Consider the following 60,948-nt stretch of genomic DNA (forward strand, 5'->3'; position numbering starts at 1 on the left):
TCCGGTAGTTTATTGAGGTGGACATCAGTCTCATTTGTGACTTCCAACATTCGAGCCTCTTTCTTATTTCCGGGAGGCTGCTCCATTCTATCCCATTAGAATAAAAAAGTGCAGTTTCCTTCTTTATAATCCCATCCTCGCAGCCAGGGTATATGGGTAAGGGGCCCACTCTGAGGAAGTCAGAAACCCCTTTTAGGTCCTTGAGTTCCCAGCAAGTGTCAAAAAAAAAAAAACACACAGAAGGAATTGTAGAATTCACTTCCATTGACAAGTGAATTGCCAGCTGTCTCCCTAAAAGAAGACTCCAATTTCTGTCCATCTCCCAAGCTGGGTCTCTAGCATCAGTTTCAACATCCTTTTCTTTTATGCAATGGTCAGAATAAAACTTCTCCTGCCATCTCAGTGCATATATTTGAACTTCTTGGAAGTGCACCCATGATTAAGAAGTTTGTAGCTCTATACTGATCACATTATTCCTTGTAAATTTCAACACGGGCATACACACTGTACTACTGCATTCATTGTTCTATCACAGAGTATGTGCTTGAATAAATGCCACACAAACCTCAAGCAGATTTGTTTGTTGCATGCTCTATTCCCATCAAAGCATAATAGTTGTGTAGTAACAAGGGATGGTGTGACATTTTGCATCATCATATTGCAGTGTCAAGACTGTATTTATGCTTATTATGAGTGTTGGGTCTTTCCCACACAATATTTATATTTGTGATACACGGCATGAGCAGTTGTTTAATGTGGTCGATGAAACCAAAATTTCGTACTGCTTCTCTCTAAAGTTGTCCTGGACCAGTTGAGGAATTTTCTTGGGTTGTAATGCAAGATGTTATGTCAGACTGTTAGCATTTGAACCTACTTATCTGTTTTGTCAAGACATTGTAGGCACAGCAGATCCCAAACAAAAATTCATAAGTAAATTGGACATGCTGGCCAATGGAAGGCTGCAGGTGGCCTTTGCAAAATCCTGATTCCAAAAGTGGGTTCAGTTATAGCCCTTCATTGTCCTTTGTGATTGATACGGTGATGTGCAAATGTGAACTTATACAATAAATGTGTGCTGATGAAATAAGTCTATTCTTTGATGTGTTTGGGGGTCCTTAGAAGATTTCATTTGGACAAATGATCTGGCTGCTGTAGTCATTTTGCAACCCCTTCCTTGGGATGCCTGAAGTTTTCCAGGGCTACATTATTATTATTTTTAACTTTTTAATTGTAAAATATAACATATATACAAAACAAAGAACTGAAAAAGCAATCGTTTTCAAAGCATTCTTCAACAGGTAGTTAGAGGACAGATCCCAGAGTTTGTCATGGGCTACCATACAATCCTCTCAAGTTTTTCCTTCTAGCTGCTCCAGAATATAGGAGGCTAGAAGGCTTAAATATTTTTTATCATCACAATCGGCTTTTATTTTCTGTTTTGTGAAAAATAACATATATACAAAAAAGCAATAAATTTCAAAGCACAGCACCACATTTAGTTGTAGAACATATGTCAGAGTTTGGCATGATTTACAATTCCACAATTTTAGGTTTTTACTTCTAGCTGCTCTTAAGATACTGGAGACTAAAAGAGATATCAATTTAATGATTCAGCAATCATATTTGTTAAAACCTATCTTCTCTGTATAATTCTACCATCACCTTTGCTCTTTCTATCCCTCTCTATAGGGGTGTGTGGGCTATGGCCATTCTAATTTTTTCATGTTGGAAGGGGCTGTCAACAATATGGAAGTAAGGAGATGGAACTATGTTCCATCTCCTATGGAACTGATGTTCTGGAGAGGCTGGGCTAGGTTTCAGGACTTATCTAGTCTGGGGACCCATCTGGAGGTTGTAGGTTCCTGGAAAGTTACTCTAGTGCATGGAGCCCTTGTGGAATCTTATATATTGCCCTAGATGTTCTTTAGGATTGTCTGGAACGGTACTGGTTGGGGGTTGGCAAATCATGATAGGTAGCAATGTCCAACCGAAGGGGGCAACATTATTTTTAAAAACGTGTTGCTAGATCTCAGTGGCTGAAGAAGACACAAAACACACAGCTTTCCTCTATCCTGTGGGCTTCTTGGGATCTCAGGGCATTTTCCAGTGGCTGATGGAAAAGATGAAACAGTGTATCTGGAATAGAAGCAATGGCAGTTGTCCTGTGTTCCAGGCACTGTGCACAACCCCTCATTTTCTTTGGCTCCCTACACCCTCCTGACACTAAGAGGAGTGGCACTGCAAATCCACAACCCCTTATCCAAAACCCTCAGGCCAGATGCAGTTCAGAATTCAGACATTTTTGGACTTTAGAAAAGGATACAGTGACTTTGCCCTATATTGTATAACCACCCACCCACTCCCAGGGGGTATCTGGGATGCCCCCATAGTGAAGCACATTAATATTTCTGTAGGGAAATATAGGGTATTCATACTAAGTGAAATAAAAATGGTATAGCTTCATGTCTGCCTAGGTCTTGCCTCCAAAGTTTTTGAGTTTTCAGAAATTTGGGGATTTCAGAGGAGTAGAGATTATGAATGTGTATTATTATCATAGGCATCATCTCATTTTGTGGTTAGGAAAGTGAAGCTCAGAGAGGTTAAGTGATTTGCCTAAGGCCACACAGCAAACAGGTCACGTGAGAAATACCCAGATTGCTCTGACCGGAATCTAAGCTCCTGACACAGGACTAAGTATCTCTGAGCCTGGAGAGGCCCTGGATGGCATTGGAGTCACAGAGTATGTTGTCTGGTTCATGACTGACCACAAATTCCCTAAGAAGCCAGTGGTGGGCAGCACTCTGAAGGTCTGCTCTGAGGGACAGGCTTAGAGCAGAGGATAATAAGAAGGTTTCTGCTTTATAATAACTAAAATACTACTCATGCTCACTGAATACTTATTATGTACTGGGCACTATTCTAAGCACTTTCCATGAATAATTCATTTAATCCTCAAAGCACACTCTGAGGTAGATACAAATAACCCCATTCTCCATATTAGGAGACTGAGGCACGGAGCTACACAGTTTGTAAATAGAGCCAAGATTTGAACCAGGCTCAGAATCCACAGAACCAACCAACCATAGTTGCATTGATTGAGCACCTCCGATGCTCCAGGCCCTGAGCCAACACTTAACTTCCGTGATCTCATTGGTTGCTCTCCACCTCCCTCCCCCTGAGGTAAATCTTATTATGAGTGCCGTTTTGTAGATGAGAAAACCATGAATCAAAGAGGTAAAGGGACTTGACCAAGTTCACACAACGACAGAGTGATGGAGCCCAAATTTGAAGCCTGGCTCCAGAGGCCCTGCGTCCCACCACACAGAGGGCCGGCAAAGGGGTTGGGCTTGGGGACAGGGGCTGGCTCAACCCAAGAAGGAAAGGCATCTGGATAAGTTCAGGGAAACAACCTCCTGGGGTCTCAGGCCAGCAGCCCTTGCTGAAGGAGAGGGATTCTGAAGGCAGCGCACACAGATAAGTGTAAAGAGTCTGTGATTGTCAGTGTTACCGAGGGTGACGCTCTCCCTTCCCTGTCGTGCTCGGTGCCGGGCTGGCTGCCCTCCTGGACTCAGTCTCCTTTGCCCTTTGGCTTCCTGTTAGGATCGGCCAATTGGAGGTGGGGCAGGAGGCCAGAGGGTGGGAGGAGAGAGAGAGGTTGGGGTCTTTCTTCCCTGCTCCCTGCCGCTGGGCTCCCCGCTCCCTCCTCCGTTTCTGGCAATGGCCCCCTATTCCCCTACAATTACAGTTCCTATCAAGAGCACTTCCTCCCGCCCTCCACAGCTCCAGCTCTCACAGACTCCATACCACTGCTTTTTCTGATGAAGGTAGCAGATTCCTTGGTCTTGTGCACTGAGGTTTGGAGGCACAGAGTAGATACAGTAGGAAACAAGCCGGGGTTTGAGTCCTGGTTCAGCCACTTCCCAGGGTGTGAGCAAGTTCGCTTAACCTCCCTTTGCTTCAGGTTCCTTTTTTGTAATGTGGGGATGGTGGTAACACTTTTCACCTGGTTTGGGGGAAGAATAAATACGTTCAGCACTCTGGCTGGCAGGGAGGAGGCTGCCAAGGGTCTCGTGGTCCCAGACCAGTGGTTATTGTGTTCAGGGCTGAAAAATAACACAGCTTCCTGAACTTGCTACATGCGTGCTCAGCAACCTGGAGAGATGGCTTACCCATTGATTCCATCATCCAATAAATATTTATGGAGCACCTCCAAGCACTGTTCTAGATGATGTGAATTCAATAGTGCACAAAACCAACAAATAACTCTGCCCCCTGGGGCTAAAATTCTAACAGTAAAATCAAACAAGGAGGTATCAGGAAGTCATAAGGGTGAGATTAAAGTAATCTAGAATGATGTGAAAAATCTCTGTGCGGTAAATTTCACAGATATACAAATATAAACATTTTTTTTTCTGGAAAAGTATAAAAGCTATTTGTGGTTACTTTAGAGAAAGAGATTGGAGGCTTGGAGCTGGGGCAGGAAGACTAGTTTTTCATTTTCTGCTTTCCCATAACTTGCATTTTCTTAGCATGTGCAAGTACCTCACTTTTGCTTTATTATTTTTTTCTCAAAGTGACCAAGCGTACCTGGGTACAGGGATTATGGGCCATGATTTATATCCTTCCTCATTCTTCTCAGTTTTCTTTTAAACAGATATAAAAATTGGAGCTATAATTATGTTTTGTTTATTTTTCTCCTGGGGAGATTGGGAAAGGCTCTGCCTGCCAGGGATCTGGGTAATTCAAACCACCCACAGCAGAAGTGCTCAGGGGTGGCAATTTTTAGAAGAATCTTGGGCATTTGGGGTTTTCATTCCTAGCATAATACTACCTGCCTCCCACCAAAGCCAACCCAAACCAACCAAACAAACAGCAAAACAACCAACCACATGAGACCAAAGGCAGACAGGTTTATTGTATCTAGAACCTAAATTTTATGAAACAAATAATCTAAATCAACCCGTCTGGATAGCTCATTTCAACAACCCAAACACATGAACTCAGAATGGGAGTGAGGCCTGGTAAATCTTTATAGCTTAATGTAGAAACGGATACATCTCAGACTATGTTGGGCCGATAATTAAAAAGTATGGGTAGAGACCCTTGAGGGTCTGAAGGAAAAAAGAAATGGAACTATTAAGCTTTCTCATTTGGAAAACCCCAGGTACTCTTTCAACCATTGGGAACTCCCAAGAAAATAGGCCAAACGCTTGATTTTGAGACTTGCCCTTATGAAACTTATTTCTGTAGTGCAGAAGCTAAGACTACCTATAATGAAGCTAAGAGTTGCTTCCAGGAAACCTCTTCTGTTGCTCAGATGTGACCTCTCTCTCTAAGCAAAACTCTGCAAGGAAGTCATTACCCTGCCCTTACACGTGACATGGCATTCAGGGGTGAAAATCTCCCTGACAACGTGGGGAGTGACTCCCAGAGCTGAGTCTGGTCCTGGTACTGTGGTATTGATAATGCCTTCCTGACCAAACTGGGGGAAAGAAGTATAATCAAATAAGGCATCAGTGTCCAAGAGCCATCAAAAAAAAGAGGCTATTCTGGCAGCCACTCTGAGGCAAGCTTCAGTTAGACAGTGCTAATTGCCATGGTTTGCTAATCCCCAACCAAACATCATTCCTCTTAACTCTTAAAAGGGCTCACTCAGAGACTCTTATAAGAATTTCATGCATTAAGCTTGCTTTCCAGGAACCTGTATTTCCATTGACTTCCTAGGCCAGTTAAATTCTGAAACCCAGAGGGACCAGCCTGTCTAAGATCGGAAAAAATCAGAACAGGCATTGCCTAAAGATCCTTATAGATTGGGAACAGGACCAAATTAGAAGGAGAAGGTATAACAGAGAAAATAGGATTTAACGAATGAATACGACCGCTGTATCACTATATTGATATTTCTTTTAGCCTCCAGTGTTTTGGAGCAGCTAGAAGGAAAAATCTGAAATTGCGACAAACTCTGAAATCTGTTCTGTAACTATTTGTTGAAGTGGGCTTTGAAAATCATTCCTTTTTCTTTCTGTTCTTTGTATATATGTTATATTTCACAATAAAAAAAACACGTTTTTTAAGTATGTATGTAATTTTTGTATGTATTTATTCATTTTTTAATTTAAAGAAAGCCAACCAGCCACATTTGACTAACAAAACCCAAACATCACATTTCTGGGTTTATTCCCCGTTGGAAGACATTTCCATGGTTTCTCAGACTTAGATTTTTAAATCATCATTCCTCCAACTGGAAATGTCATTGGTATTTTTATTTTCTGGCTTTTCAGTGAAGGGTGGTTTTGGGGTCAAGGTCTAAAGCAGGGATAAAAGGCGGTGAAGACAGGCGGCCGGCTCCCACCCTCCGCATCGACCCCCCTCAAACACGCCCCCTCCCAAGGGTGGACACGCGTCCCCCGTTGCCATGGAGACCGCCGTGCTGCGCAGGCGCAACCCTTGCAGGAGGCTGGCCCCGCGGGGGCTGAGCGCCGCTGCTGCTACCGTGCTAGCCAGGAGAAAATCCAGCCAAGCTCTGGGACGCCGGGCCCTGCGAATGCATAAGCAACTCGGAAGAACCTACCATCATTCAAAGACCTCGCTGAGACCTTAACCACCTCCTTCCCTCCCCACCATGCAACTCTCTTCCTTCCTTATTTTCTTTCCCTGCCACCTTCCTTCCCTCCTTTTTACTCTCAGCCAGCACCTTCCACGCGTCAGGCCCCGTTCCAGGCACTAGTGATACATGAGGGAATAAATGCGTTTACATTCTAGTGGGGACGGGGGCTGCGGCGCACCAAAATACAAACCAAAAAACGGATAAAGTCATTTCTAATAGTGATGCTAATGTGTGTGTGTGTGGGGGGGAGGAATGGGTGGATAATGGAAAACTTGGGGGAGGGGCAGGCTCTTAACTTGGAGGGCGTGGACCTCTGGAGTCTTTGAACCTGAACGGGACCAAAAAAAAAAAAAAGGTTTTTCAGGAACATCCGAGATTGAGCATCACCTTCATTTATGAACATGTGTGACAAGCCATAGAAGGGATAAAAGTAACTTGTATGTGACTCTTGTCCCTGACGGACGTCTTCGAGTGGCATTTCACGTCTTCTAAATTAGGGTGCTGGTTAGACCTGCTGCCAGATCTTAATTTAATGGGCTGATTAAAAAACAAAACAAAACAAAACATACTCTGCCATTTAACAAATTTGTGGGTTTTAAAATATATATATTTTGATACCTGTAGAGAAAAAAAATGTGTGTTTCAATGAAAAACTGTGCAATGTCTACACAGCACACTCCTAGAATATCAAATGTCTTTGAGCTTCTTAGAACCCTATAACTTGTAGGCAGTCGATAGCAATGAGAATATACTGTCGGCAGAGATGCAAATTCTGATCTGTTCAGCAGAGACTGACTCCCCTCTTGCCCTCTCCCTCCCCACGCCACCTCCCAAGTGGAAAAAAGATAGTTTTGCCGCTATCTGCACATTCATTCCAATATTCCTAATATATACATGTCGGTTTTTCACTTCTCCTTTGTGTTGGTTATAGCATCGGCCTGGTTCTTTCTTGAGTTAATTAAAACCAGTTATATGTGCTCGATTTTATATCTGTATGAAAATTAAAACAAAGGTCTCTATTTCCTTGTGACTGGTTTCCTTTGTAATCCAATGGGTTTAACTCTATTCTTCAAAATACATATATATATATATATTTTTTTTTGCATTAGGCAGGCACCAGGAAATGAACCCAGGTCTCCGGCATGGCGGGGGAGAACTCTGCCACTGAGACACCTTTACCCACCTCAAAACACTTTATACTGAAATGGATTCATGGCACGGAAATGGTTAAGAACTCCTAGGTCAGGAGGGCCTGGAGCAGGGGGTTGGGGGCGGGTCTGCCACTCCTATAATACTGGGGAGGAGCGGTCCAGAGGGGAACTTCTGAGCAGAGACCTGCATAGGGTGAGGGGTTTTGCTTAGAGAAGTTTTGAGGGTGGGGGTGGGGAGTGGGGCAGAATATTTCAGGGGTAGAGGAAAGAGAAGCCACCTTGGAGTTAGAGGAACAATAAGGAGGCTCGTGTGGCTGGAGGGGCTGAGGGGCTGAGCGAAGGGAGAGGGCCCGCGGATGAGGCCAGAGAGGGAACCCCTGGCAGCTCTTGTGGGGGCTTATGGTGTGTGGCAAGGACCTCAGACCATGGCTTTTATTCTGAGGGTCACGGAGGATTTTAACTAGCAAAGAACCAGATCTGGCTGATGTTTTCAAAGATCCCTCCTGCTGTTCGGCTGGGACTGGATTGCCGGCAGTGAGGGGTAAGCCTGGAGTCCGAGGAGGAGGTGCAGTGGTCCAGACAGAACAAGAGGGTGGCCCTTAAGGGTTAAATGGGCCAGCACTTCGAGGTGGGAGAGGAGAGGATCTGTGGGGTCCATGAGGGCTGTTTTCTTTAGAGCCTGCCTGGGCAGTTTATCCAACCCCCTAAAATCTGGTTTGAACATCAGGCCCTTCCCTTCAGACCAGCCTCTGTTGACAGCTAGTGCCGTTGTCACTGTCTTGGCTAGCTTTGCTGAATGGGCTACGTCAGAAGCACCCAAGTATCTGGGAAACTTCACGAAATCCTGATTCCTAAGCCTTGGGAATCCTGAGCCAGTAGTTCTCTGGGGAAACCTGAGACCCTTCTATTTTATTTTATTTTGTTTTTGCATGGGCAGGCACCGGAAATCAAACCCTGGTCTCCGGCATGGCAGGTGAGAACTCTGCCTGCCGAGTCACCATGGCCCACCGAGCCACCAAGGCCCGCCCGAGACCCTTCAATTTAATTGACTGAATTTGCTTTAGTTAGCCCTTTGATTGGTAAAAATCCCAGAACTCCAAAAGGGTGTAGAGGCAAAAGTACATGTCCCTCCCCTCCACAGGGGTCCTCAGGCTCTCTCCCCCAAAACAGCCACTGTGGACCATGCTTGTACACACACATAAGTCAGACCGTTAAGGGATTCAAATTCAGGTCCACGCTTTCTGTCTGGGTGAGCTTGGATGAACTTGGATTTTATGTCTTTGGGCCTCAGTCTTCCCAGCTGTAAAATGGTAATGACAAACACAGTAAGTGTCTCATCATTTAATAAGCTGACTTGTAGAAACCTCTTTGAATGGTGCTTGGTAAATATATGTGTCTCCATAGAGCCTGGCTGCCCATGGTACCTCATTCTTTTCCATAGTTGCCTACTATTTCACTAGAAGAATACACTGTAAAATTGCATTCACCCTTATGGATGAGCACTTAGTGTCATTCATCACTCAAAAAGTATTTATTGAGCACCTACTGTTTTCCAAGCACCACACTAGATTAGGGTGATTTTCTCCTTTTGCATTTTTTTTTTTTTTTTGCATTTTTATTTTGCAATAAAACCCTACTGTTGATTTTCCCACCCAAAACGTATAAGTTTGGGGGCAGGTCCTGCTGTTACTAGGAGTCGCATGAATTTAAAATGCTGATGTTACTGTCCTTAGCCTGCAAAAGGGCTGCCCCATCAGCACACTCCTGCCGGGGCTTGGTGGAACCTGTGCAGTTTAGGAGGGCAGGTTTGGGTACTTCTTTCTGCCTTCAGTGCTGACGTGGGCCTCCGCCTTTTGCTGGGAAGCAGAGGCCCCAACCAGACCCCAGGGCCCGGCCCCACCCCTGTTGGGGAGGAGATCGAGGTCACCCCGAGGGGAGTGGACAGACCCCCTGTCAGTCTTCCCGAATCGAGGAGTGTAAAATGAGAAGGGGGGAGGTGGGCCTCACCCCCGGGAAGGGCGCAGAGGAACTTCCTGCCCGTGCGCTCGCGGCACTGGACGCCCAGCCTGAGGAGGCGGGAGGCGCGTGAGGGTCAGCCTGGAGCGGTGGCAGCCTGTCTGGGGTCGCGGGACCCTCCTGTGGGGGGAGTTAGGGTGCTGGGCTGCGGTCTCCTACAGCTTCGGCCATATTGCATCCACGGCCGAGCCGTCTTTGTCCGCGAAGCCAGGAAGCCTCGCGGACGACCCGTGCGTCCCGACTTGTCTCCGAGGCACCCTCTTCCCAGCCTGGAGTGGGCTTGGGGCTGAGCTGCCGCCAGCTCACCCAAACGTCCCCACGAATCGTCGTGGGGAGCCGGACTCGGTCCCCTGTGGACTTGTTGCAGGCGGAGAAATTGGGACGTGTTGGCTCGTGGTGGCCTCGGAGCTAGCTGGTGAGCTGAGACCCTTCCAGGCAGCATCGCGGGGACCCCCGCCCCCCGGTATCCTTGGCCCACCCACCGTAGATTTCACCCTGGAGATCTTAAAAACTCTCGAGAAAAGCCATGCGGGGGGCTGGTTCCCCTGGAGCTTCCTGCCGTCCCCGGACCGCCTGATCCTTCGGAGCGTCCCCGACGTCTGCAAAGACACGGAATTGGACGTCCTGGTGGGGGCCCTGCGGCCCGTGGGGACCTTTAGGAAGATCGGCAAGGTGTTCCGCGGGGAGCAGGACGCCACCGTGGGGGTCCTGCAGATCGGCGACGACGTGGACTATTTGCTCCTGCCCCGGGAGGTGCGGCTGGCCGGTGGCGTCTGGAGGGTCATCTCCAAGTCCGCCACCAAGGAGGCGGAATTTCGGGAGCGGCTGACCCAGTTTCTGGAGGAGGAGGGCCGCACCCTGGACGACGTGGCCCGCATGATCGACAAGAGCACCCCGCACCCGCCTCAGCCCCCCCAAAAGCCCAGGGAGCCCCGAGTGAGGAGGAGAGTCCAGCAGATGGTGACGCCGCCCCCCCGGCTGGTCGTGGGCACCTACGGCAGCAGCAACGCCAGCGACAGCGAGTTCAGCGACTTCGAGACCTCCAGAGAAAAGGGCCGCGGAGGCGCCGCTGGCGCGGGAAAGGTGGTGCGCAAAATGCCGGTCAGTTACCTGGGCAGCAAATTCCTGGGGAGCGACCAGGAGAGCGAGGATGAGGAAGAAATGGTGGAAGCCTTCCTCCGGCCTGGGGAGAAGAAACCCAGTGCGGCCCCGGCCCACCGCTGGGTGCAGGTGCCAGCGCCCCTGCTTGAGGACCCCCCGGGGCCCCAGCTTTCCAAGGCAGACAGGTGGCGGGAGTATGCCAGCCAGGTGTCCTGGGGGAAGCTGAAGCAGACGGTGAAGAATTGGGCACCAAGGTCCTTCCCCGGGGTGAGCGAGGCCCCGCAGACTCCCTCCAGGCCGGAGAGTGATGGATCAGGGTCCACCAGTGCTGGCCAGGGCGACAACATGGGAAATGCAGGAGGGAGACAGGTGCCTGAGTCCTCCGCGAGACGTTGGACGCCCAAGATCAACTGGGCCTCGTTCCGGCTTCGCAAGAGGCAGGAGGCAGCATCCGCAGCTCCAGAGACAGAGGTTCCGGCCTACCCAGGGGCAGGGGCTGCAGACAATCAGAGGGCAGGGGCCCCAACTGACCAGGGGACAGGAGCTGCAGATACTCTGAGGGCAGAGGCTGCATCTAAGGGGGCAGGGGGCCCAGCCCCCCAGAAAGTGGAATCCTCAGCTACCCAAGGGACCACAGGAGCAACCCCAGGAACCGGGGTTCGAAAACAGGTCAAGACAGTGAGGTTTCAGACCCCTGGACGCTTCCTGTGGCTTCGCAAGCACCGGAGAACTTTCTGGCACACACCCCGGTTGCCAACTCTGCCCCAGAGAGTCCCCAGGGCAGGGGGGGACGCTGGGAGCCTAAGGGTGCTGCGGGGTGGGGCCAGGGCAGAAGCAGAGCAGGTAGAGCAGGAGGAGCAGCTGTGAGCGAGGTGGGGGCAAGCGGGGCACCCCCCACCCCCACCCCGACACTCTCACTTTGCTTCCCTCCGCACCTGAAAGCCAGGCAGAGCGAGGGGAAGGCAGTGCCTCTGGCATTTCTGTTTAATGAAACCCCGTCCCCTTTTTGTTCCTGTTAACATTTAATCACTCATTCATTGATTTTTTAAATCCAGACTCTATAGCAATCCAAGGGATATTAATAATAATAGTAAGAATAATAATCGATGGGGTTGCATCACACATGTTTTCAGTTTCCTCAAATGCACCTCTGGGTGCTCAATTTTAAAAAGGGAGAGTGAGGCAGTTAAGAGAAACTGATTTCCTTCCCTTCCTCCTTTTCGTCTGCACACTTGACACTCATTGCCTCCACGGACTTAAAAAGAAGGCTCCACCAGCATCCAAATGAGAATCTTTTCAAACTTATTTCTTGGCTTGGAACTCGTCCGCTGAACAACGCTGCCGGTCTCTTGGGCACACGCCCGCACGGTCTGCCCCTGCCCGTCCTCTGGGGCGGTGGTCCCTGGGTTGGCACTTTGTCTCCCATGCCCCTGGCCCTTGGGCCCTACTGGGGTGGAGGGCGCGGGGTTCACAGTTGGCGCACTTCCAACCCACTCTGGCGACGGGGCTGTGGGACACCAGTGGGCATAAAACTCACCCGGGGAAGGCGTTCAAAATGCAGATGCTGGAGCCCTTCACCCTGGAGATGAGATTTGCCAGGCCTGCCTGTGCGGCCCAGGAATGTACTTGACCTCAGCCTGGCAAACTTCTGGGGCAGTGCGGGCCCCCCCCCCCCCCCCACACACACTGAAAATCTCATTGTAATAGGAACAAGCCAAAAAGAGGGGGTTGGGGGGTAGTGTGTTGACAGTTATAACAGGGGGTGGGGCGCCATCAGTGATGCTTATCAGGGAGAAGGTGGTTACTAGTGTCCCCATGAGGGTGGGCGAAGGGGGTGGGAGGAAGCCGGGTTGGGGGAGGGCGTCTCTGTATTGCCCTGTGCTCCCCTCTCCTCTCCCCTGCTCAGCAGACAGCCAAATGAGAAGAAAGCATTGGTGAAGGAGGGAGGCTGGAAAGCCAGCTCTGTGCTTCTGAGTGGTTGCAGAGACTTTGCTTGAAACTCATCCCCCCCAACCCCCCCAATCTAAAGAATATACCCCTCCCTCCTTTTCCCCCTTCCCTGCTGTTTTCTAAAAGGAAATGGTTGCTGTGGGGGCTGCTGGCCGCTGGGTCCTGGGCGGTGGGCCCGCGCTGTTGGACCCCCAGCTCGCAGCCAGGCGAGAAAGCGGCCGCGTGAGGTTTGGAGGAGTCGGGGCGCGGGTCTCCCCCGCCTGGGGCTGGACTGGGCTGGGAGGCGGGGGCGGGCCGGGGCGGGGACAGGCCTAGCCGGGGCGGGGACAGGCCTAGCCAGGCCGGGAGGGGGCGTGTCTGAGCCCGCCCGGGAGGGCGCGCCGGGTGCCAGGCGGGTCGGGGAGGGGGGCTGTCTTTCCCCGCTGCCGCCTTGACGGGCAGCGGCCTCCGGGTCCGTGTGCGAGTTAGAGGGTGAAAGGAACCCGGAGCGGCGGCGACGCCGAGAGACCTCGGGAGACGCTCAGAGAGGTGCGGAGCCAAAGGTGCTGCGGCGTTGATCCAATAAACCCTGCTTGAGGCCAGCCAGTGTGTCTCTGGTCTTCCTCCCTGCTGAGGGTCTTGGGGGGCGGTGGGGGCCTTGGGAGGGGACAGGGGCGTGGACAGAACAATGGAAGGAAGACGGATTTCACAGGGCGCTCGGTGGGTTTCCGCACATCAGCCGCCTTCGGCAATCACACTCTCCTTCGCGGCCACACACACACACACACACACCAGCAAGCCCCAAATATGTGCACACACACTTACACAGGCATGCTCCGACTATGGGCGCACCCTGGCGGACCCCACATACATATACACAGATGCACAGATCACGTGTGCGTAATGCACACGCACACACTGGAAACCCCTCTGCATGCACACAGACAGGCCTCCATCCAGGCATCGCCATACTTTCAAATGTCAACATCTGTGCCACCCACGGGGCACACACACACGCTGCTAGGTGCTGTTGCACACTTAGATACACATGAGTACATATGCACACTCACAGGCCAGTCACATATGCTCAGAAGCCAGCCACTGCCAGACACACTTTTTCAAACACTCAGCTTGGGTCTTGTTTTCTCACTGGTTCTGAGTAGCCCTGGGGCTTTGAGCAAAGCCTTTCTCCCTCTTTCAAATTGGCACAACCTTTCCTGCCCTCCCACCCCCAGTGTGAGACCCCAGAGGTGGAAGGAGCCCTTGGATTAGCCCACGGTAACAAGGGCTGGGGGGTTGGTGTTTTTGATCCAAGAGGGTTTGAATGGTGCTTGCAGAGCCCCGTTTCTGTGGGTTTTGGACTCACCAGGGTTTTTAAGTCACCAGGGTTTTGGTGACTCCAAATTAGCTTTTCTCTGGACTGGCCGTCACTGTCACCAAGGAGAAAAAGGACCAAAAGCAGAAGTGGAGGAGACACTGCCCCTGGACAGGTGGGGACTTTCTGGGCCCCCATCCCGTGACCTATAGGTGGTGCGACAGGAGATGGAATGGGTGGGGTACGGTGTGAGAAAGGGATTTAGAATGGGGCTGCCCGGCTCACCTAGGGGGTTCCACTGTGCACCTGCGGAATGAGACCCTACACCGGTGGTCCCCAAACCTTAGCCTTTATCAGAATCACCTGGGGGAGAGGGGAGGGTTTTAGACAGCCAGGCCCCACCCCCAGAGCGTCTGACTCCGTAAATCTGGGGTGGGCCGGAGAATACTCATTTCTAGCAAGTTCCTAGGTGAGCACTTGGAGAACCGCTGTCCTACAGGAACGCGCGCTGCCCTACGGGAACGCGCGCTGCCCGCAGCCAGGTGGGGCTTCGCAGCTCCCAGGCGCCGGCCCGGGACACGCAGAGCGCCGCCTGCCCCAGCCGTCTTGGAGCGCCACCTGGTGGGACGTGCGGGCGCTGCGGCTTGTGGGGTCTTGGGGAGCTTCCCCTGCGTCCGGAGCCCGCACTTATCTTCCCTTCCTGCGGTTCTAAGACCCGGTCCTTCTTCCAGGAGTCTCGGAACAGCCTTGTCTCAGATTGAGTGGGTTGAGGGGCTGACTTAGGTGAATCTCAGAGCGAGGGATGCGGAGAGGGGACGTGGGGGGACGGTAAGGGGGAGGCTTCGGGGCGGGGGCAGTATGGCCTCAGCTCCTGGATGGGGTCTGTCCCATCCCGCGAACGGATGGGGGGGCCTGTGATGCGTGCGGGCCCTGGAGCTGGACAGACCCGGGGTCCAAGCTTCCTTCCTAGCCTCTCCGAGCCTCCGTTTCCTCATCCGGGAAATGGGGTGAAAACGTGCCTCATCAGACCGGGGAAAGGGACCTAACCTGACTCTCATTGGTGCAGACGGTGGCGGGCGGGCTAGGAGAGGAAGTAAGGTTTAGAACGACCTAAATGCCTTCCCTTTAAAAGGCTTCTGAGCTGGGGATGTCTCCAACCTCCTCTTTGGCTTGTGGTTTCCTTTCTTCATTTCGCTTTTATTTTTGTGTTTGTTTTTATTTGTTTTGTAATTTTGGGGGGCCACATGAGAAGTTGGTGAACCTGTAGGTGGTCAGTGTGACGTCCAAAATTTGGGATCCTGTTCAAGGTATGGAGTAGACGCGCGTGTCAGCCTGTGTCACCACCACACTAACACACGCATACAGAAACTGACACGCTCACAAAACGCACACTCCCACAAGCTCACACGCATCCTCAATCACACACTCCAACCCACAAATCCAGACCTGCACACACACACACACTCCCTGTCACACCCAGATCTTGACAAGTGGACTGAGACACACGCTGACACACGGATACACACACAGACTCACACAAACACACACTCACACGCCCAAGTCAGAGACACACACAGAAACCTATAGACCCAGAGATTCTTTCACACACAGACCCTCCAAGCTTCCATCCACTTAGGCTCTCAGGCACTCACGCGCACTCACATGCAGAGCCCCCTCCCCCCCGGCACACACACACCCATTCTCCCCAATCTGATGCCAAATGGTCTTTTTCTGCCCATCCTTGGCCCACCCAGGCCTGTCCCAAAGGGCAGCACTTGCTGTGGCCTTGGGGAGCAGATGGGAACTCCAGGTGGAGACGCGTGGCTGGAAGCTGGATCCAGGTTTGGGGTGAGGAGGGCAAGAGAGGGATACAGGAGGGACGAAGCCCACCTCATCCAAGACCGGCAGTGGGGTGGGGCCTTCTCTCCCCCCATTCATGTCCCCATTCCTGTCCAGGTGCCCCCTTTCTCCCCATCCCTGCTCCAGCCTCTTCTCTGATCTCAAGACCCAGACTCACCTCCCCCCATTCACCTTCCACAGCCAGTAAAACCCGCCTCCCGCCCCCCGGCCCCCTCCCCCTGCCCCCCCCCCCCCCCCCCCCGCAAACCTACCGTGGTTCCCCAGTGCTCTGAGGACATGGTCTAAAAGGCCTGGCCTCTCCCTCCTCGCAAGCCTCATTCCAGTCTAAGGCACTGTTCTAGTTTGCTAGCTGCCGGAATGCAGTACACCAGACACGGAATGGCTTTTAACAAGGGGAATTTAATGAGTTGCTAGTTTACAGTTCTAAGGCCGAGAAAATGTCCCAATTAAAACAAGTCTAAAGAAATGTCCAATCAAAGGCATCTAGGGAAAGATACCTTGGTTCAAGAAGGCCGATGAAGTTCAGGGTTTCTCTCTTAAGTGAGAAGGCACATGGCGAACAGGGTCAGGGCTTCTCTCTCGGCTGGAAGGGCACATGGTGAACACGGCGTCATCTGCTAGCTTTCTCTCCTGGCTTCCTGTTTCATGAAGCTCCCTGGGAGGCATCTTCCTTCTTCATCTCCAAAGGTCACTGGCTGGTGGACTCTCTGCTTTGTAGTGTTGCTCTCTCTGAATCTCTCATTCTCCAAAATGTTTCCTCTTTTTTAAAAAAAAAGACTTATTCCTATCTTTTCTTATAGGAGTTTTATAGTTTGAGCTCTTACATTTAGGTCTTTAGTCCATTTTGAGTTAATTTTTGTTTATGGTGTGAGGTAAAGATCTAACTTCACATTTCACAGGGGAACCCAAGGAGCTCCTACAGGCACCCCTTTGGAGTTCCGATTTACTCTTCTTGAGCAAGGACAATTATTAATAGAACTCTTAATTAGAACGGTAAATTACATGGTTTTTAGAAACATCATTCTAGACGTTTGGTTTGAGCCAGGGTGGTGGGGCAACAGTGACTTGAGGAGAGACTCGTTTTCGAGCTTTTCTTGGGAGGACTCTGAGAAATTTAAGTGACAGTGCTTCCTGAAGCCATCAAAAAGAATGTCTGTAACACTGCATACAGATGTAGGTGATGTTAAGATAGAAGTCTTCTGTGAGAGGACACCTAAAACGTGAACATTTCTTGGCTCTTTGTGCCAGTAATTACTACAGTGGCTGTATATTTCATAGAAATATCAAGGGTTTCATGGTTCAAACGGAAGATCCAACAGGTACTGGAAGAGGAGGTAACAGTATCTGGGGCAAGAAGTTTGAGGATGAATACAGTGAATATCTTAAGCACAATGTTAGAGGAGTTGTATCCATGGCTAATAATGGCCCAAACACCAATGGATCCCAGTTCTTCATCCTCTTTTATACGACTTCAGAAACTAATAAAAACCCACTCAAATGGGTGGAGACATGTCATTCCCTAATCCAGTTTAAAACCATTCTTAACTAAATCACATCAACCAGGGAGATGATCTCATTACAGTTTCAAATATACAGTATTGAATAGGGATTATTCTACCTTTAAGAAATGGGATTTATATTAAAACATGGCTTTTCTTAGGGGGCATACTTCCTTTCAAACCAGCACAGGCACCCAGCCTGGGTCATAGGCTTCACTTTGGGCTGCCCCAGCCCCCTGGGATCCTCTGTCCTGGCCCTGCCCACACTGGGTTGTCATTGTCTGGGGACGGGTCTGTCTCCCCCGCTGGTCTGTGAGCCCCGGAGGCAAAACACGGCTGTCATAGTCATCGCTGGATCCCCGGAACCACCCAGCACGGGTCGGGCGCCGGGAACCGGCTGGGAAGAATGAGTTGAACGAATGAATGAATGGATGAATGCTTTTGGAGAATTTTCCTGCGCTGTGGCGCTTTACGCCCACTAGAGGGCGCTCCGACACAGCGCCTCTAATTCCGTGCACCAGCCATTTCCGCCACCGAGAAAGCAAAAGCAATTAGAATAATAATAGCGACATCCATAGGCCTCGAATGTCGGGGTGAGGAGGTGGGACTCCTTTCTGAAAGAAGGGGGAAGCAACCAAAGCGTGAAGTCTGCGAGGGACGAGCAAGAGTCTATTTTAAGACCAGGAAAGAGCAGTCGGTTGCAGGACGAAGTTAAAAGTTCCGGGGAACCCAGGAAGCTCAACATTTTGCAAGTTCTTTTTTTTGTTTTAAAGGCACCTGAAGGACGCAGACTGCGGACTGAGGAGGAGCAGTCAAATTGGGCAGATTTTAGGAACGAACATCCCAGGTCCTTTGTGCACCTGCCTGGGAAGAAAAAAAAAAAAGTCCGGGTGATATTATTAAGAAAAAAGCCATTGGTACAATAAATGCTGGTAGAACGATTCCATGTTGAGTCATTAGTTTATGAGCCAACTCATAAAACTAGCACGTGCTGTCTGCCACCGCGTGTCAGGAGCTGTTCTAAGTATTTTCCGTGGGTTTTTGTCATCCAGCCATAGATGGAAGCATCCGTCTATGCTTCTTATTCCCGTTTTACAGGTGAAGAAGTTGCACGAAGCTTATGTAGGGTAAACCCAGCCCCATATGGGACCTTTCACCTCGCAGCTATTCGTCCACGGCGCCCCTAGGCCAAAAACAAACACCTAACAGTTCTGTTTATTATCTACTTAGGCCCAAACAACTTGGTCAGTATGTGTGTCCTAACGACTTAGTAGCCATTAAAAACAAATCCATATATACAACAATTGCAAGAAAAAAGTTTTCATTCTTAAATGACGTTATGGGTTGTGCGAGCCCGTCCGGCGCGTCACAGCTTCTCAGACCTTGGACTGCAGGTCACCCTCATTTCCTGCCCCACCGCGATCACCGCGTGGTCTTTGCTTTTTGGCAAGAACTCGGGGTGCTCAAGATGTGACGTCATCGAAAGGCAGGTAGCGCGGACGGGAGGGGAAGGCTGCGAGCCGCCTCGAGGTAGGTTCACGCGGTGTCCGATAGATGGCGCCGTGCTTTCCTCAAAAATTGACAAATATCTCTGGCTCCCAGTTTCAGGGTCCGCGGTGCTGGCGCCTTTAAACGTGTAGACGGATGATCTCTGTCAGGGTTTATGTTTGAAAAGCCCAGAAGGTCCACGAAGAGCTGAGTCAGTAGATGTTGAAAACGACTGTTGAATCCTCGCATTCACGCCATATACGAAAGTGGACTTTAGATGGGTGAAAGAAATCTGTGAAAGAAAACCTATGAAATTCAGGAGACTAGGATGTAGTGAACAAGGTGACCTAAGGCAGAGGGATAAGGAAGACGTGCATTTTAAATAAAGCCTCAAAAATGCAAACCATGAGCCAAAACATGTTAGAATTTGATTATATCAAAATTAAGGGTTTCTGGAAAAAAATTAAGGGTTTCTGTGGAACACGTCACCATAGACAAGTGAAGACACCACAGAATGGGAGAAGACCCTTGCAAATTCCTAAATGTTAGGAATTCATACTAATAAATAAAAGTATTCATGCAAATCTTGGAAAAGGCAAATGGGCAAAAATATGAACAAGCAATTTAAAAGAGGGGACACTCCAACAGCTCTGTACTTGTTCATTTTATGTGTCAACTGACTAGGTTATCGTGTTTAGTTGTTTGGTCAAGCACTGGCCTGCTTGTTACTGTGAGGAAACTTTATAGAGAAGATTTACATCTACCGTCAGTTGATTGCTTCTACAATCAACAGAAGAGCTTTTTGTCAGCTCCTGTATCATCCAAACTGTTGGAGGTCTTAAAAGCCAGAACTGAGGGTCTAAGAAGTCAGAAGAAGAATTTCTGCCTCAGTTTCAACATTGGCTGTTGCTGGAATTTCCAGCCTGCCTGCTTCCCCTGGGGAACTCAGAATAAGGATTTTGATATCATCTACTGGAGTTTCCAGCTTGTGGCCTGCACTACAGAGATTGTACTTGCCAGTCCCCCAGTTGCATGAGTCGATTCCTTATAATAAACCTAATATTTACATATAAATTGTATTTATCCTGCTGGTTCTGTTTCTCTGGAGAATCCTGATACACGTTAGATGCTCAAAGTAATTAAAACTAGAGAAAAAAAAAGTTACAACAAGTTATCACTTTACAACTGTGTAAAGAAGAAAATGGTAATGCTATTGTTTAATATCCTCATTTTCTGGATTAGAAACCTGAGGCTTGGCAGAGAGAGGGTGGGGGTTCTCCTTTGCCAAGCCCACACAGCTGGGAAATGGCTGGCAGGATGCAAATGCAGATTCTCTCCCTCAGCCTTCAATCCCTAGACTCCCAACAGCTATACCAGGCAGCCTTACAGCAGAACCTTCCCTGCCTTTCATTCATTCATTCATTCATTCATTCATTCATGTGTCCATCCATCAAACATGATGCCCATGGCTTACCAGGTGTGATAAAATTAAACCTGGTTCCAGCTCACATTTTAAGAGACCAGTGTTCATCACACAAGCAGCTATTTCATTACAGCCATTTACTACCTGTGAACTCTATGAACTGGGATGGGACTATCAGAAAGAATGAGCTGGGCCCCAGGCGACTGGACTGGCAGATGGCCACGTTATATTGTTGAGGAGGGAGAAACAAGTTCTGGGATAATGTATCTAGCATGACCCTTCACCAGTCACCTACAGTCAAGCCATCTCAGCCATGCCTGGTACCTTTTCTTGTTCCCACTTAAACTTCTGTCAACTTGTATGATGGAAATGTCTGGGGATAGTGGTAATATAGTTTTGGCAAAAACACTTTTAGGGGGCATGAAAGCAAAATAAACTTCAAAGTCCACTGTCCAAAAGGACTTAAACTTTCAATGAATGTTTTTATTCGATTTGAAGTGGGACAGGAGCACAGGACACAGTGCTGGGGGGATGGTTGGGTGGGGGAGGTGGAGAAGAAGGAGAAGGAGGAAGGAGTAAAGGGAGAAGAGGGAGAAGATGGACCGGGAAGGAAAACCTTGTTGATGTGTGGAAAGACCTACAAAGTCAAGGTCAAGGAAAGGCAGACCCCCACCCCACCCCCAGTCATGTCTTGAGTGTCCTTCCCAGCGTGCCACACATGTGCAATGAAGTATATTCCCTTTGTCCCATACGGACAGCAAAACATTCTATACTCCTCTCTGCTCCCTGTATTTTCCCTTTATTGGTACATCTTGGAGGTAACTTGTTATATGGATATTTGGAGTTGTGTCTTGGCCACAAGTAACTTTGTGTGTGTGTGTGTGTGTGTGTGTGTGGTAACAGCTTTTTGAGATACAATTCACATATCATACAATTCACCCATTTAAAGTATGAGTCAGGCCGGGCCACGGTGGCTCGGCAGGCAGAATCGACCTAGTTTCAATTCCCGGTGCCTGCCCATGCAAGAAAAAATGTTTAAGGCATATGATTCAATGACTTTTGGAGCATTTACATTGCTCCAAGAAGAAGTCCCACACTCTTTAACTGTCACTCCCTGTTTCTCCTCTCTCCACCTGTTCTAGTTTGCTAGCTGCCGGAATGCAACACACCAGAGACAGATTCGCTTTCAACAAAAGAGGATTTATTTAGTTAACATATAGTTCTTCAGAGGGAAAGGCAGCTAACTTTCAACTGAGGTTTTTTCTTACGTGGAAAGGCACAGGGTGATCTCTGCTGGCCTTTTCTTCAGGTCTCTGGGTTCTAGCAACTTTCCCCAGGGTGATTTCTTTCTGCATCTCCAAAGGCCTGGGCTGAGCCGCAAGTTCTGAGATGAGATATGCTGAGCTGCTTGGGCTGTGCTATGTTAAGCTCTCTCATTTAAGCACCAGCCAATTAAGTCAAACATAATTCATTGCAGCAGGCACGCCTCCCAGCCGACTGCAGACGTAATCGGCAACAGATGAGGTTCACATGCCATTGGCTCATGTCCACAGCAACAGAACTAGGTGCCTTCACCTGGCCAAGTTGACAACCGAATCTAACTACAACACTGCCCCTCTGCCTGTGCCACTGGCAAGCACTGATTGACTTTCTGTCTGAGGATTTGCCTATTGTGCATATTTCATATTAATGGAATCATACACTGTATGACCTTTCACTCAGCATCATGTTTTCAAGGTTCATCCACGTTGTCTCATGTCTCAGAACTTCATCGCTTTTTACGACTGAATCATATTCCATTGTCTGGATAGGCCACATTTTTGTTGATCCATTCATCAATTGATGGACCTTTGCGTTGTTTGCACTTTTTGGCTATTTTGGATAATGCTCCTGTGAGCAGGTAGAACTCTTTCCGTGAACATAGGTTTTTGTTTTTCTTGGGCATACATCTAGGAGTGGGATAGGAGTGAAGTTGCTGGGTCATATGGTAATTCTACCTTTAACATTTTGAGGAAAACAAGACTGTTTCCCAGAGTGGCTGCTGCCACAGTTAACTTTTTTTTTTTCGCGTGGGGGTAGGGGGTAGGAGCTGGGTCGTGGCTTTGCATAGGCTGGGAATCAACCTGGGTCTCCCGCATGGCAGGTGAGCATTCTACCACTGAACCACCCGTACACCTATGGGTAAGTTTTGAAGATTAGCTGTGTTTTCCCTGCACAGCTCCAGCCTGCTAAAGAATTCTTGCAAACCAAGACAAAGCTAATCTGCAAATTGTTTTCAAGGGAAAAAACAATTATTAGACTTGCTTCTGTGACTTTCTGAAGACATGTAATTAAGCCTCAGGTAATTTTGATTTTGCTGGATTCTTTCCATATTTTGGAAGCCTTTTATTTCTCCTGGTTCCGGCATTGCGGGGAGGGTGCTTAGAAAATGATTGCTTCTGCCCACGGGGCCTCTGGAGCTATAGAAAAAGCGTTAAATTAACTCAGCAAGAATGTGCCAAGCCTGTGAGTTTGGGTGTTTGATTTCCACAGCTATGAAAAGCTCAGCGAAACTCCTGGTGGTTAAAAGATGAGCTTGTCACTAGTTCCTCTTCCTGCTGCAGCTGAACTATTAATAAAGTGATTTCAGGCAGCGTTCCAGAAACTCAAAAATAACAGCAAGTTGTTTATTTTATGAACTCCACACATTCCTGTTCTTATTTTTTTATTCCATGGGTGGCCGCAGGGAAAAGAAATGTGGCGGGGCCTATACCAAAGTGTCAGCAGGGCTCCTTTTTGGGCTGGGGGCTTCTGGGGGATTTCTGCATAAGGAATAACCGAAGCTCATGGTTTCTGGTGATGATTTGTTTCGACTCAGTGGGTAGGCCGGCTGGTTCTGGGGGGTCTCCCCAGAGTCGCTGGTGTGGCTGCAGTCAGCTGGTGGCCCAGCGGGGGTGGGGGGGCCTGGCGGCTGGAGTTGAGTTGGTTCTCCCTCACCTGGGGCCTCCAGCGGTGCAGCTTGAGCTTCCTGGCAGCATGGTGGCTGACTCCAAGCGAGCCGAGGTGGGAGCCACCAGGCGGCTTAAGGCACCGCGCCACTTCCGCTTCCACAAGTCACAAAGCCTGCCAGGAGCCACGGGGGTGGGGTGGGGCAGGGAAACACACTTTGCCTCCTGGTGGGAGGAGTGGCAGGCCTGGATGGGGAAGCGGGGGCTTGTGGTTTAACCTGGGTTTACGTGTCTGCTGTTTGTGTTTTCCAGAACATCTGCACTGGGCGTGTGATTCTTTTTTCTGAGGATGCAGAGAGTATCTTTTTAACGCTAAAATAAAGTTTGGGAAGTTGTTGGCAGGAACAAATATCGGTAGAAATAAATGCTCTCAGACCTAAATTCTTGAGGTGAGGGGTTTGTGGGAAGGTGAGGGCAGGCTTTGTCGGGTTTCATGGGCTGTATTAGGGCTTTATTTTGAGACCACCGGGGGCCCTGTCATCATTTGGAGCAAGGAAGGGCACCCACCTCCAACGTGGAAAGAAAGCTTGGTGGGGCAGGGGCTGGTTGTCAGGGCAGCAGATCCTGGAGCCCAGGGAGGGGTGAAGGGGGGCTGGAGAGAAGCGGGTCTGGAAAAAAGCCAGGGCCCTGTCTGGGTGATAGGGGGCAGACAGCCCCCACCCTGAGCTGGCACCCCAAAGGAGCAAGCTTGGAACGAGAGGGCGGGGTGAAGGGTTCCTGGATCCCTCAGCATGGCAAGAGGTTTATTCCGCTTTATCACAAAAGCAATAGATGTTCTTTGTGAAAATTCCGAAGGAGAGAAACTCTAAAAGAGAAAATAAAAACTGCCTAGAAGTCTTCCGCTAGGATTCCGCAAACCACAAATAAAATAAAAACCACAACCTGGTAATTGGTTGTATAGTTATGATTTGGATATAGATGTCAATTTACATAGACGGACAGGGATGTTGGAGTTGGATGATGTCTCCCCCCCCCCTCCCAAATATATATCTGGCCCCTGGGACCTGAGCAGGTGACCTTATTTGGACAAAGGGTCCCTGCAGGGGTAATTAATCAGGGATCATGTGAGGAGCTCACTCTGGATTACCCGGTCCGGCCCTAATCTAGCAGCTGTTTTCTTATGGAAAGGGAGGCTGCAGGGACACATGGAAGATGAAGGCAGAGGATGGGGTGATGAGCCCCCGAGCCCAGGAGCGCCTGGAGCCCCCAAAGCTGGAGGAGGGCAGGAAGGCTCCCCGCAAGCCCCCCGAGCCTGTGGAGGGAGCTCTGCCCCTCTGCCTCTTACAAGTCGGGCCGTTGCCTCCAGACCGTGGGAGGATCCGCTTCTGCAGCTCTAAGCCACCAAGAGGGTGGTTCATTCACTGCATCAGCCAGAGGAAGCTAAATACTGAGCACGTAGAGCTGGGTGTTGCAGGTGGGGTTGCCGCGGGTGTAGACGGATGCAGGTGTACTCAGAGACTTCAGTGTAGACAGCTATGGCTAGGGGTTCAGGTACAGTGTTCCTGGGGAAGGAACGGAGCGGGCTTGGCCTCCCTGAGGGGCATTTCCAGTGGCCGTCACAGTGTCGGAACTGTGCTATAGAGAAACCCTCCAGGTTTTCTGGAAAGTTCCAAACTTCTGAAATGGCTCACATGCTCTCTCTCTTTTTCTTTTTAATTTATTCTGTATTATCAAACCAAAACCACATACAAACATGAACATTCTTAACATACAAACATCCCGTGTACGGTGCCCAACCAGTGGCTCACAGCATCATCACGTAGTTGTGTATTCATCACCATGATCATTTTTTAGAACATTCGCATCACTCCAGAAAAAGAAATAAAAAGAAAAAAGAAAGCACTCACGCATACCACACCCCTTACCCCTCCCTCTCATTGACCGCTAGTATTTCCATCTGCTGAATAGATTTTAACCTTTGTTCCCCCTATTTTTTTTCTATACCCCTGACCACTCCCTTTCATTGTTCACTAGTATGAAATGGCTCTTCTATACCCCCATAGAGTCTGCTCTTTTCTACTCCCTCTCATCAGTTTACCCCTGCCCCAAATGTAAAAACAAAACTCCACGTTCCTGTTTGCAGTTTCGCTCTTCTCTCTTGTGTCTTTCTCTTGGACTCCAGTGTTGCCCCAGGTCGCAGGAGCCCAGGAGAGGAGGGAGCTAGCAAGGGGCCAACACAGGAGGGGCTGGGTCCGAAGGCCTGGAGGGGTCCAGATCAGGGCCCTTTAGATTCTGCTGTACGTAGACAGAGAGAAACTCCCCCAAATGGGTCATGGGGAAGCTTTGGGGAAGAAGCCCCAAGAAAATCCTTTAAAACATCCCTATTCTACTGACAGGACGAACTAAGCCCAGAGAGGAGGGGAAAATAAGAAAGCATTAAGTCCCAAATAATTTGATTCAAGATTACTTAAACTTGTGGTTGAAAGCAAATTGTGCAAATTAGAAATACTTGCATCCCACGAAAATTAGAAACATGTGTGTATTAGCTAGGGTTCTCTAGAGAAATAGAATCAGCAAGAGATATCCGTAGATATAAAATTTATAGAAGAGAGTGCCCAAGAGAGTGTAGTATCCGAGGTCTGTAGGGCAGGCCACAAGCTGGTAACTCCAATGAAGTCTGCAATGAACTCTCAGGAGAGGCTGGCCGGACAACCATGGGGATGGAAAAGTCCAAATCCGCAGGGCAGGCTGTGAAGCTGATGAATCTGATGAAGGGTCTGGACAAACTCCACAGGAGAGGCTCACTGGCTGAAGCAGAAAGAATGACTGTCTCTTCCGAATCCTCCTTAAAAGCCCTCCTCTGATTAGATTAAGCATCACTCATTGCAGAAGACACGCCCCTTAGCTGATTATAAATGCAATCAGCTGTGGATGTGGCCAACATAATCATGATTTAAGTCCATGAAATGTCCTCATTACACAGACAGGCCAGCACTCGCCCGACCAGACGACCAGGGACCACCACTGGCCAAGTTGACACATGAACCTGACCATGACAATGTATATTTAGGAAAATGGCGCTCCCTTTTATGAGATTCTTTACTATCATCTGCTGGAACTTACCATAATGAATATGACAACAGTACGTCCACAATGCCCCCTAGAGTTGTGTTGGTGCCTGTCATAAAAGCGTGTAATGAGACATCTTGAAAGACAAGATGGTTAACAAAGAAGGTTCAAGAAATGCAAAGCTCTGAGTGAGTCATGAACCTTTACTGTTGGGGAGGAAGGTTGGTGACTCTCTACATAACATTTACCGAAAAGAGGGGGAGAAAAGGAGAATCCAGGTAGGATGAAATTCTTATTTAATGCAAATCTTTACACAGTCTGTATCTCATTCATCATGAAATTCAGTTTCTGTCTCTATTTTGTTGGCTGGAAAGGGCAAAAACTTTCCCCAAAATGTTCTGCTTTGGGCATTTAGCATCAAAGATTTTATTATCTTTCATTGAATAAGCTTTACTTCTTTCTCTATGTCCTTGGGAAAATTGCTGCCTATCTCTACCTCAGTTTCCTCATCTGTAAAATGGGGATAGTATCTGTGATGGAGTCAGTGTCCTCAACCCTGAAAACTGCTTGAAACATGAAAAGTGCTCGATTCCACTGAGAACTGGTTAAGGCAGACTCAGAGAGCCAGCGTGTCAGTGTTTAAACCCTGGCTTTGCCACTTGCTGGCTCTGTGACCCTGGGCATGTATCTTAACCTCTCTGTGCTTCAACCTGCTCATCTGCAAAATGGACATCAGAAGCATCTACCCCTAGAGGTATGAATGAAGGTGATCTGGATAGGACTGTGGTAGATCAGAATACAGGGTAAAGGATGATATCATCTATATTTTAAAACTTCAACTTCTGTGCAAGACTAAAGGGTGTTGTTTAGTTGGTGCAAAATTTTTAATTTGGGTAGTACATTACCTAATTTAACTTGTATGGACAGTGTAGTTGAACACCATGGTATCTTTATTAGGGTGTGAGATCTTGTTGGTTTGCCCAGGTTAGTGTGAGACCTTGATATAACCCAGAGTAATTTTGGCAGTGAATAAAGAAGCATTTGCGAAGTCCCCTTGGGGAACTGGGGAGAAAGGAAGAAGTATTCAACTTCCCCATTTGGGGAATTCCCGATATTATTGCAAGCAGTGGGGACAACAAAATCAAAAGGCTGAGTCTTCAATCTTGGGTTTCACCCCTATGAAACTTATTCCTGCAAAGGATATACTAAATCTTTTACTTATAATTATGCCTAAGTGTCACCCCCGGAGAACCTCTTTGATTGCTCAGATGTGGCACCTCTCTTTAAGCCAATTTGACAGGTGAACTCACTGCTCCCCCCTCACTACATGGGACATGACTCCCAGGGATGTAAATTTCCCAGGCAATGTGGGATAGAAGTTTCAGGATTCACTGGGACCCAGCATCAAGGGATTGAGAAAGCCTTCTTGACCGAAAAAGGGGAAAAGAGAAATGAGACAAAATAGTGTCAGTGGTTGAGAGATTTCACATAGAGTAGAGAGGTTATCCTGGAGGTTATTCTTACGCATTGCATAGATATCTCTTTTTAGCTTATGGTGTATTGGAGTGGCTGGAGGGAAGTACCTGAAACTGTATTCTAGTACCTTGATTCTTGAAGATGATTATATAACTATATAACTTTTACAGTGTGACTGTGTGAATGTGAAAACTTTGTGACTGATGCTCCTTTTATCCAGGGTATGGACAGATGAGTAAAAAAAATATGGATAAAAAATAAATAAAAATAGGAGGGATAAGGGGTAAAATAAACTTGGTAGATTGAAATACTAGCAGTCATTCAGAGAGAGGGGTAAGTGGTATGGGATGTATGAGTTTTTCCTTTTTCTTTTTTTTTCTGGAGTGATGCAGATGTTCTAAAAAATGATCAGGTTCTAAAAAATGCACAACTACGTGATGATATTGTGAGCCGTTGATTGTACATCATGTATGGCCTGTATGTGTCTGAAGATTTGTCAAAAAGGTATTTTTGTAAAAAAGCATCTATTCCATTGGGTTGGCATAAGACTTAAATGTCGATACAAATAAAGTGCTTTTTTTTTTTTTTTTAATAGAGCCAGGCACGTAGCACTTGCTTTATGAGTTGCCTCATAAGACCTCCCAGTTTACAGGTGAGGAAACGGAAGCCTGCCCAGCTGCAAGAGTTTACTTGAAGGTCGTTCTCCAGACCTCAAGCAATGACCATGGGAAACCCAGTGGGGTGGGGGAGGGCCCGCGTGTCTGGCCGAGCCCCATCCTTCTTGGCATCTGGTCAGATCGTTTCTCTTGCCCAGGGTGTCTGCAAAGCCAGGAAGGGTGGAAGGTGTTGGTTCCCTGGCACTGGTGGACCGCCTCATCTCCTCCGCGCCCCACTCCACCCGTCTGCACCTCTCACCCTGCATCCCTGCTTTAAAAACGTCTGCCTGTTTTTAATGTTTTCATTCTTCTTCTATTTTTCTTAAGCAAATGTTGGCTCTGTGTATTTATTTTTTATTGTAAAATACAAATAACATAAACTTTAGCATTTTAACCGTTTTTAAGTGCGCAATTCCGTAGCATTTGATATAGTCACAATGCTTTGCTGCCATCACCACTGTTTACTTTCAGAACATTTACATCACCCCTAAAAGAAACCCCATAGCCACTGAGCAGCTCCCCCACCCCCCCGCCAGCCTCACACTCTAGCGCCTGGCTTTCTGTCTCTATGGATTTGCTTATTCTGGGTTGCTCATAAAAATGGAATCAAACAATATGTGACCTTTGAGACTGGCTTCTTTTTCTCAGCATTCTGTTTTCTAGGTTGATTTGTGCTGCAGCAGATATTAGAGCTTCGTTCCTTCTTAAGGCTGAGTGATATTCCATTGTATGAACATTTTGTGTATCCATCCATCCATTGATGGACATTTGGGTTGTTCCCACCTTTCGGCTATCTGTAAATAATGCTGCTGTGAATATGCACGTATGAGTTTTTGTCTGAACATCTTCAGTTCTGTTGGGAATGTATCTAGGAGTGTGACAGCTCGGCCATATGCTAAGTCTATGTTTAACTTCTTGAGGAACTGCCAAACTGTGTCCCACAGCGACTGCACCATTTTACATTCTCCACCCTCAGTGTGTGAACATTCCATTCTTCCAGGACCACCTGTTTTTAAAGTACAGGCTGCAAATGATGAGATCCCCAGAACCTTTTTCGTCCCGAGCTGTGCACTCATCTCGCACCCCCCCCCCCCCTTTCCGCTGTCAGGCTTGAACAAATTCCACCCATTTTCAGGTGTCCAAATCCCTCTGCCTCCCTCCCCCCAACCCCCATCCCTTGGGCCTATAACGTCACTGGGTGTAGGCAGAGCCAGCATTCAAACCCTGCTCCGCCGCTTTCTCTCTCTGTGACACTTTTACCTCTCTGAGCCTCAGTTTCCTCATCCGTAACAGGAGAGGCTGTACGGCACTGTGGGCAATCAAATGAGAGCAGAGCTTCAAGTTTTTGGAATACTGCGAAGCACGTACGAGGTGTTCAAGATTATTAGTTGGATTTAGGGCAGTGGCAGGACGTGGGGGTGAGCAGTTTGGCACATGGACCAGTCAGCGGTGGCTCATTCTGTTGACAGCGGTGTCCTGAGCACCTCCTTGGGCCCTGGCAGCACCCCAGCCTCAGGGCCAAGAGGACAAGGAGAAAGAGAACCCTTAAGTCCTAGCTGCCTGCAGGCCTCAGCTCCATCCGGTGGGACGCAGCTGCCCTGGGTCCTTCGTGGCCAGCAGAGGTGGGGGACTTCCAAGATCCCCCTTCTGGTTCTCCAGCCTCTCCTTGGCCGTCTCCTTTGGCAGCAGCCCCCTCGCATAGGGAGGCTTTTTAGGGTTCCCCCCAGGGCCATCTCATGCTCACAATGCCAAAAACGTCCCACAACTGCTCCTGTCCAGGCCCTCAAACACCATCTCACCCTCACGTCCACACCCGCGTAATCCCCCTCTCCCATCCCTCAGCTTGGTGACAGTGACCCAAACTCTACCCAGAGTGGTGTCTCCCCAACTTGGCACCTGCTACACTGGATTTTTTTTTTTTTTTTAACATGGGCAGGCACCGGGAATTGAACCCGGGTCCTCAGGCATGGCAGGCAAGCACTCTTACCTGCTGAGCCACCGTGGCCCGCCCTACACTGGATTTTAATTACCTATTCTTATTGGTGTCTTTCAGTCAAACTCCCTTTTAAGAAATTATTTTATGTTCAACCTCAGACCTATGCGTAGTGGTGTCTTCAGATTTATGGATTTATTGAGATATTCCCAACAAGTCCTCTCCCTCACACCTTTTGGTTTCCTCCCGACCCACTTCCATCTTGTAGGCTCTTATTTTCAGTTTTTGCTGAGGGTATATTTAATTTTACCTTGTTCCTCACTTTTTTTTTTAAGGCAGTAAAATATATACTGATCACCTTAATTCGCTGACGCATCTCCTGCAGCTTCTGAAGTCGTTTCCCCTCTCACGTAAAAACTTCCTTCCATAGCCGTTTTGAAGAAGATAAAATAAGATCCATTCCTCACACCATGTATAACAAAGCTCCAAAGAGATCAGAGATCTAAATGTAAAGGATTAAATGGTACAGGTTCTAACAGAGCCTGTGGGAACCGCCCTATAACTGGGGGATGGGGAAGAGCTTTCTAATCGCGACTCACAATCCAGACGCAGTCAGTAAGAGAAATGGATACACGTGACTTCCTAAAAATAAACAGGCGTTAAAAACAAACAAACAAACAAAAAACCCCAAGAACATCACAAGCAAAGGCAAAAGATACACAGACAGACTGGGAGGAAAGGATTTGCCACACGGATCACAAATCTCTATGGCTGCTTCTGGGTGGAGAGTACCAGCCAGATCTAATCACGAAAAAGAACATTGTTTTTCTGAAAAAAAGAATGGATGGGGACAGGACTGTATTCTTCAAAAATGTCAATGTTATAAAGGACAGAAAGGCTGAGGAATTGTTCCAGATACAGACGACTAAAGAGACAAGTCAGCTAAATATAATACATGCCATTGCTGGGTCAGCTGATAAAACTGGCATGAGTAAGACGGGTAAACACAAATATTGTATCATTGGTAAATTTACTCTAGAGACTATTGTAGTGCAGTTATGGAAAGGTCCGTTTTCTTAGGAAAAAACGTTATTTAGGGGCAAAGGGCTGTGCCGATTGCAACTTACTCTCAAATGGTTGAGGAAGACGTGTGTGTGTGTGTGTGTAGTTCCATATGAGCAAATGAGGGAAATGTTTCCTACTGGAGCCATCTGGGTGAAAGGTATATGGGTGTAGTTTGTACTATTCTTGAAGCTTTTTGATGCGCTTTAAGTTCTCTATCAGGATTGTAGATGAATGCCAGCTCGCAATCCAGAATTGAGTCACCCTCAAGGTATAAAGGGAAGAAGGTGCCAAATTAAATGCCAGCTGAGTCTTTTTTGTAGGAAACATTGCATCTCTAGGCTTAATGTTAATTCCAAGATTTCGGGTTAAACCAGTAAATTTACTTTTAATCAGAAATTAAAATAAGTAAATAAAAACTCTTCCTCCAAAGCGGTCATCAGCGTGTGTCTTGGGGAGGCCCAGGGTAGCAGCAGGCTATGTGTTTTCAAGACGGGGCCAGTGATGTCTCCCTCCCCACCTGTGCATCTGCGCTACGACCTCGCCACTTCCCCACCATGGGGGAAGAATCTCGGTTGGCCCTAGTAACTCGCTCGATTGGTAGACTATTATGGATGTGACGTTTTGTGACCTCTGAGGCAAGGTCACAGGAAGTCTTATGGCTGCCACCTGGCCATCTTGGAATGCTCGCTCTTGGAACACGCCCTCTTAGAACTCAGCTGCCAAGTTTAAACAGTCCAACTGACAGGTCCCGGCCTACAGCCTGCATCAATTGCCAATCCTGTGTGGGGGCCATCTTGATGTCCAGACAGTCAGGTCTTCAGAGGATACCAGCCCTGGCTGCCACCCATGCCTCAGACCTCAAGTGAGACCTGTGCAGCCAAACCCAGCCAGCTCAGGGAACTGAAGAAATAATTTCTATTTTCAAGTCAGCAAGTTTCACAGTGGTTTGTTACATATTTGTGTGGTGAAAGATTAACCTTGCTCAACGTGCTGGCCCTTGACCGGCTCCTAGGAGGTCACCTTGGAGCCCTGGGAGTGTCCTGCCTGACAGGAGTATCCTTGAGTACCTGGGGCCTCAGGCTACTGAAAGTCAGCCACACAGGTAGTGAGCTGCACTAATATAAACTCTGGACCCCAAGGCTTGCTGAGCTTCCTTGGTTGGCGATGTTCCACGTGTGCAGTCACATCGTGGCTGGGAGGAGGAAGTGCTGTCTGCATGCCTCCCCTGGAGTGGAGAGGCCAACCAGAAGCTCATGTCTGTGCCCAGGGTCTCTTGGGCCCTATTCCTTGCACCCTGGCCCCTGGCTGGCCTTGGTCTGTATCTTCCACTGTAATAAACTGAATCTGTGAGTAGAACGGCCTGAGTTCTTAGACCTTCCAATGATTGAAATTATTGAAGCTGAGGGTGGTTTTGGGGGCCTCCAAACAGGAAAACGTAGCTGGAGCACCCAGGGCCCAGAACACACTGACATTTGGCTAAATCCCACCTGTAGGTCTGACAAACTTTCCTGACACTCATCCCATTCATCCCTGTTTTATCACGGCAACCGGCGAATTGGGACTCAGGCCTTGTTTATTCTTAAGACCCTCTAAAATTGCAGTGCCCCTCTCCTAGGACAGTGGCCCACACCCACTACAGTTTTGTCCCGACAGGCAATTCTAGGGCTCAGAGCACGCGCAGGCCTCCAACCCAGCGTATGTTCCTGCAGACACTCCCCAGCTCACGTGCCCTGGGAAAGGAGCTTGGCAGGAGCCTGCCCATAAAAACAGAAACCTTAGCAGAGAGCAAAGCCAGGCGGGCAGCCCGAGTGGGGTGACTGAGAGTTTCTGCCTCGTTGCTCGATGTAAAGAACCAACATGGAGACCAGCCAGTCCATCTCCCTCCACCCCAGGGCTTCAAGAGGGCGCCTTGGGTCCCCAGACCTTCTGGAGCTCCTGAGGAAGTGGGACCCTCACAACCCACAGACAGCCCCACCACGGGAGACAGGCTGACTTACAACAATGACTTTATTTTAACATATTTAATTACAGACGTAAAATGGCTGGGGAATGGGGTGGGCCCCAGCCTAGCCCCACCCTGGGGCTTCCAGGAGTGGGGGGTGCAGGCGAGGCTCCCTGATGACCCTCCTTCTGGGGGTCTTCCTAAGGCGGGGCCCTATTGCTTTAGCAGAGGGAGGAGCCATGCAAACGAGGGGGGCAAGGAAGCCTCGCGGCCCCACCCCACCCCAGCCGGCCTCCCTCCAGAATGCCCGGGCTGGGGCCCCAGCCGCAGCCACTCCACCTCCTTCCTGTCTGTCCAGGGAGCAGACCCTCTGGCCTGCCCCAACTCTGCCCCCCACCCCCTCTGCAAACCTAAAGGGGAATAAATACAAACTTTACAAAGTAAAAGGGGGTCCAACGTTGCCCTGGGCTGGGGCCTGCTCTGCCCCTCGCCGGGGGCCTGGGGTCTGGTGGGAAGCTGAAGGGCCTGGGCCTCAGGCTGCCCCGCGGCCACCTTACATCATCCCGAGCTGCAGCAGCGTGTTGGCGTAGGCCATGGGCTTGACGTTGGGGTGAGGCTGCAGGACCAGAGGCAGAGGGGATGGACTCAGAGACACACAGACTGGTTTCAGGGTAGTCCTTGCGCACGCAGATGCAGTTACCCCCCACCCCAATGACCCTCCTCCTCCACAGGGACAGGGGTGGGCAGGGGCTCCAGGCGGTGACTCACCACTGCTGTGAACTGGTGGAACTGGGGCCGCAGGTCAGAGCCCCGGAGATGGATATAAGAAGCTTTATTCCCCATTTGGTCGCTGCAGGGACAGGGACAGAGTGGCTGATGAGGTCAGGGATGGGAGTCAAAGGGGTAGGAAGGGTGAGGCAGAAAGGAACCACGGAAAGGGAGGAGAGGGAAGGATGGGGGAGAGGAGACATGAGGAGGCTGGAAGACAGGGGTGGCTGTGGGGAGAGAAAAGGAGAGAGGAAGAGATGGGGGAGGGGAAAGAGAGAGAGAGAGATGATGAGGTGGGGAGACACAGGGATGGAGGCCAGGACAGATGGACACTGAAAGAGACAGAGATTTCAAGACAGTGGAGAAAGATGGAGAGATACGAGAATGCAATAGACAGAGATGGGAAAGAGCGTGGCTCATGGGGTGGGGAAGGGGGATCCAGACGGAAGAAGGGGGCCCAGTGAGCACAGGCATGAGGAGAGGGAAAAGGGGTGGAGGGGAGGGAGGGAGGGGAGGGAGGGTGGGGACTAGGGTAGCAGAAGGCCACCTGACGGAAACAGTCACGGCCCCACCAAGGCAGGACTCCTGCCAAGACCGGGACCGGGAGCTGACCCAGCCTCTGCTCTCATGCCTGGAGAGTGGAACCAAGACAGAGGGCCACGCTGCGGGGGGCAGGCGCATCTGGAGGGGAGCACAGGAAATTCGCATGTGACAAGCTGGTCTCCTCAGGAAATAAAGGGCCATGGGAGAAAAAGGACAGGGAACTTTTGGATTAAGGGACTGAAAATGTGGCCCTTGCTTGGGTCCCACTTGGAAGAAATCAACTGAAAAAGGGTATTTTTAAGGAGCATGGGAAAACGGAACTCTTACTGGATTTGGGGATACATGGAATTACTGCCCGGTTTTCAACAGTGAGATAACAGCATGATGGTATGTTGAGAAAAAGTGGGTAAAAAAAAAAGTCTTCCTTTCTTTTAGAAACACTGATGGAAAACAGATGGAAGGACGTGAGGCCCAGCGTTCGCCTGAAAAGAATCTAGGTATTGGGTGGAGGGAAGAGGGAAGATGAAGAATGGTTCTGAGTGGTAACTGCTGAAGCTTGGGGACAGGAAAATGGAGTTCACTGTATTGACTCACCTACTCTTGGGTATCTCTGAAATTTCCATGATAAAAAGTTAAACAAAAATGAGGGCTGGGGCGGGGGAAGGAGGGGGACGTACCAGTAGTTGGGGGCAGAGAAGACAGTGACACAGCGGCCGCCGTGGGCCACCTCGTAGCCCTCGGCCTTGACCTCGTGGCTACGGATGATGTAGTCCAGCTGGTTCTCCTCCAGGAAGGCCTTGGTGACGTCGGGCCCAAACTGGCAGCTCACGCCCCGCTTGCTGACCGAGCGCCCGTTCTGGGAGCAGATGAGGGAGGCGAGGACTCAGGATACCTGTCCACCTTGCCCATCCCACCCACCCTGCCCACATCTTGCCCCGCCTGGCCCTGCTTCCCGGGCAGACTCACCTGCGGCTGTGGGTCCGACCAGAGCAGGTCACACATGGGACCTGTGAGGGGGCGGGAGGAGCATTAGGGGCCCATCAGGACGCCAGCGGCCAGCTGCACCATCCTCCTTGAGATGGGCCCTCACAGCTACCTCCTGGGCCAGCCTTGGGATGCACTGTAGACAGGGCTCTGAGACATGAGCCTTGATCTCGGGTTGGCCCTACGTCTCCCCTCGGATCCAGTCAATACCTAATCCTCTGGATTAGGTCGCTCTCTCCCGCTCAAGCCTTCCATAGCTCCCCTTGCTCAGAGGTAAAGACCAAGCTTCTCACCCATGCCTGGGGTGGGGTGGGGGGGCTCCACAGAACTGGCCCCAGGTGACCTCATGCCCAACTCCAACACCCCTAAACCACTCCCTGCCCATCCTGAAGCCACTCTGAACACACCTTGTCCTCCTCACTGCTCCTCCCCCGCCAAGGTCCCTTTGCCCCAGAACCCGTGCAGGTGCCTGGGGGCTCATGGGGGCGCCTCCTCCCACCAGGCGTCAATTCAAATGTCTCTGCCCCAGAGCTCCCCCTCCAAGCTCCTATCCCCTGCATCCATGGCTCCCCATGGCTGTGACCCGTGAGGACAATCTGCTCTGTCTCCATCACTGGGATGTGAACCCTAACACATCACTTGGGGTCAGTGAAGGACTCATGAGTAAATTATGACCAGCATGTTCTCCAAGTTCATGGCAGGCTATGCTCTGCACCATGTTAAGCAGTGTTCCCCTGCCAGGGTGGACCCACAAAGGAGGTACATAGGCCCAAGTGACAGGTGGGGAAACTGAGGCTCAGACTTGCTGTCCCTGCCAAGAACACAAAGCCAGGACTGGGGCCCAGGTCAGCTCTGAGTTCAGCTGCTTCTCTGTGGGACCCCTGAGGCTCCAGATGGGAAGAGGGTATCCACTGGCTCCAGCCTGGCCACTCAGCCACCCCACCCTCTATTCACCTGAGTCTGGGGGCTGCCGATTCCGCTCGATCTTCCGGATGTCATCCAGGGTGACGCCGTCCTCACTGAACAAGCCTCCGTGCATGATCTGGGGAGTGGGGGTGACAGAGCCATGAGGAAGGGGCTGGCACACCCAGCCCCATCTGTCCACCAATGGCCCCTCGGTGGTGACAGGGTAGGGGGCATGCTGGGTCTGGTGCCATGCTCACCAGCACTTTGCCGTTGATGCACTGGGCCAGCGGGAGCCACTCAAACACCTCGCTGAAGAGCTCGTACATCTGTGCTGTGTACTTGGCCTTCACCTCACCCTCAAAGCCGTAGATCTGGTTCATGTTGTCCGTCTCATGGTTGCCTGGCCAACAGTGGGAGGGACAGAAACCTCAGCCTCCTGTCCCAAGGGCAGCAGCAGCAGCACCCACAGCCTGGATGCCCTCAAGGACAGGCCTGCCTCTGGCTGGAGGAGAAACGTGAGGCCATGAAATGCTGGCCCCCAGCCCACAGACAGCAGCCACAGGAGGCAGAGCTGGCTATAACCCCAGCTGAGGGACCAGGGAAGGGAGAGTGCCCTGCTCCTGTGGGCCTTGGGTTCTTTCTCAGAGGGCCGTGCCTTGACAAAAATGAGTGCTGGACCCAGTCTACTGCATTTGCCAGCCTCGCCCTTCCTGCTCATGACCTTGCTCCTCCTGCGGATGCCCTGGGGTTTGGGAGAGACAAGTAGGGTGCCAAGAATTTGCAGAGCTAGCACCTCGCCTGAAGTGTCTGACCCCTCAGCCCAAGGTCTTCGGCAACACCCATGTGGCACTCAGAGGGCACCACTGACCACTTACCCTGCACCTGACCCTCTCACATGCTCGTCCAGGCTGGTACTCTGGATCTGCCTTCAAGGTGAGCAGAATCTATGCCCAGACCCGACCCTGCTCCAGCCCCACAGTCCCCCTGCAGGTGCCTGTGACGAGCCAAGGTAGCTCGGACCTCTCCTGGGCCAGAGCCCTCACACGCAATCCCTACAGCTCTAACACCCCCCTCCCTCCCAGGCACTTGGGGTAAAGCTTAGATGTGCCTAATACCCCTAGCCTCCACCCCATGCCCCTGCCCAGGGCATTTGTGCCTGCAGGGATCTCCCCAGTGGCCCTTCAGCTGTGCCCTCACCATATCCAGGCCTTTGACCCAATTGCACATACCCAGTAGGGCCTTCCTGGACCACCCGGAATAAGACTGAAGCCCCCACTCCCTACTTCCTTTCCCTCCATAGCTTCTATGACTTTCCAATAAACTAAGCACTGCACCTGCATCTCCTGCACACCGGCTGCACCAATCCCTCTGCCCCAGCCTGACAGCCCCCAAGGAGTGCTCTGTTCTCTGCTGTGCCCCAGGCCCTGACACGGGGCTGGCTCAGCAAAGGCTCAGGAAACCTCAGTTGGATGAATGAAGGACTGAATCTGCACCACAGGGTGGGTAGCTGATGCTACACTGCGCCCCTGTATAGAAAAGAAGTCTGAGGCACAGAGAAGGGGAGCCTCAGGCCTGGGTCACACAGAGCTGGTGCCACTGCCACCGGCTTTACCACTTCCTCTCCTCCTGGAGATGCCCCAACCCTGTGTCATTTTTTTTTTGTATATTTCTTTTATGGAGGAACAGGTAAAAGGAGGGAATTTGAGAAATCCCCATCCGCTACTCCATGCCCCTCCTCCCTTCCCTGGGGGGCACCCTCTGTGACTGACTCCTGCCGTCTCCAACGGGAAGCCTGCACACGGGGTTTGGATGCTCGCTTTCTCTGGTTTACCTGGATCTCTTCTGCCTCCTCTGGGAAAAAGCTGAAATGGCCCTGGAATCTTAGTGCCAGGTGAAAGCATGAGAGGAAGGGAACAGTGCCCCCAAACCATATCATCTTCTATTAACTGAGTACCTACTCAGTTATTCAGTAAATTAGTTACTTCACTGGAATTTCCTATGTGATCAGGGCCACCCAAGAGCCTGCTCCTTTGTGCAAATTTGCACCTTTGTGCACATTAGAAAAAAGTGCCTCTTCCTTAGACCCTTGACTGCCAACTGCCAATCAATAATGCACATACACATCCACACTGTCTCTGATGCAATGCTGCCCCCCTGCATGACGTCATTGCGTAGTGCCCAACGTGCCCAAACTTACAAGGTGTGTGATCATGGAGAATCCACAAAATAAACATGCTTTGATTATTATCTCCACTTTATAGAGGTGGAAGCTGAGGCTTACAGAGGGGAAGCAGGCTCTCGGCGCAGGGTCCCAGGTCCCACAGCCTCCTACTCACCTCTAAGTAGGTGGAAGTGATCTGGGTACAGGAGCTTAAAGCCGAAAAGGGTGAGGATCACTTCTACGGAGAAGGAGCCACGGTCCACAAAGTCACCATTAAATATCTGTCCTGCTAAGGAAAATATGGAGGAGGCAGACGATGGGCCAGAGGGGCCACTTTTCCCCACACCTGCAGCCAGCACCTTCTGAAAAGGGAGAACGGTCAGTAGGGCTCAGGATATCCCAGCTTTCATCCCACTCCTTGCTTTGTCGCCTCTCTGAATCTCAGGAGGATGGTGCTGAGGCCTCTTCCTGCCCATTTCCCAAGGAAACCAAGGTTCACGGGGGAGGGGGATGGCACTGGGTGGTCAGTCACCTTTAGCTCACCCCTGAACGTAGGCCTGAAGCCAAAGGGAAGAAGGGATACAGGTTCTCCCACCCAATCCTGATTAAGCCAGGTGGCCCCACACAGTGGCCATTTACCAAGCAAATATAATAATATGAGTAGTGTGATCTTGCAACAGCCCCATTTCACAGATGCCAAAAAGCAAGGGCCCAGAGACACGGAGCCACCTGCCCAAAGACACACAGCACAGGAAGATACAACCCTGGCCTGTCTGACCCCAGAGCCTGCTGCCCCACCCAAGTCTCAATGCTGGAGCAACCACTCAAAGCTTCTCCTTTTGCATATTCATGCTTTCTTCAAGGGCGGAGGCTCTTCTCCTTCCTGCACCCCAAACCCAAGGGAATGAAAGTGGGGGGGAGTTGCTCTTTTGAGGAAGGATACGTAGGGGTTGGTCTCACAGGGTAAACCGTTGAGCTCAAATATGTTGAGGAGGTCATAGAACTGGCCGTGGGTGTCCCCGCACACTGTAATCTTCTCTGTCTGGAAGAAAAGAGGCCACGGGAGAGGGAGGGGCCCAGAGAGAGATGTGGGGAGGGAGCAAAGGTGAGGGGAGGGATAAAGAGATCACGCCAGACCCAGAAAAACATGCAAGAGACACAGGCAGCAGACACAGGAAGGAAGAGGGTGGGACAGAGATGGAGACCAGGAAAGGAGAGACACAGCAGGAAAAAAGATGGGGGGGGGGGAGGAAGTGTGTGACCAAGGGCAGGACATCAGGGGGTCAGTGAGTTCCTGGGCTCCATGGCCCCTGCTCTGCCAACACACCCCACTGCCTGCCCGCTGCCCGCCAACGCCCTCTAGCACACACCTCTTTAAGCGTGGTCTCCACCAGCGTGCTCAGCTTGGACAAGACTTCCTTCACCTGCACCAGAATCTGGAAGGCAGGGCAGGCGGTAAGTGGGGCCCACTGGAGGGCCTGCCAGCCACCCTGTCCCTGGAGAGCTGGACTGCCAGAATATGCTGCTGCACTGGGGCAAGGGAGAGGCAGGGTCAGGGAGGACCAGACACGTGGGTGGCTGGCCTGGGGTGGAGGTCACCCCAGGGTCGGAGGGAAGGGTTCTGTGCCATTTAGACATGGGGCTTATTTCACATGCTAACCTAGATTCATGGCTCTTTAAAAAAAATAAGCAGAATCATGAAGAAATGCAGAAATACATTCAGACAGAACAGTTTACAAAACACTTGGCTTGGATGCTTCTAAATGTCAAATTCATAAAGATGCTTCCAAAAAAAGGCTGTGAGACTTTTCTAGAGTAAAAGAGACGAAAAAGACAGAATAACTCTACTCGTATGCGATGCTTCAATGGAGTCTGGATTAAAAAATGAAAGAAAAAATGGCTAGGGGGAAATGGAAGAAATTAAATTACATATCTGGAAGCATCAATAATACTATATTTTATAGACTAAAGATGTCTTTGAAAATGTTACACATATCTTCGAAAATGTTACGTATATTTTACCAATGTTTCCAGGTTTTGTGGGTGGCCCATGGGCTATTTTCATTAGAAATATTATCATATCAATGTTAAGTTTCTGAGATCAGATAACTGACTGTCATACAGAAAAATTCCTTGTTTTTGAGCTACAGGTTATGATGGATGCAACTTATTTTCAACAGTTCTGCCAAAGAAAAAGGTGTGTGTGTGTGTGTGTGTGTGTGTGTGTGTGTGTGTGTGTGTGTGAGTGAGTGAGTGATAAAAGGCTGAAATAAAGTAAATGTTAGTAATCGGTGACTCTAGGTAAAGGGTATATGGTGCTAAATGTGCTGCTCTTTCAACTTCTCTGTAGGTTTAACAATTTTCAAAATAAAGTTAGAAAAAAAAAGGGTTCAGATAAATAGAAGATGTCCACATCAGGTCAGAATGTACAAAATCATGAAAACACTGTCATTGTCATCCTAATGATGAGAACAAGCCAAATGATCAACAAAACCAAATCAGAAAAAAAAAAACCACACCAGCACCAAGGATCCACAGAAGCCTAAATTAATCAAATTGCAGGCAATGAGGAGCCCTCACTTGGGGAAAGAGACCTGTGGCTGCATTGGTTTGGCAGTGTGGCAGGAGGAAAGGACCTGCTGAGGCTGGGAGAGGAGCCAGGAGCCAGCGGGAGGTTTATGGCTGCTATGAGCTGGTGTGACAGATGAGAACCCCAAGGAGTCCCAGCCACAGAACATCTCTGTCTAGCCTGTCAGTGCTCTCTCTTGGCCTTCAAGGAAGGCTGGGCTTGGGGATTCATGGTAGAGGGACCTTCCAAGGCAGAAAAGTGGGGGCAAGATGGAGAACCATGAGAACTCCCCAGAAGCTCAAAACATTGGCAGTCCCTATGAAACTTATCCCTGCAAAGGATAGACTAAGCCTACTTAAAATTAGGCCTAAGAGTCACCCCCCAGAGAACCTCTTCTGTTGCTCAGATGTGGCCTCTCTTTCCAGTCAACACAGCAAGTGAACTCACTGCCTTACCCCTCTACGTGGGACATGACTCCCAGGGCTGTAAACCTCCCTGGCAACATAGGACAGAAATCCTAGGAGGAGTTGGAACTTGGCATCAAGGGATTGAGAAAACATTCTCGACTGAAAGGGGGAAGAGCGAAATGAGACAAAATAGTGTCAGTGACTGAGAGATTTCAAACAGAGTCGAAAGGTTATCCTGGAGGTTATTCTTACGCATTATAGAGATATCCCATTTTTAGTTTATGGTGTATTAGGGTGGCTAGAGGGAAGTACTTGAAACTGTAGACCTGTGTTTCACCAGCCATGTTTCTTGAAGATGATTGTACGATGATATAGCTTTCACACCATGACTGTGAAAACCTTTTGTCTGATGCTTCTTTTAACTATGGTATGGACAGATGAGTAAAAAATATGGATAAGAAATAAATAATAGGGGAAACAAAGGTTAAAATAACTGAGTAGACTGAAATACTAGTGGTCAGTGAGAGGGAGGAGTAAGGTGTATGGCATATATCAGTTTTTTCTTTTTTATTTCTTTTGCTGGAGAGATGCAAATGTTCAAAAAAAAATGATCATGGTGATGAATACACAACTATGTGATGATATTGTGAGCCACTGATTGTAACCATGTCAAGAATGTATATCAAGAATGCTTCATGTTTGTTTGTTGTTTACAATACAAATATTAAAAAATAATAAATAAAAAAAATAAAAAAACAAACGAATAAAAACATTGGCAGCCAGACTGAAAAACACAGAGCTTTCCCACAGTTCCTAAAGCTGGTAACTTCAAATCATAGAGACATCCCTGGAATTTTGCCAGGGCTAAGATTCCAAGTTCTGCTGTAGAGAAAGTCCTTATTCCACCCAAAAAAACATTTCAAACCAGGAGTGAACTAACTGCAACTAAAGATGCACTTAAACTTTAGATAAGACCAACAAAACCACCCACACTAGCAACTTGACAGAAGAAAGGGTGCACCATTTTCTGTGCAAAGTTTATTTTATTTCTATTTCTACTGTTTTCTTTTTTACACAAAATGTCCAGCATACAACAAAAAATTACATGGCAGGCACTTGAAAAACAGACAGTAGAAGCCGGCCCAGAGATGCATCAGATGATGGCTCACCAGAGACTTAAAAAGAACCATGATAAATATGTTAAAAGAGCTGGTGGAGGGCGGGCCGCGGTGGCTCAGCGGGCAAAGTGCTTGCCTGCTATGCCGGAGGACCTCGGTTCGATTCCCGGCCCCAGCCCATGTAACAAAAACGGAGAAACAGAATACAAGAAAATGTTTAAAAATGTTTCCCTTTCTTCCTTCCTTCCTTCCTTCTATCCTTCCTTCCTTCTCTCTGTCTTTCCTTTAAAAAAAAAAAAAAAAAAAAAAAAAAAAAAGAGCTGGTGGAAAAGGTGTGCACATAGCGAATTCAGAGAGAGAGACTAAAATTATGAACAAAAAAGAACCAAAAGGAAAAACTAGAAACAAAAAATACGGTAACAGAAATAAAGAACTTATTCGATGGGCTTAACAGCAGTTAGAAAAAATCAGCAAACATTTAAGACAGTTCAACGAAAATTATCCAAACTGAAACAAAAAGAGGAAAAATGGAAAAAAAAATATGGACAGGGTATTCAAGGTCTTTGGGACAGTATCTCATGATCTAAAAAGTACGTATATGGATTTTCAGGAGGAAAATAGAGAAAGAATAGGAAGAAGAAATATATAAAGAGATCATGGTCAAGAACCTTCAAGAACTGATGAAAAGCTTAACCCTACCGATCTAAAAAGCTCAGTAAATGCCAAGCAGGATGAACACAAAGTCACACTAAGGCAAATCGTAAGTCAAACTACTGAAAATCAAAGACAAACTCTTGGAAGCAGTCAGTGAAAAAATAAAAGAGGATACATTAGGATATATTAGTGGAACAAAGATTTAAGTGGTGGCTAAGTTCTCATCAGAAAGAAATGGAGGCCAGAAGACAATGGGAAAACATAAAGTGCTAAAAAAAATGTCAACCTAGAATTCTATATCCAATACAGATATCTTTCAAATATTATGGCAAAATAAAGACACTTTTGAGGCAGACAGAAGCTGAGAGAATTAAGCACCTGCAGAACTATACTGCAAAAAATGCTCAAAGATAAGTGTTCAGGCAGAAGGGAAATGATACCAGACAGAAGCTTCTCAAGGAAAAACAAGGAGCAACAAGGTAAATACATGGGCAAATAAATAAGACATTTTAAAAAAGTTAGTGGATGGTGAAAAGGGGGAACATAAAAAAGAAAAAGTTATTTCATATATATATATATATATATATATATATATATATATATATATATAGAGAGAGAGAGAGAGAGAGAGAGAGAGAGAGAGAGAAAGACATATACGTACATTTCTTGAAAGATTTGACAAAAGAAATAATGATAGTGCATTTATTATGGGGTTTATAACATACACTAAGGTATAACAAGAGTAGAGAGTTTAGTACGAAGTAAAAGGAATTATACTGTTATAAGATTCTTACACTTTTCATGAAGTAGTCTAATTTATTTGAAGGGAGAATAGGAGAAATTAAAGTTGCATATTGTAATCTCTGGAGCAGCCTTTCTCATCAAAGTTTCTGTGAAATATAATTAAGCCCTACAGGAAATATGCTGAGTGACTATTTTTTTTCAATTCTCCCAAAGAGGATACATAAATGCACAGGAGAGAAGTTAATTCATTGCATATAATGGATGCCTAAGGGTATTAGGGTTCAGTTCTCTCAAGAGAGGCTAAGTTGAGAAGGTCTACAGTAACCAATAAAAACATAACAACTCCCCTTAACACCCACAGAAGATAAAATGGAATACTAAAAGATCCTTGATTTAGATACAAAAAAAGTTAAAAAAGGAGGAACAGAGATGGGATATTAAGAAAACAAGTAACAAGATAGTAAATTTTAACAAAACCACATCAATAATTATGCTAAATATAAATGAACTAAATATCCCAATTAAAAGGCAGAGATCCTCAGAATGGACCAAAAAAAGGATGACTCAACTATATGCCATTTACAAGAAAAATATAAAGATGCCGACAGGTTGAAAGTAAAAGAATGGGAAAAGCTGCACTTTTCCTATATGCAAATACTAAGTATCAGAAATTTGGTCTATTTTACTAACAGGAAAAGAGTACTGCCAGAAGCAAAGGACATTTTATAATAATAAAAGAGTCAATTCATCAAGAAAGTATAACAATCCTAAATGTGAATGTACCTAATAAAAGAGCTTCAAAATACTTGAAACAAAAATTGACAGAGCTATAGGGAGAAATAGGAAAATTCACAAACATAGTTGGAGTATTTAATATCCCTCTCTCAGTAACTGATAGAACAATTAGTAAACAAATAGGACATAAAAGATTTTTAACAGTGATATCACCAACTTCATCTAATTGACATTTATAGATGTTCTTATTCTATAACCAATGACAGCAAAACATACATTACTTTTCAGTGACACTGCATGTTCACCAAGATAAAACCTAGAAATACCCAAAACTCAAATCATACAGAATGTTATCTGACCAAAAGGTATTAAATTAGAAATCAGTAACAATAAAATACACAGAAAATTCCTAAATATTTGAAAATTAAACAACACATTTTTAAATAACTCATGGGTCAAACAAGAATTCACAAAGCAAATTTGAAAAAAATTCTCACAAAATAACGAAAACGTATCAAAATTTGTAGGATGCAGCTGAAATACCGAGTAGAAGGAAATTTAGTTTTAAAAATGTGTATAGAAAAGAAAGGTGTAAAATCAATGGCTTACACTTCCACCATAAGAAGTTATAAAGGGCAAATTACACTCAAAGCATGCAGAAGAAAGCAAAGAAAAAAATGAATAAAAATCAATGATAAAGAAAAAACAACCAATAAAATTCAAAAAAATCTAGACCATGTTCTATCTAGGTAGTAAGGGATAATTAATTTGCAAAGAACGAATGCTCTATGAAACTATTCATGAAAAAATGCTGAAAAGTGAGTGACATTCTGGCATCTAAGACATCAATATAATATATCCTAGATGGAATTGAATAGTACCAACTAGTAACAATTACTCAAAGAATTCTTATTCTCTCCAAAATTGTAATCAAGTAAATACATTTAATAAATATCTATTAAAAGTAAAAAAGAAAAAAAAGAATAAAAATTACTGACAGAAAGAAAAACAGAAATTCAACAGAGTTAAAAGTTGGCTCTTAAGGGTGAGGGGTGCAGGGTTACTTTGGGGGTAGAATTCTTGCCTGCCATGTGGGAGATCTGAGTTCAATTCCTGGTCCATGCACTTCCCCCAAAACAAAACAGACAAAAAAAAACAAATAAAAAAAAATTCAACAAATGGTGCTGCAATAATGGGATACTCACATGGAAAAAACACTGAAATGTGACCCCACCATACAGCATACCAAAAAAAAAAAAGTTGGCTCTTAATGAATTAATGATTATTCCTGACTAATGGTTATTTATTAATAAAATATTGATAAACTTCCAGCAAGACTGAGCAAGGTTTAAAAAAACCACAAATCATCAAAATCCAGAATGAAAATAGGAGCATCGTTTAGACTCTACAGTTATTAAAAGGATAATAAGAAATTATAAATAACGTTTTATGCTAATAAACTATATAGCTTAGATGAAACAGGATGTAATTCACTACATTAACATCATTAAGGCAAAAAAATTCAGGATCATCTCAATCGATGTAAAAAAAAGCAATGGGCAAAATTCAATGCCCTTGATAAAAACTCGCAGCAAATGCAAATTAGAAGGGAATTTCTTCAACTTGGTAATGGGCTTCTTAGAAAAACCTTCAGCTGACATCATACTTAATGGTAAAAACATTGAACATCTTCCCCTAAATTTAAGGACAAGAGAAAAAATGGTTCAGAAACTACTATTCAACTATGTACTGATTCAATGATACGAATAAGAAAGAAAATAAATAGCCAAGCCACAAACTGGGAAAAAATATTTTTAATACATATACCTGATAAAGGACTCATGTCTGGAATACATAAAGATGCTCTACAAATAAACAATAAAAAGACACATAATCCAATTTAAAGAATGAACAAAAGACCTGAACACTTCACAAAAGAATATACAGAAATGGTGAATGAACACATGAAAGAGTGCTCAACATTACTAGTTATTAGAGAAACAAGTTAAAATCACAAGAGATTATTTTACACTCACTAAAATTACTAAAACAGAAAATTCTGAACAATACCAAATGTTGGTGAGGATGTGGAGCGAGTAGAACTCCCACACTGCTGGTGGGATTGCAAAATGATATGACTACTTTGGAGTTAAACATCCATCTACCCTATGACCCAACAATTGCACTCCAAGGCATTTATTTATCCAGGAGAGATGAAAACATATGTTTCCCAAAAGACCTGGATGCAAAAGTTTGTAGCAGTTTTATTTATAAATGCTTAAAACTGGAAACAACCCAAATGTCCATTAGCAGAGAACAGCATAAACAAACTGAAGTACATGTACAGGACGGAATATTACTCAGCAATGAAAAGGGAATGAACTACCGATGCATGCCATCTGCATGTATGACTCTCGTTACATTATGTCAAGTGAAAGGAAGCCAGACACAAAAGACACTAATCTTGTACAACATTTATATAAAGTTCAAGAACAAGCAAAAAAAATGTACGGAGGTGAAAAGGAAGATCACTGGCTGCCTGTGAAATCATACACAAGGGTACTTTCTGGCATGACGGAAACATTCTGTAATTTGTTTGGGCAGTAGTTACGAAGACATAAAACTATCAAAACTCATCTAATGAAATACTTAAGATTTGTGCATTTTTTTGGCATGTTAATTGTATTTCATTAAAAACATCCAGGAAAACAAAAACAAATATGCTCAGGGACTTCCTTCTCTTCTCTCACTCTCATCCACACGGTCACCATTTGAGTTAACCTGCACAGAGCACTACGTGTCAGGGTCTGTTCCAAGCACTTGACAGGGATGAAGCTGTCAACCACCCTAGGTGGAGGTACTGATTATCTCCATTTTACAGAGGAGGAAATCAAGGCAGAGAGGTGAAGCCACCTGTCCATGGTCACTCAGCTCAGAAGTAGAGGAGCTGATATTTGAACCCAGGCCATTTAGATCAAATTTAACGACTGGAAGCTTCCCTATCACCTTCAGATGGGGCAGGTGAAGGCCTGCTGCCTTCTCAACCCTGCTTGTCACCTGCCAGGCACATCGTCATATGTCTATCAGCACGGCTTACAAGAAGCCCTATGTCCTTACCCCACGAGCCAGCAATGCCATCCAGATGGGAAACCAGAACCCACGTCTCAACCAGCTCACCACCCCATGCCCAGCTGCCTTCCTCGGAGCCTAGAGGTAGGACAAGCACCAAGCCCTATACCTGCAACAGGCAGCCACACTGCATTCGGCTGAGACACCAGGCTCAAAATTCAGTAAAAGGCTCTTCCGTGTCCTCACCTTTGACTCAGACAAATCACCTACCCTCTCTGGTCCCTTGACTGCACTGGTGAACAGCAATGCCTGCATCTCACCAAACTGCTGGGGGCACTAGAGGAGACGAGGTGGTGACCCTTCCACATGGGGCCCATTGCACCACACGTTCAATGAACAGTAGCTTATAATCATCTCTCTCCTCTCATTCTGTCAGAGAACCTGAGGCTTAGGGCCCACCACCTCAGAAGGCACCTGTCCTTTACAGCTGAGTTTAGATGCAGCCAGCACTGTAATTCTAGCTGGGCTTATAGGTAGGTGTAGACCCTGACAGACGTGTTACCTGGTAGGCGCACTTCCGGTGCAACTTCTTCTGATCCTTATACCACTGCATGAGCTCTTTCATGAAGGTGATTGTCACTCTTCCATCTTCCAGCTTGGGCCCACTGTACTCATCCTCAATGGCTGGTGTGTGCAGGGGGAACAAGAGTCAGTGGCCACAGCCATTGTGGTGGAAGGGGAAAGGGAAGATGGGGGACCTCTCCCAGGGGTGGGGCAGACATGGCTCTGGACCTGAGAGGTCAACAGAGGCGTGGGGGATAGAGTGCATGAAGATTCCAGTCCCCTCCCAGGCCCTCTTGCAGCCCCTCCTTCCAGTCAGGTCTGGCTCAGGTATCACCTCCTTCCTGACCTCCCTGCTTAGCAGAACCCCCCCTCCTACCTCCCTTCTCCCTTGCCCCTAATTTGATTTTACAGCACTTATCCCCCTTTAGTCACTTGTTGACTCATTCATCATCTTTCCCCCCCACTGGAACATCAGCTCCCTGTTTGGTTCACAGGTGTATCCCCCAGGCCAGGAATAGTGCCTGGCATACAGTAGGTGCTCAATAATTACCTGTGGAACGAATGACTGAATTTGCTAAGCGCCTAGAGGACTTAGAAGTGAATCAGACCCGGGAGGCCACGGAGGGGCTGGCTCTACCGCCGGTGGGAGGGGCAGACGGCACAGAAGCCGGTGGGGAGCTCGGGCCTGGGGGGGAGGTGGGCAGGGGTCAGCGAGATGGTGGGCTCACGGCTCACCCACCTCGCCCAAACTGGGGAACCAAGGCCCAGCTTTGGACTGGGGCATTTCTGGGAATGCAAGGGGAGGAGCAACAGACAGCAACGTTGGGATGGGCCCCCAAGCCCACCCCCACTACCAAGTGGGTGGGGGGTGGAAAGGGCCCATCAGGGATGCGGAACATTCTGGGCAGTGGTGGGGCTGACGGAACACCCAGGCCTGACTCACTCATGCTCTCAATGTCGAGTGAATCCACGACGGAGCGCTTGTGCTCGTCACCCGCAATGGCCCGCTCAAACGCCTTCTGCTTCACGATCTTGTTGCACTCCTGGTATTTCATTTTGGCGTCTTTGTCATGTGGCTTCACCTTCACCACCTGGGTGGGGTGGGGGAGGTGTCAAGGCTCAGGCTGGGGACAGCCCGGTCTCCCCTCCCTCTCTCAGTCCTGTGGGGGGCCTGTCTGCAGCTCTAGGCTCTGGGAGCCTGGACACTGAAGCCACCATGCACCTGTGGTGAATGGGGGACCCTGAATCCCCAGGCCTCAGTATCTGCATCCACAGATGGGGCGTAACAGCTTTGCCCACAGAGCTGTGGAGAGAGGAAATGAGGGAATCCATGCAGTGTGCTTGGTAAGTCTTGGCTCTGACCAGTGTAAAAATAAAAAGTCCCTAGCCAAGGACCAGGCACTCAGCTTCAGTTCCTCAGGGGAACCAGAGCAGGTGTAGGAGCGTCTGCCCAGGCACAGTCAGTGAAGCCCACTTCACAATATTGTTGTTATTACTGCCACTAAGGTGGGTGAGGGCGTGAGAGACGGGATGGGGGACAGTTCCAAAACCGTAACTAGCCTGCTGAACTCTTTGGACGGGCCAAGGACTGGCTGGGTGACTGGGACTCTCCCAGCCTCAGTGTTCTCTTCTATAAAATGGACCGTAATAGGCCCACCTGCCAGGGCTGTTGGGAGGGGCTTGGCAGGCAGCGGCCAGCACTGACCGGTGTCACGGCCCTTGTTCAACTTGGGCTTTCAGGGAGACCTGGGACACATGACTTCCCTCAGTTTCCTTCTCTGAAGAGAGGTGAAGACTATGGATCCCACATCCAGGCGGCCTGGACTCAAATTCCAGCTCTGCTGACTATCAGTTGAGTAACAACCATGAGCAGCCTCAGAAGCTGCTGTGAGGATCGGAGGGGAGAAGCCTTGTAATGGGCATGTGGCAGGGTCAGGCCAGTCGCTTCACATTGGCATCAGCTGTTCCTTATCCCCACTTTGTTGGTGCTGTGCCAGTTAGACGAGGTCACACACATGAGCACAGGGCCATGGCCCAGAACGTTTCTCAGTAAAAGGGTCCATCCTCTTCCCTCTCCCACCTTCCACCCACTTCCTGCAAACTCCGATCCACCAAGCTTGGAAGCCAGACAGAACTGGATTCAGATCCTGGCTCTGCCATGGACTGGCTACGTGACCTGGAAAGTGAAGTCACCTCTCTCAGGTCTGCCCATGCCCTGGCCTCAACAGGAGTGGTGACAGGGGCAGAGAGGGAGTGCCAGGACTAGCCCTCAAGGGGCAGGGGAGCTGGTGGGAAGCTTGGCAGAGTGGGTCAGAAGCCTACTCAAAGATATGTGCTAACTCCTGAGGAAGTGTCCCCAGCAGGGGGTGAGGTCGCCTATCCTAGGAACTGGGTGCACAGACCAGACAGAGGAGGAAGAAGCTGGGTAGCGGCTTCCTCCGTGTTTGGGCAGGCCCAGGGTAGAGGCATCCTGCCAGGTGGCTCCATCTGGGTTGTAGATGTGGTGGTAGAAGGGGGTGGGGTCACCAGACATCCCTTGGAGTCCTTTCCAATGGGGAGAGGTTACAAGTCCACACCCCAGGATGAGGTCCAAAACCACCACTTGCCCTGGCCCTTGGGCCCCACCCACCCCTCCGCTTTCTCTGTCTGCCTTGTACCACACAGCCAGACCAAACTCACCACCCTCCAGGTAAGCACCTCCAGGCCTCTGTATGGGCTGTCCTTGTCCCAGCACATCTCACTTCCAACTCCAACTCCTTTCTAAGTCTTCCTCTTCTTCCAGGTCTCAGTCCTGCCATTCCCTCCTCCAGGAAGAACCATGGGCCTCCAGACTGACTCAGGCATTTCCCCCTGAACTCCCCTGCCCTAGCCCTGGGTTCTGCAGGAACAGGGTCTGTGTCCCCCAGTGGAATGTGTTCTATTAGGGTAGGGCCAGGGCTCCAGCCCACTTTTGTATATCCAGCCGTGAATCAATGAATGACTCAGTGTTCCTCTGAGTCCCCTATTGTCAGGAGACTGCAGGCTGGGAGGATGGAGGAGAAATAACACAAGGCGAAGGGGGTGGGAAAGGAACAGTGACAGCAAAAAGACCCGGCTAGTTTTCTGAGCACCTACTATGTGCCTGGCCTTGCTATAAGCAACCAGCTCATTCATTTTATCCTCAAAGTTGCCCCTGGAAGTAGTGCCACCACGCTCCCCATGTGACAAGGGAGTAAACGGAGGCCTGGGAGCGGAAGTCGCTGATGTGAGAAGGCAGGAATCCAGACTCTTGCAGGGCAGCCATGCCCCAGTCTCGGTCCCAATGCCAGTGCACACACTGGGATGCTTTCCCAAGCTTCCCCTCCCCCTGCCATCCCTGGCATTCAGCACTCAACACCCCTCAGGAAGCCTGTGGGGCTGGGGCCCAGGATCTTCCAGGCAAGAGGCCCTGTCTCCAAGCCTCCCTCAGTTTTTAGAAAGTAGAGATGGTTGCCAATGGCTCTACAGGGGCCAACGTGAGAACTCAACACCGGGCTGAGCACAGGGCCCACAGTGAGTAAGTGCTCCTTCCAGGGCCCAATGCTGTTGCTGTCACTGGGAAAGTGGAAGCAGCACAGCTGGGAGCCTTCCGACTCGAGAGGGGCTGGCTGGGTCTTCAGGGGCTGAGGCCTGCTGCACCACAACTGACATCTGAACTTGTCTTTAAAGAGTGGTACCTGGATTTTGTCAGTGCCAACATCCTAACTGGGACACTGCACAGAGCTGTGTGGATGTCACCACTGGGAGGACGGGTGAAGGGCACAAAGGATCTCTGCACTATTTCTTACTACTGCACAGGATTCTACTAGTGTCTCCAAATAAGAAGTTGCTTTTGTTATAAAAGCGGTATCTTCAGCTGAGAGAACGCACTGGCAATAATGACAATGTCTGAGTTGCCTTAAGAATAACACAGCTTTACCATCACTACCCAAAGCACAGGGGGCCAGATGTGGGTAGGAAATGGAAAATCTTGGGGTTTTCAAAGGGTGACGTAGGGCAGATTCCCAGGGGTTCGGGAGCAGCACCCAAAATCACACACAAGCATTTCTGAAGCAAAAATCTCTGATCGGTCACACCACAGGGGGCAATCAAGGCTGTCCCAGCCTCTTGTGGGTTCATGTCACATTTTGCCACCAAATGAGTGGTCCAAACTTACCAAAAGAACTCTGTCAGAACTGCTTGGATTTGGGAGCTGAGGGTCAGGAATTGTGGACCCACAGTGAAAGCCAGATCCTGCTGAGTGCTCCTGATCTCGGTGGGCCCACACAGCCCACGTGCGGCAGGGATTATCACATTATCCACGATAATGTCGAATCATTGAGGCCGCTGATGGCACTGAGGGCTGGCCAGGGGGCAGGTCCTCTCCTAAGGGCACTTGTCTCATTCTGTCCTTACTGTGCCACCATGAGGTGAGGTCTACTACTCTTCCATTTTACAGACAAGGCCACTGAGACCCAAGCTGGCTGGGAACCAGGCTGAGACAGGACGGCTCTCCCCCAACCCTGGCTGAGGGAGGGCTCTTCTGTTTCAACTAAGGGCCCATCTTGACCCTCCTCCATGATCCCATTTCCTGGTCACAGAAGACAGAGATGACGTGTCCTCTGTGAAATCACAGTATCTGCTATAAGCAGGCCTCCAACCACAGGGACAGCACATGGATTTGTGGAGGGCAGTGGGGAGGGGGATAGGCTCTGGATATAAGAGCAGCAGCCTGAGGGCCAGACCCCTCTGCCCTGGCCATGGAGCCTGATAAAAATGCATTGGAATGAAAAGAAGAGAGGGTATCAGAAAGGAGAAGGGCTGAAGCCAGAAGGCCCATGGACAACCACCCCAAGGCCACCCAGAGAGCCATGGAGATCTAAATACCGGGTGGCCCTGCCTCAAGCCTGTAAGGGCTCTGGATCCCCCAGGCCCTCCGTGGCATCCACAAGGCCTGGGGGTGAAGCTCAAGTCTGGTACACCCTCAGATGGTAGGAAGGGACCACCCCAGCTTCAACACCCTGCCTTGTTGAATATGAGGATTTAATCCCTAGGACCGGTGGGCAAAGACCCTGCCCCAAACCTGTCCCAGCCTCCTCTTGTCTTCCACCCTCACCCACCTTCTCCAGACCTCCCATCCCACTGGGAGCCCTGCAGGAAACTCCTCTGTCCAACCCAGGGCAGCCCTTCTGGTTACTCATTAGCTAGTTGTCCAGCCCCAATAACCTTTACTCACTCCACTTCATTAGCCCCACAGCCACCCCAGGAGGTGGCCAATGACTGCCCTTGACACCATTTTCCAGATAAGGACAGCATGGGAGGAGCCTGGCCAGGAAATGGATTGGGAGTCGGACTCCTCACAACTTCACTCAGCAAACCCTCCCCCCAGCCTCTCCCTCCAATTTGACCCTTGGCTCTAAACTACCTGCACCCTGACCTGTACCTGGCCTGAAGTCCACTCCCACCCCAGGCTACTGGCCTAGAACCCCAGCCTCTGGCTTCTCAGGACCCCAACCCCATCCCCGTCTGCTCTTCCTCTATAGCATATCACTGCATTCTATTTTCTTCAAAGCACATATCCTCACCTGTAACTTGCTACCTATTGAATGCTGTGGGTTTTGGAAGGGCTGAGGCACACCTGCTCACCAACAGTGACAACAGCAATCAGAATAAAGAATCCCTAAAGAATACCATGCGCCAAATCCTATCCTCAGTGCCTTAAAAAAGAAACTCATTCCTCAGAGAAATGGTCCTAATGGAAAGTAAGGCACAGAGAGGCTGGGTAATCTGCCCAGGGTCACACAGCAAGTGATGCAGAGCTGGGAGGTGAACCTAGGTGGTATATTCCAGGCCGGGGCCCCTCGCTGCCATTTGTGAGCAAAGCTATAAAAGGCCTCCTCACACGCCCCTCCCCAGCTGTGTGACTTAGAGACTGCCTGCCCCCCCTCAGTCCTGAGGTGCCCACCCAGCCAGTTGTCCAGCTCACCGTCTCGTAGTCACGCAGAGCAGCCCGGAACTTGCCCAGTGCCATGTTGCTGGCAGCCCGGCGGTAGTAGCCCTTGATGTATTTCTTGTCAATCTCGATGGCCCGCGTGGCGTCAGCCAGGGCATAGCCATAGCACTCAGTGCGCAGGTAGGCCAGGCTGCGGTTGCCGTAGTAGATGGCATTGCTGGAGTTCAGCTCGATGGCCTGGCTGTAGAATTTGATTGCGTTCTCGTAGTCCTTGGCTGGGGAGGCGGCGGAGGGGGAGGCATGAGGTAGAGCTGCTGCCACCAGTAAGAATGGCCCCTCAACTGGGTGCTGGCCCAGCTCCCATTTACAGACGGGGAAGCTGATGTCCAGGGTCAAGCTAAGAAATGTTTCTTCAGCCTGCCCCCTCTTCCCCATCCCCATCCCGACAATGCCATCCTAACTCAGGCCTAGTTTAAAATCACCCCCCCCCCAATCAATAACTGTTGTCCAGCATACACCCTACTCCCTCTGCTACAAATAAGCAAACCCAAGAAGGGGGTCAAGTAAGAGAACAGGAACCAGAGAAGGAACCTACTTAGACCTTCAGGAGAAGAGCACATATCAGTAGAGACCCAAAGGAAGCAACATGTGACAGGAGGAACAACAGCAGGTGCAAAGAGCCTGAGGTGAGAGCGAGGCTGGCGTTTGGGAACAGGGAAAGGCTGGTGTGGCCGGGATGGAGTAAGTGGGGAAGGGTAGAGGAGGTCGGGGAGGCTGGTGGGAGCAGACCCCACAGGCCCTGCAGCTACAGTGAGGACCAGACTGAAGTTTTGAGCAAGGAGGGTTCTGAGCAGGGGAGTGACAGGCTGTGATATCTGGCCATGGGGAAAAGGTCACTTTTTATCTGGAATGAGCCATGTCTGTGCCCTGCACTTTACATCTCTGTGGTGTAAGCACCACTCAGATGCTCGGATTACAGATGAGAACTGGAGGTTCTGCTCAAGGTCAAATGCCAGGCTGCCCATAGCAGAGTCAGACCTGGAGCCCACCCCCACCCTATCACATGCCCATTCAACAGGCAGGAGAACCAAGTCATGGAAGGCTCCCCCAAAACAAGAGGATCCCTGAAGCCAAGTCTTGGAGGATGGGGGAGTCAGTGGCAGCAATGTTCTGGGCCAAGGGAACAGCACAGGTAAAGGCCCAGGGTCGAGAGGGAACAGAGTGTTTGCACCATTCTCACTGTGTTCTTCCCCCAAGGCAAACCTTTCCTTGGTCCCTGGTCTGTGCTCTCAGGAGAGAGTCTGTTTTCATTAGAGCTGACACGCATTGCACTTCTCTCATTCAGCTGACTTCCTTGACCCCAGCCCTGTCTGGGGACATAGCAGCCCCTAGCCTTGCTTCCAGGGCTCCCAGTCCCATGGAAAGACCGATTTGTCTCCAGAAAGTGAGGACCAGGGTGGGCAGGGCTGGGCACCCCAAAGGGGATGCTGGAGCAGAGACCTGGAGAATGAGAAAGTGAGTCAGGTGAAGAGAATTGAACAAGAGACTTTCAGGCTCAAGGAATGGTTCTTGAACAAATAAACGAAAAACAAAGAGAAAGGGAGTGAGTGAGATGGATGCTAGAGAAGGGAGAAGTCAGGTCCTGGGGATGTGGCCAAGAACAATATAACAATAGTTCTTCTGGCCAGTCTAACTCTTGCAATCTTTCAAATAACTCAGCCATCTCCTCCTCCAGGAAGCCCTCACTGACCCCTCCATACTAAATGAGATGCCCCAGCCCTGCCCACTCTGGGTCATCACTGTTAGGTAAGGAGTGTGCCCAGTACGCTAAGCCCGCGGAGGCTGGGGTCCATTACTTTCCAAAAACAAGCAGGGACAGAATCCGGCAGTCCAGCTCAGACTGACCCTCCCAGGAATGCCAGGGCCTTTCAGGACTCCTATCCACTTCCCAGAGGTAGACAGCCAGCACTCTGGATGGATGAGGGGTTAGTCAAGTGCACGTGTGGCATCCCAAAGCCCAACACATGGCTCTGCTGACCCTTAACACAAGACCTCAACTAGCGGCCTCCCATCTCTGAGCCTCAGTTTGCTCATGTGAAATTCAGGGATGGCAATTGGCCTGCCTCATCAGGAAGCTGTGAGGTTCATCTGAATTCAAGTATGAAAAGTGGCTGCAGCAGAGGACATGATCCACCCACACACGTAAAATGAAAGGAAGAAGAGAAGGGACAGGAAGGAAATTGGAGGGCCCTGGACGACATGCCTCCACTGATGAGAATTATAATATATCCCAGCTATTCTATATGCTTTACAGATATGAATGCATTTAGTCCTTGTAACATTCTCCATTCTAGAGATGAGGAAACTGAGGCAGAGAGAGGTTAATTCAGGTGCCCAGGGGCAATGCAGGGTTTAAAAGAAAGAAACAGGATTGGATCCCAGGCAGCCTGAGCTCTTAACCGTGGCATGCTGCCTCTGCACTTCCTCTCTATAAATTCTTATCTGGGGGTCTCCCTGGCGGTTAAACACAGCTCCCTCCCTCATTATACAGAAGGCCCAGAGAGAGGATGAGAGTTGAGTCACAGCAGATGGACCTGAGCTAGGGACCCAAGCTCTGCTCCCCAGGGCCTGAAATGGGCCTAAGCTCCCAGAGGTGACCCAGCCATGGGGAGAGGGGGTCTTCTGAGCCCTTGCCCAGCCCCTCTCCCTACAGGATGGCTTTGAGTAAGGACTCTGAAAGTTGGAGCCAAGCACATGGGGAGGAAGGAGGGGATATCCGCTTCTGCCGCTCACATACACTCTGACCTTGACCAAGTGGTTTCACTCCTGAGCCCCAACTTCCTCTATAAAACAAACAGGGCTGCTCCTGCCCACCTCCCACAGCCCCAAGGAGGATTAAACAAAGCGATGTACCTGGCGCTGCAGGGGCTCAATTAAAGTAAGCTGTAATTATTCTTTTTTATTGTTATTGTTATTCCCACAGTCCGGGAAGCAGGGACTGGTGCATGCCCTTGCCTGCCAGGCAGGAGGCGGTTCTCCTCCATGCCAGCTCAATGCCAGGTACCTCTGGCCTGCCCAGTCCCAGGGCTCCTGACAGCTGGATCCCAGATCCTGGGGGGGGGGGGGGGGGGGAAGGGGGGGGCAAGGTGCCCCTGCTGTTTCCCACAATTCCTAGGTAACCTCAGCATCAACTCCATACCCACTACTCCTCCCATGTCCCGTTTCAGGGATGAACCCACTTTCCACTGCATCGCCAAGCTGGAGACGGGGCCTCGTCCCAACCCCTCATACCCAAAGACTGGTTGTCACCATGTCTGGTCGAATCAGCCTCCTGAACGTCTCTCAAACCCACTCACTCACTTCCAACACCTCTGCCCTGCCCTAGTCTGGACTCTCTCCTCTCCTGCTCAGGTTCCTGCCCCAGCCTCCTTTTTGCCCTCCCAATTTCCAGACCTGCTCCCTCCACATGGCAGCTAGAGAGATCTTTCTAAAGCACAAGGCTGACCCTGTCCTTCCTCTGCCCAGACACCTGCCATGGCTCCCCAGGACCCCCAGCAGAAAGCTCAGGCTCCTCTTTAAGACTCAGCAACCTCACCAAGAACTACTACCCCTCCTACACTCCAGCCCCCTCACCTCCCAGTGCCAGGCTCTGCTCACCTTTGGGCCTTTACCACCCGGTTCCTTCTGCCTGGAGGGCCACTCTCCTTTCCTCTGAAACACTTGAATCAGTTTCCAGGTCTTCCCCTTTGCCCCCCTGATCTGTGTACCACCTCGCTCATATGCCCTCCTGGCCTCCTGATTTTGTCTTACCCATGTATTCATTCTCTGCAAAGCAGTAGGGGGCCTTTTTCAAATGCTCTTTTCAAACCATGTTGCTCCTCTGCTGAAAAACGTTCCAGTGCTCCCCATGCCTTCAGGATGATATCCACAACCCCAGACCCACCAGTTCCACCAGTCCCACCTCCCTTTCATTGTTCCAGCCTGACAAAACCTCCACAGACCTAGAATTTGTTTCTGTGCTCATGAGAGGCCAAGTCCTCCACTAGAGTTCTAGATCTCCCCTTACTACCTTTCAGTTGCTTGACTGCTGGAAGTCTCCCCTCTGAAATGGATCATAGTCTCTTCCATCCTTAAAAAAAGCAGACTCCCTTAATTCCACCTTTTTCTCCTGCTCGATTTCTCCACTCGCCCTCAGAACCAAAATACTTGAACACTTGCCAACATTTCTTGTCTCCACTTCCTCAGCTCCCATTACTCTTCAGTGCCCTCCTAGCTAGATGCCACCCTACCATTCCCCAGAAATTGCCCTTGTCAAGGTCACCACCAATGTCCACGGAGCCAAAACTCATGGTCAAAACTGAAGGTCAAAACCTTGGCAGCATCCAACCTAGGGCACCAGCCCCTCCTTCTGGAAGCATTCTCTTCTCAACTCTTAGCCTCCCTGACATTTCTTTCCTGGTTTTCCTTCCGCTTCACTGGCCACTCCTTCTCAGCCTCCCTCTCACTCTCAGTATCAGAGTTCCCTGGGTTTGGTTCTAGGCCCCTTATCTTCTCAGACCCTCCTTTTTAAGCGACCTCATTCATTCTCAATCACATAGATTGTGCTCAAATTCCTCCTCAGCCCAACCCTCCAGATTGGCCAATCTACATTCTCAATGTCTCCTTTTTGATAGCTAAGTAAAATTCAAGCTAGTCTTTGCAATGATTTACAAGAATCTGCATGATCTAGACCCTAGCTTAACCTCATCTCACATCAGCCTCCCCCCTAAACTTGCTAAAGCCCCTTGCTACACTAGTCTGTCATTTCTCACCTCAGGACCTTTGCACATGCTGCTCCAGCCACCTGGAACAATTCTTTCCATTTCTCCTCTCCAAGTTTCAACTCAAATGCTGCCTTCTCAGTAAGACCTTCCCTGACCACCCTGAGTAACCACCCTTATTCTCTACTTCAGCACCTTGTTGGTTTTCTTTCAAAGCACTTATCACAATTCACAACTATTTTACTTATTTGCATGTTTACTCAATGTCTGATTCTCCTGTTAAATCATAAGCTGCACAAGGACAGGGTTACATCGGTCTCAACTGCAGTTCTTTCCCCAGAGTCCAGCATAGTCCTTGGCACACGGCAGGTGCTCAATATATCTCTTTCCTAAGATCATAAATCATACTATCGTTGGGGTCCCTACTCTCAGGGGACCCAACTCCCCTTTCCTTGAGTCACCAAATCTATTTCTCTGCCCACTTACTACCTATTCCCCGCCCCCCACTTCCTTCCTTTATTGGGACCAATCACCCTGTCCCGCCTTGGTGGCAGCCAACCTCCTTTTTCCACTCGGTAGCGCCATCACTCACCCGGCACATGTCAGCGCTTGGTAGCGCCCTCTTCAGGTATCACCATCAGGTAGCACTTTTCAAAGGCTCACCATCTGGTAGCGCCCTTATTCGCTCTCCCGCCCCACACTTGGCAGCGCCCGCCTTAGTCCCCCCACTAAGTATCACCCGCTTTGTACACCACATCTTGGCATTACCCTCTCCCTCAAAAGCCCCCTACGTCGCCCCTTGGTAGCACCCATACTGGGCCTCCCTACTCCTGTCCACTTGGTAGCGCCTGCCCGCGCCGCGGCTCCGCTCCGCGTTGCCATGGTTCCGCGCGGGCCGGGTAGCCCTCCGCCTGGGCCGCTCTCCACCCTAACTTGCCCCCTCCGGAGCGGGCGCACCTTTGAAGTAGTCGTTGGCTTGCGTCTTGAGGTCCTCTGCCCGCTTCAGAGCACCATCAGCCGGGGGCTCGTCCCGGGGGGGATCAGCACACTCAGTCCGCTCACCCTCCGCCATCGCCATGCCGCAAAGCGACCCCCACCTTGGCAACGGCCGCTAGCGGCACCCGGCTGAACCGTCGCGAAGGAGAGCCGAGTTGCCGCCGCCGCCGCCGCACAAGTGTCGTAAAGCGCGGGCCCCGAAGGCGCCCTTCGCGCGCCTGCGCAGAACCCTGTCGCCTATGAGCGAGCCGAGGATTAGGCGAGCAAAGGGTTCCCAGACAGCGCCCTTCCTAGAATGAGCCAATAGGGAAGATGAAAAGGGGCGGGCGGGGAAAAGGCCCACCTTGGCCCCTATTCCTGAAGTTACCGTGCTCCGAAGCCCTAAAAGTTCCTCGGGTCTAAAAGTGGAATTTTCCCTCCATCCCCTCGCGTTGGTGGGTGGGTTGTAAATGCCAACGTGGAGCTGCAGTCCGGCCTTACCGCCAGTTACCTGCGTGACCCTGAGCAAACACTCCTCACCTTTCTCCGGCCTCGGTTACCCTTCTGAAAAGTGGGCGGTTACT

General features: G+C 49.2%; 3 protein-coding genes across 3 annotated transcripts in view; 2 read left to right on the forward strand and 1 right to left on the reverse strand.

The window, feature by feature from the left end:
* Positions 1–1,075, forward strand: part of PNMA8C (PNMA family member 8C) — a 3,775-nt gene extending 2,700 nt beyond the window's left edge. The window contains exon 1 of the mRNA XM_077133593.1: positions 1–1,075. This exon is cut by the window's left edge and continues 2,700 nt beyond it. The gene's annotated coding sequence lies outside the window, so the exon portion shown is untranslated.
* A 5,340-nt stretch (positions 1,076–6,415) lies between these two features.
* On the forward strand, positions 6,416–12,539 carry CCDC8 (coiled-coil domain containing 8 subunit of 3M complex). Its single transcript, XM_077130459.1, has 3 exons — positions 6,416–6,493; positions 9,623–9,843; positions 9,936–12,539. The coding sequence occupies exons 1-3, from the start codon at positions 6,416–6,418 to the stop codon at positions 11,740–11,742; spliced, it is 2,106 nt and encodes a 701-aa protein (XP_076986574.1). The 3' UTR covers positions 11,743–12,539.
* A 20,965-nt stretch (positions 12,540–33,504) lies between these two features.
* Positions 33,505–60,528, reverse strand: PPP5C (protein phosphatase 5 catalytic subunit). The gene is made up of 13 exons (XM_077131364.1): positions 60,347–60,528; positions 54,663–54,904; positions 49,623–49,770; positions 48,678–48,799; positions 40,190–40,255; positions 39,763–39,861; positions 38,995–39,100; positions 36,916–37,058; positions 36,707–36,794; positions 35,735–35,775; positions 35,446–35,624; positions 34,226–34,307; positions 33,505–34,073 (listed from the first exon to the last, which is right to left on the reverse strand). Exons 1-13 carry the CDS (start codon positions 60,465–60,467, stop codon positions 34,011–34,013), a joined length of 1,500 nt encoding a protein of 499 aa, XP_076987479.1. The 5' UTR covers positions 60,468–60,528; the 3' UTR covers positions 33,505–34,010.
* Positions 60,529–60,948: the final 420 nt, after the last annotated feature.

The sequence above is a fragment of the Tamandua tetradactyla genome, chromosome 16 (genome assembly GCF_023851605.1).
Source record: "Tamandua tetradactyla isolate mTamTet1 chromosome 16, mTamTet1.pri, whole genome shotgun sequence".
Taxonomy (NCBI): Eukaryota; Metazoa; Chordata; class Mammalia; order Pilosa; family Myrmecophagidae; genus Tamandua; species Tamandua tetradactyla.

Coding starts and splice junctions, on each gene's coding strand:
- CCDC8 (XM_077130459.1), top strand. CDS start 6,416: ATGGAGACCGCCGTGCTGCGCAGGCGCAACCCTTGCAGGAGGCTGGCC. Junction 6,494..9,622: donor TGAGCGCCGCTGCTGCTACC/GTGCTAGCCAGG, acceptor TTTGCTGGGAAG/CAGAGGCCCCAACCAGACCC. Junction 9,844..9,935: donor CCTGAGGAGGCGGGAGGCGC/GTGAGGGTCAGC, acceptor GGTCTCCTACAG/CTTCGGCCATATTGCATCCA.
- PPP5C (XM_077131364.1), bottom strand. CDS start 60,467: ATGGCGATGGCGGAGGGTGAGCGGACTGAGTGTGCTGATCCCCCCCGG. Junction 40,256..48,677: donor ACCGGAAGTGCGCCTACCAG/GTAACACGTCTG, acceptor CCTGCCTTCCAG/ATTCTGGTGCAGGTGAAGGA. Junction 39,101..39,762: donor CCTGTGAGACCAACCCCTAC/GTATCCTTCCTC, acceptor TTAGCAGGACAG/ATATTTAATGGTGACTTTGT.